The sequence below is a fragment of the Amblyomma maculatum genome, chromosome 10, assembly GCF_055883805.1.
Source record: "Amblyomma maculatum isolate TAMU_Amacu chromosome 10, ASM5588380v1, whole genome shotgun sequence".
NCBI classification, from domain to species: Eukaryota; Metazoa; Arthropoda; class Arachnida; order Ixodida; family Ixodidae; genus Amblyomma; species Amblyomma maculatum.
The window spans coordinates 82,210,082-82,282,170 of record NC_139353.1 but is presented as its reverse complement, the minus strand read 5'-3'; the positions used below and the strand labels follow the sequence as shown (position 1 = coordinate 82,282,170).

The 72,089-nt window shown below is 47.1% G+C and overlaps 1 protein-coding gene across 1 annotated transcript; it reads right to left on the bottom strand.

The window, feature by feature from the left end:
- Nucleotides 1–18,150: 18,150 nt before the first annotated feature.
- LOC146176870 (solute carrier family 22 member 7-like) lies at nt 18,151–35,933 on the bottom strand. The gene is made up of 3 exons (XM_084581411.1): nt 35,834–35,933; nt 33,419–34,486; nt 18,151–18,824 (listed from the first exon to the last, which is right to left on the bottom strand). The coding sequence occupies exons 1-3, from the start codon at nt 35,931–35,933 to the stop codon at nt 18,151–18,153; spliced, it is 1,842 nt and encodes a 613-aa protein (XP_084437537.1).
- Between the last annotated feature and the right edge of the window lie 36,156 nt (nt 35,934–72,089).

The window sequence follows — 72,089 nt, the reverse complement described above, 5'->3', positions numbered from 1 at the left end:
GCCAGTAGGGACAGGCCCACCAGACTGAAGGCGAGTGCCCTGCGCCGGGCGGCGTGCATGATGATGAGGATGTTAACGAGGATAGGAGGCAGCAGGAGCAGGAATTGAGTACTGCGCGCCAGGAGACTGGTGCACATCAAGTGTCCCGTTTTGAGGTGGTAGTATACGGCCAGGTATGGCCAGGCTGGTGAAGAAGCAGCCGAATGTCGTCAGCGACCTCCGACGTAGAGTGGGGTTCTTGAACAGCTCCAAGGCGTGCGCTTCTGCGGTACACAAAGGTGTCGCAGTGTTGTAATGCTAGATTTGATTTTCATCATCAACAGCCTGTAAACACATAGACCGCGAAAAACAGGCACTGTCCTTTGAGGTCGATAGTCGCCCATTGCAACAGGAAAGAAGTTTTTAAATCAAATGCTTGAATTGTAAAAATGGAAAGATCACATGAAAAACATTCAAAGTTGCAGAAACGTGTGACATGTAGCCTATTAAACCATAAATTGTACAGCTGTAAATTCTATACAAAGGCGGTCCAAGTGAAATTACAAAGCGCGGAACATTACATATTTGATTATATTGTAATTATGTCTAGCGACTTTTTTCGTTCGTGACGACTTTTGTCTGGCCCAAACTAGATACCGCGCAAACTAGGTTGTTGTGTTTCTTGTTGGTCTAGGAGTTAGCGCGGTGAACCACTATGAATGAACAACTAGGCCCAATCTTCGCCAATTTAGCAAAATAAGAATTGGAATGGCACCACCGAGGGGAGAAAGCTGTAAATAAGTAAGTTGTCCATATCTTTGTACACTTTAATTTCCACCAATTTGAAAATAAAATATGAAGAAAGAAGGGCAAAATCTAGGATTTTAAGTTTTTTTTAGGAATAAAGAGCAAGGCCCGGATAATGGAGTGAAAAGTTTGTAATGCAACACTTTATTTTGTAAACCAAAAAAGTAAGGCTAAATAGCGACGGTTTTCAGGACAAACGCTCAGTTTATATTTATCTTTAAAATTTAAATGAACAGAATTCAACTTTTTGTCCCCAATGTTTTTAAGGTTCTGGGAACTATTTAGACAAATATTTATAAATATCGAAGATGTTCGTTTTTATTATTAGAATCAAAGTGATCCCTTTACTGCTGCTTTCCATTTTGGGTGTTTTGTGGAGAGCCCACCTAGAGGTCTAAAGATCCAAATTCTGCCTGAATTTAAGAACATAACCAGCATAATAAATTACGAAAGTTTTAGTGCAGCTTCACGCAAGATGCTAGTATAATTAAGGCTGAAGATGGACTTTTTTGCAGCGCGTCGCTGTTGGAGTAATGTTCTTCATTTCTCACTAATTTCACTGAGGCGACCAAAAGTTTTAATAGCTGTCATAAAATAAGAGTTGAATAAAATTATGTAGTGAAGAATAATGAAATGACAAAATATTAAAGCACAAACAGCAGGTCTCCAAACGTGGAAATGTTTGGAATGGCGAAATCGGCGTTTTTAATCTCTAGTGATATAGTTTTTTTTCCGAGGAAACTACGCCATATCTTGCAAAACTAGGGTCTATTCATTTGGGTTGAGGCATTTTCCCACCACATGTAGGAACCTAATGAAAACAGAAGTGGTTATGGGACCTCGATTACCGTTGTTATCTGAACACACCCAATTGTAAACGCCCCACCCGGTGGTGCAGCGGTTAGAGCACTCGACTGGTTTGCCCAAGGACACGGACCGAATCCCGGCAGCTCTTCGATGTAGGCGAAAAGCTAGGCGCCTTTGAGTTGTCAGTGCACGTTAAATAACCGCAGATAGAAGAAATTTCCGAAGCACCTCACTGTAGGGCGACACACACACACACACACACACACACACACACACACACACACACACACACACACACACACACACACACACACACACACACACACACACACACACACACACACACACACACACACACACACACACACACACACACACACACACACACACACACACACACACACCCGCCGGGGTGGCGCAGTGGTTACGGCGCTCGACTACTGTTCCCAAGGATGCGGGATCGAATCCCGGCCTCGGCGGCCGCTTTTCGATGGAGGCGAAAAGCAAAAGCGCCCGTGTGCTGTGCGATGTCAGTGCACGTTAAAGAACCCCAGGTGGTCGAAATTTCCGGAGTCCTCCACTACGGCGTCTCTCATAGCCTGAGTTGCTTTGGGACATTAAACCCCACAAACCAACCAACCAACCAACCAACCAACACACACACACACACACACACACACACACACACACACACACACACACACACACACACACACACACACACACACACACACACACACACACACACACACACACACACACACACACACACACACACACACACACACACACACACACACACACACACACACACACACACACACACACACACACACACACACACACATCTCTCTCTCTCTGTCCAAGCTAACTTTAGTCAAGGGTTAAAAATAAATCTTTTCAGGGAGGTGGTGGGGTGGTGGTAATAACTTTATTAAAACAGAGGAGTATGGGGCATGCATGCCCCTGGGCCCCCGCACGGCCCCACTACACTCAAACGTTCATGTTTCTATGGTTCATGACGTCGGCAGCCCAGTCTGTGGCGATCTTCTGCCGAACCGGGTCCTCAGAGTGCAGCAGGGTCTCCCAGTCCTCCCAGGTGGTAAGGTGCTCTAGACCCCGCGGGGGAGGATCCGCCGGGCATTGGAACAGGATGTGGGCGAGGGTGGCGTTGGGGTTATTACAAAGGGTACAGGAGGGATTGGTGAGGGTGTGGTGGTGGCGAGACGCACTATAAGGAGACGGGAGGGTGCGCGTTTGTAGTCGTCGCCAGAGCGTCTGGTGGTAGTTGTCTAAAGATGGGTGAGGTGGGGGATAGAGTAGTCGCTCGGCCCGATAGGCCTGCGTTAGCTCACTGAAGGAGTGCATGCGATCACGCGTGAATCCCGGATCGGAGGCCGCCGGCGCCCGGTTTAAATAACCTCGTGCTAACGCATTGGCGGCCTCGTTACCGGGATTCCCGGAGTGCGCAGGCACCCATATCAGCTCCACATAGCGGGGTGGGTTAGTGGCGGGCGAGTTCAGTATGCTGAATGCAGAAATGTGAACTCTACCACGCGCAAAATTTAGTAGAGCAGTTTTCGAGTCGGAAATTATGTAGCGTGCTTCCGTGTGTGCAAGCGCGTAGGCGATGGCTGCTTCTTCGGCTGCCTCCGAGGAGGTGACCGAGGGGAGGGGGACAGTAGCAACAGGCTGCAGGAAGGAATTTGTGACGGCCAATACCGCTCCCTCATTCGTGCATGCGGCGTCCACCCATACGGCGTCCGTTTCGGAGCCGTAGTATTTGTGGAGCGCCGCTGCTCGGGCTCGGCGGCGTTGCTCGTTATACTGGGGGTGCATGTTGCGAGGGAGAGGCTTGATGAGAAGGTCTTGGTGGAGGTTCAGGGAGGCCAGACAAACCAGTTATATACAGCTACCAGCCATCTGGTGCACCGCAGGTATAGTAATTTAGATAATGTTATTAATTTGCTATGTATTGTCTTATATAAAATTTAAATAAAGTTGAAGAGCAGCTTCTGAAACTCACATTTCCTTTATTTACGATAAAGAAAGTCTCACGTGCATCGTTTTTCCAAGCTCTAAAGAAAGTACGCGAAATACAAAAATATTCACGACTAACGCATTTGTGCGCCATGATTGTGGTGCTCTGAATGGACGGATGGAATATAGGAGCGTCCCCTGTGAAACGGGATGGTAGCAGTTGCTATCATGCTCTCAATCATTGTTTGAGCGAATGAAATTAGCTGCGGCCGTGCCTCGGCAGCCCATTTCCAGCTGTAGGCTGATATGTTGGGGATGGTTCCAGCCAGCGCCGACGAGCTCGCTGTGACTTGCACCGTCACGTGACATGCGTTGAATGCGTGAAGCGGACGAAGAAACCCCAGCAGACATAGCAGCCTGCCGCTGCAACGGGGTCGTGGAGATAAGGCCGCAGCTGATTCCGTTCACTGATACCTAGGTTGACAGCAGCACAATGGTGACGCACAAGCGCCAGTCACGTGATATGTTTTCTATTTCGTGAGCTTTCTTCACAGCTTGAAAAAAAGCTACACGTGAGGTTTTCGTGATTGGAAACGGAAGGGGGGTTTCGGAAGGGGCTCTCCAACTTTGCAATCCGTTTATTGTCTAAAAAGTATAGTTCGTAAAGTAGAAAAATGATCTTAATTGCTAATTAGCTAAGTGCAAAACAAGATACTCCCTGTGGTGCGCGTGTTGGCTGGCAGCTGTACACAAGCGGTTTTTCTGGACCAACTCAAATGTTCTTTTTTTTTGTTTTCTTTTTTAGCGCCTGGCCAAAGTTAGCTTGAACACCCTGTAGAAGCAGCAGGCATCAGCGGCGTTTCAAATTGGTTTACAGGAAAGAAAAGGCGCCGTATCTGTCAAAATTCTCCGCGGACCCCTTAACCGAGCCGTAAGAAAAAAAAACAACTGATTTATTTATAGGAAGGGAAAGCCGCGGTAACTGTCTCACTTGTGTTCTGTGGACACCGCAACCGCGCCGTAAGGAAAGGGAGGAAGGTGGAAGTGAAAGTGGAAAGAGAGAAAGAGGAGCCGTAGTGGAGGGCTACGGAGTAATTTCGACCAGCTGGGGATCCTTAACGTGCGCGGACATCGCACAGAACACGGACGCCTCATCGTTTCGCCTTCATCGAAACGCAACCACCGAAGTCGGGTTCGAACCCGGGTACTCCGGCACAGTAGTCGGGTGTCTTACCACTGCACTGATTTATTTTATTTATAGGAAGGGAAAAGCACGGTAACTGTCTCACTTGATTTCTGTGGACACCGTAACCGCGCCGTAAGGGAAGGGAGGAAGATGGGAGTGAAAGTGGAAAGAGAGAAAGAGGAGCCGTAGTGGAGGGCTACGGAGTAATTTCGACCACCTGGGGATCTTTAACGTGCGCTGACATCGCACAGCACATCGAAGCCTCATCGTTTCGCCTCCATCGAAACGCAGCCGCCGAGGTTGGGTTCGAACCCGGGTGCTCCGGCACAGTAGTCGGGAGTCTTACCACTGCACTGATTTATTTTATTTATAGGAAGAGAAAGGCACGGTAACTGTCTCACTTGATTTCTGTGGACACCGTAACCGCACCGTAAGGGAAGGGAGGAAGATGGGAGTGAAAGTGCAGAGAGAGAAAGAGGAGCCGTAGTGGAGGGTACGGAGTAATTTCGACCACCTCGGGATTTTTAACGTGCGCTGACATCGCACAGCACGTCGACGCCTCATCGTTTCGCCTCCATCGAAACGCAGCCGCCGAGGTCGGGTTCGAACCCGGGTACTCCGGCACAGTAGTCGGGCGTCTTACCACTGCGCTGATTTATTTTATTTATAGGAAGGGAAAGGCACGGTAAATGTCTCACTTCATTTCTGTGGACACCGTAACCGCGCCGTAAGGGAAGGGTGGAAGATGGGAGTGAAAGTGGAAAGGGAGAAAGAGGAGCCGTAGTGGAGGGCTACGGAGTAATTTCGACCACCTGGGGATCTTTAACGTGCGCTGACATCGCACAGCACATCGACGCCTCATCGTTTCGCCTTCATCGAAACGCAGCCGCCGAGGTCGGGTTCGAACCCGGGTACTTCGGCACAGTAGTCGGGCGTCTTACCACTGCACTGATTTATTTTATTTATAGGAAGGGAGAGGCACGGTAACTGTCTCACTTGATTTCTGTGGACACCGTAACCGCGCCGTAAGGGAAGGGAGGAAGATGGGAGTGAATGTGGAAAGGGAGAAAGAGGAGCTCTAGTGGAAGGCTACGGAGTAATTTCGACCACCTGGGGTTCTTTAACGTGCGCTGACATCGCACAGCACATGGACGCCTCATCGTTTCGCCTCCATCGAAACGCAGCCGCCGAGGTCGTGTTCGAACCCGGGTGCTCCGGCACAGTAGTCGGGAGTCTTACCACTGCACTGATTTATTTTATTTATAGGAAGGGAAAGGCATGGTAACTGTCTCACTTGATTTCTGTGGACACCGTATCCGCGCCGTAAGGGAAGGGAGGAAGATGGGAGTGAAAGTGGAAAGAGAGAAAGAGGAGCCGTAGTGGAGGGCTACGGAGTAATTTCGACCACCTGGGGATCTTTAACGTGCGCTGACATCGCACAGCACATGGACGCCTCATCGTTTCGCCTCCATCGAAACGCAGCCGCCGAGGTCGGGTTCGAACCCGGGTGCTCCGGCACAGTAGTCGGGCGTCTTACCACTGCACTGATTTATTTTATTTATAGGAAGGGAAAGGCACGGTAACTGTCTCACTTGATTTCTGTGGACACCGTAACCGCGCCGTAAGGGAAGGGAGGAAGATGGGAGTGAAAGTGGAAAGGGAGTAAGAGGAGCCGTAGTGGAGGGCTTCGGAGTAATTTCGACCACCTGGGGTTCTTTAACGTGCACTGACATCGCACAGCACACGGACGCCACTCCGGTTCGCCTCCACGGAAATGCAGCCGCCGAGGCCGGGATTCAATCCCGCGTCCCTGGGCACAGTAGTCGAGTGCCTTAACCGCTGCGCCACCCGTGCGGGGGGCACCATAAAGGCTATAAGCGCTATAAATCAGCTTTAGCTGTCCAAGGTGTCGCCTAGCATTTTTGTGTGTGCTGTTGCTTTGTTACCTGCCGTCAACTGAGCCTGTATAATAGGGCAAAATACAATATCAGGTAGTCTTACCCTGTATAAGTCATAAAGGCTGTATTGAATATAATATATTAGGCGAAATAGTTTGCAAGACATATAAGACTGCTTACGCGCTTGAGATGAGAGAGAGAGAGGTATATTTTAATGGCAACAGGAGCGCTTGAGATGGGTTAACAAGTGAATTATGGGGCATTAAGAGGCGGATTAGAAGTTATGGTGCAATGAGTGAAATGTATAGGGCCATTGCGACAACGTGCCGATGCCGTAACATCACGCGGATTTTTCAGGATCATTTTTTTGGACACCGCCGTTGGCTGAGTTTAATAATGGTCTTAACAAATTTGTTACATATTTAGGGAGTCTGGTGATGTGTTTACGATAATCTACAGGTGGGAGGGAACAAGAGGAGACAGAGAGGAGCGCCGAAGATTCGGCCTCTCGCACGCAATCGGCAGCATGCCAGTCTGTATACCTCGCTCGCCTGTTGGACGCGCTGATGCCGGCTACGACCAAGGGCGTAGGCGCATGAATGCCTCAATACTAAAGTATGCGTTACAAATTATTATTTCGAGCACACCAGTGCTGTGATGTGAAGTGGAATGTCATTGCTGTAAATAATTCACCTCGAATGATGGCACACGAATTGAACATTTTCCCCTCCTAAAACTTATTCCTCCCTCATAAAATCGCTGAATGTAATTAGAATCGTATTAGCTATGCAATAAGCGGCGTTTTTTATGTTTCCTTGCACCACCTTTTTATGAAAGGCAGGGCTGAGTACACGTTCATATGAGTCAACGAAGCATGCGATTTTTTTAGCCGCCGAAGTGTTTTATAGTGGTCCTAGAATTGTTTTATAGTAATTGTAGAATTTTTTTTTGCTGCAGCAAGACTGTAATGTGACATACTCTTTTTTTTCATACGTTACTTTATACCTGGCTTATACACAAGTACAACCGATCCAGATCTAGCAATAATATTACGTGTAGAAAGTATAGTGGTTTGTTGAATTTCTTTAATGAGTGCTACTTCCACTCTGGCCAGGTTCTAGTGTGTGACGCGACTAGAATATTTTCCCCAGAGACTGCGAGGAAAGCTACCGTCGTCACTCTGAAAAAGAACAATGAATGTTGGGCAAGAAATCGGAAGAAATCGTGCTTAAAGTCTCCAGCTCTTGGCAAGGATTACCCACCTCAGATCACAAAGCCCATACGCAGCTGACGTTGAAAAGGAGAAAAGTCTGTAATGATTCGGCTGGAAGCATTCGATGCAATTGTTATCAAGAATATTGGATGTACAACAGTTATCACTCAAAAGATTGTTATCAAAAATATGGGGTGTACAACAGTTATCACTCAAATCGAATGAATTCTCGTAATACTATAGGTGCCAGTTCGTCTGCACCATTTGAATTCGCCTCAATGAAAGGTATTGGTTTAATATATAGGGCAATCCCCTTCGTTGGAGTAGATTTCTAATAAGGGAGTAATTACTCATTGACATCTGCCCAAGCGCAGCCATACGGCTACAAAAGAAAGCTATACAGCTTTCTCAGAAAGTTCGCAGTTAAAGAAAAATTCGTCCTGGCCCGGAAATCGCACCCGGGACTACCGCCATTCCTGGCAGTTTCTCTACCAACTGAGCTAAGCAGGGCGGTCAGCAGATCAGATGATAGGGCGAGAGAGAAGTGATCTCTAACTCGCAGTGTGAATGGTGTTGGTCAAATATTTAGGGGAATACCCCAAGGTGGAGTAGGTTTTTAATAAGGGAGTAATTACTCACTGACTCCTCCAAGGAGGAGTATATTTGTAAGGGAGTAATTATTCATTGACACCCACCGAACCGCAATCATACGGCTACCAAGGAAAGCTATATAGCTTTCTCAGAAACTGCAGAGTTAAAGAAAAATTCGTCCTTTTCCGAGGATCGAACCCTGGACCACCGCCTTTCCGGGGCAGCCGCTCTACCAACTGAGCTTTGCTAGAGTGACTGCACCGGGTAGGCAGTGGCCCCAGGTCCCGGCAGTCGCTCTAGTTCAGCTCAGTTTTAACAGCATCGCTGTTAAATCTGGTGGGCAGTGTGCGGGAAATATGAATGTTTGTGTGTCGTCGATGACGTGTACTAAAGTGTGCTGTTGCGGGTGTGATCTCGGCTGTTTCAGAGACAAATTACTTCTCGGTAGTTTCTGTTCCGATGGTCTTTGAGTCGAAATTCTGCTTTGAGGCATATTTTACGGCCGCGTTAAGACATGCAACATCTGTAATGACCCACTCTTCGCGCCCGCCTATTCACGCCATGCACTTCCTCCCACCGCTTTGCTTCGACTGCACGTTCCTCATCACTGTCTTCGTTAAAATTTAAAACCCTTCTGCCATTCTGCGATTGGCGGCCGCACTTACTTGTTTCCACATTAGAGTTCTATAAAGCAGCGTGCTGCAGACGCATGCCACCATAGAGGGGAAAGCCGTCGCTGTGGGGTAAGTTGGCGTTTCTGTGCTTAGATTCTGAAATTATGCTGAAGCTTAAAAACACTCATGTCAGTTGTGCATTTAGGGCTAATTTACAAAAGAAACAACGCGAAAAGTGGGACAAATGTCAAGATACAGGAAAATGCTCTGCTCTATAATGTATACAGCGCACTTCTGGGCTCAGCTTTCGTGTCGCCTATTTGGTATCTTCGCATCATATATAACCCAAGGAAAATTTTGGGTAAGCATGAAGTTAAAGGTGATTTTTGAAAAGAGAAAAAAGGTACCTTGATCAGAGGAGACGACGGTGTGAGCCTCAGGATAGGTCTGAGAGTGATGCTGCTGTCTCGTCTGGTCCTCCTTCAACGCAGCCAGGCGTTGAGCGAAAGCATTCGGATCAATTCTGTTCATTCGTTACGCCCTCGACAGCACGGCCTCGGCGCGCCGTACATCTGACATAGCTAAAAACCAGCATGGGGACTCTTCAATAAGGTAGACCGCCATGACCAGTTCGCACGCAGGTACCATGTAGCGATCTGTCTCTTCTGCCAGGTGAGAAAGAATGCGAGATAATGCGTTTGTAGGCTCTGGCACTGAAAATGGCCCCAATAATAGCAACAATAGCAACTGGCGGGTCCCGTAACTGTGGTACCGATCTCCTGCTGGTTACCTGGTGATAATGGTGTCACTGAGGTTGTGGAGAGGCTACGACAGCGTTTACTCCGAGTCAGCGGCTCTGGCGCGTTTCCGACATTATTAGAATTGGGATGTGATGGTGCGGCCACAGCGGGTTCCGAAACGGTGGCGGGTGGTGAAGGTTTCGCATCGGTCCCATGGGCATCGACGGATGACATCGGCGAGACCGGAAAGATATCATGTCTGCCAGATGAGCGTTTACTACGCGACACACGTGACGTAGTCAGCGTACGTTTAGTATCTTCTCCAGGTGGGCCCGAATAAGGCGCCTCGGGACGTGGCCCAGAGCGTCTCTTTCGAGCTATTTTCAACGGGCGCTTACCTTCCTCGATATTACGTATAAGTGGTGGAGGAAGCACCTGAGGGAGAGTGGCGACGGTGGCAGGATCTCTAGTTGTAGCATCAGCAGCCTGTGGAAAGTCGGAAGGCGGGATCGACGAGGGCGGAATCGCTGCTGGACTGTGGATGACTTGCGACAATCGTCTGTGTTCAATACTGCTCAAATCTGCTTGGAAGAAATCTACCGCAGCCTCAGTGGGAGCCGTGCTAATGGCGGGTGTAGCAGTTGTAGAATCGTCGTCCTTCCGTGGATCCTGCGAATTCTTTGGTGACACAAGTGAGTCAAAAGGTGGACCGCGGGGTACTTGTGACACTGTGGTTTCTCTGTCGAGATCGCTGGCATTAGAGTGGAGGTGCGTTGGTACCACCTCAGCTGAGGCAGGGATGCTGCAGGGAGTTTTATTTGAGGAATGAACTTCCTGGAGATCCTTTGTAGGGCACAACGACATATACGGTACTTCAGGCCGGCTGTGGAGATCTACGGACACCTGCGACGTCTTGGCCTCTCCTTCAAAATTACAGATATCTTGATGAATGGGTGCTGGTGCGACGGCAATTTGACTGCCTACGATGTTTGGCGCTGCAGATGTAGAATCGTCACCCTGCGTAACACTTGGAGATATTCGTGACGTAGGTAAGACGTCAGGTCGGCCGCAGGAGCCTGGGCGTCGAGGTATTCGTGATGTCTTCGCTGGCACATTTGGATGGATGAGTTCTGCCTTGACCATCGCTGTGGAGGTAATGACCGTGTGCCGAGGAATGGCGGAGTCGGTTGCCTGAGGGACTTCTGGAGACACCAGGGACATAGGACGATCATTTGGCCGGCCGCGATAATGCTTTCGCCGAGAAATTTGCGAAGCCCTTTTGTCTACGACTTGATTTGGCTCGCTTGGACAAAGGAGTGGTGGCGAAAGCACAGCGGAAATCTCAACGGTTGTGGTTGTTCCTGCTGGGTTGCCGGTATCTCGCTGACCCTGTTCAGATGACTTCGGTTCGTCCTCGGGCAGGTTATGTAAACGCCTCCTGCTAGCCGATGTCTGCGTATCTTCTTCAGGGTTGGACATTTTCGAGAGAATGTTTGCCGGCCAAGGAGTACGTTGCTCTTATTTCGTAAAAGCGTTATAGAAATAAGAATACAGAGAGATCGGCTTCGAAACGTAGCTCTCTCGTTGCTGCGCACTCTTCTTCTTAGTCTTCTTTTTCGGCACGAGGTTTAAGGCTGGTGTTAGCAGCATGCGATGACAAAGGAAATGAATGCACTTGTGGAGGAAATGTACCTTTACTAATAAATGAAAATTCTTATGTGACCAATAAGCGCGTATTCGGCGGCATCGACATCCAACGTCCATGGGAAGAAATTTGGGAGGCACGTTTGGCCGGTGACAATAATGGAAGGCATTACCATGTCTGCTGCCACCTGCGTGAGGGATGCTGGCCAAGAGGACCGGACAGAGAGATAATAGACAGCTGGTTTTCGTTTGAGTGGAAGCCCTTGTGTTTGCGCAATAAAAGTTGTGTCATGCAATCAAAAGCCAGCAACCACCTGCTACATTTAACTAATGGTATTACGGAACAAACTAGTACTAAAGCCTTACGACCTCTATTACGAGGGAAATGTATCGTCGCTAAAAACCACCTGCCCACAGCCACCTGTCAAAATTATTTGAGACTATTATTGCGAAGCCAATATAAGCACCACAAGAGAAATATTAGAGAAGTTAAATGCTGATGAACCGGTTGTAAAGCGTAAGCGTTTGGTGCGGGAAACTCACTGTTGTCATTCGTCTCTACCAGCGTGTGAACTACCGAGTTATCACCAGCGGCTTCTTCTTCTTCTCAAAGCTACTTCTATTCACGGGGTAGCAGCGGGCACGCGAGGTCTCGCTTTGGCGGTCTTGTATTAGCCGGCGCGCGACCGCGGGAATCAATCACTCAGCTCATGCCACACGAAAATCTCTTTATTCAAGCGTGCAGCAGTTTATATACAAAGTCTTAGCGCCATCTGTTGATGGTTATTGACAACACTTATTAACTAAGGGCACCTAATGTTGCCGATGAACACTACATGTCTGAGTGTTGCTTTCGTAACAGAACCCAGTGCCCCTCGAAAAGTGACAACCCTATCCCACCTTCGTCAGCCACCTGTCACTCTGGTTTGATTCAATTAATGCGAAGGAAATAGAAGCCCTGCTACTAGGGAAACTCACCATAACTCGGAAAGCGACTGCTTATAACCACCTACAAACTGGGACCTGTGAAATCAATTCACTCAAACCTAAACTGGAGGTGTGTGCGGAAGTGGAGTTTCTATAATGCGAGTCAAACAATGGGAATTATGCATTCCAATAGCATAGAGATGGCGAAGGCGGTGTCCATGACTCGAAATTCGGTAGCTGCTGCCACGTCGGTGCAGTGTGTCGAGTAAAAACAAGTGTACGGCCATCAATGCTGGAACGTAACGTTATACACTGTCTAGACACGATTCGTATACGTAGTGCAATGTTGGAATAAGGCGGACTTTACAAGTAACGTGCAGTACGGTGCAAAGTATGTGCCAGCGCTACGTAGAGTAACGACTGATAGTCATGAGTAATGAATCACATTCATTATAACGCTTTCGCATTCTAACATGCAAGCGATCATGTGCTTGCTGATTTTTTGTTAGTATAACTCTTGGCACATAATCACACAAGTGATATTGGCCCGAAACTGGCCGTTATAGTGAGTTATTTAAAAGCACATGTATATATATATATATTGGGAAAACATGGAACAAAAAAGTAAAAAAAGCTGGGATTGACCCTAGAGCCATTTTTTGACCTTCCAACCGCCACGTACTTGCGACGTACTAGTGTTGTTTCGAGTCTTTGTGGCATTGAACGTTTAGCGCCGATGGAATCGGCGCCTTTACGTCGAACATTCTTATTTTCGACACGCGGGTAACTAATGCTCCTATTTTAAGAAATGGCAGTATTATGAAATGTAGCGGGGATGCCGATGAAATCCTAGAAAGAAGTTCAGAACTGGTGGCACGAACTGACCTGCTGTTGCTTTCAAGTATGATGGCGCTAAATAGGGGCAAGAGGGGATTGCTCATGCTAAGGTACGTCGGGGTGAAGCAAAGGCTTCTACAACAATCTTCTCAAGGGTTTGGAGTAGAGGCTAAAATGCTAAACACAGCGGTAAAAATTCGGCACAAATGCTAAATGTGGTGAGAATCAATAGCAAAAATGGTACTGATCCGGATTGTCGGCGCAATGCGCAGATGGGAGAAATTGCCAAAGGCCGAGCAGTGCAGGTAGAAATTTTGTTCCAAGATAATGCTGCGTAGCCCTCTCACATCTAGAGACTCCAAAATTGTTGTGCGCGGCAAATGTGAAAGTTCTGTATTATCTGGGCTGTTGCTAGCCAATAAATATTAAAGTAAGACCCTATCTGCAGGTAATTACTACACTCCATAGAGATATTGCTGCTGTGATAAATACGTTTCAGCGGGGACAGTATAGTTAAACCGTGACCACTAGAGGACGCTTTTTCGCCTTATCAATAAGCTTATTTATGTTCTCCGGCTAACATTGTCTCAGTGTACGATATGTAGAAGACTGAAATGATAAGGAAGCAAAGAAAAGGATGCGCCTAAGTTGGGAAAGTCGACGGGTGAAGAAGAAGTCGTGGATTGAAGTAAATCATCGTGCTTGAATCGGTGCTTGTAATACTGAAGTGCGATCGGAAGAACGCACACAGAGAAGAAAAGCCGATCCAGAGGCAGATAGTTCAATCTCGCACCTGCTTTTTTAGTTACATTGTACTGTGTCGTTTGCTGTCATATAAGGCTCCTTCTTAAATGATATAATCGTTTCAAAATACCGGACGGAGAAAGCTTATTATCTTTGTAAATATGCGATTGCAGACAAGTTGACCGCAGTACCTAGTTTTTAGCACTGAAATAATGTTCTGAAGTTGCTGATTCAAAAGGTAGAGCGTACAATTGGTAGCAACCTTACCTGTGTGGCACAAAAACAGACCCAGGGAATGCAACAAAGAAACGAGGACAGGCTGCCAACCCAGTCGTCTAATATGCCATAAGTATAGGCGGAGAATAAGCAAAAAACAACAGTGTTAACATAGTTGAGGAGCGCGAAATCGGCCGATGGTTACAGTAGGTGGTAATGTAGAAATTTTAGTTTTGATGATATGTTGAAATAGACAGTCTCAGAGAGACTTGTTCTCTATATTTGCATTTATAGCCGGCTTCATATTGTCCTTTATGACCATGTTTATTCTGAAACCGCTTTTTTTCCCAGATTTGCACTGTAATAAAGTGAATACTTTCAAGACACATGCCGACGCCGGCCACGTGTTCCATCCGCCTCGCCTAGGCCCATTACTCACCTGCACAAACAATATTCGGCAACACGGACGCCTTTGCCTTTTGGGTAAACATATTTTACTGCGGGAAAGTTTGGGATTCCGTTAGGTTGCATATTTAAGTTTTAGACCCGGCCACGTTAACGGCTCCCGCCTAAAGGTGCTCTTTCGATCAAAATTATATATATAGGTACTACCTCAACCCTTCTCCCTCAATCTGTCTCTTTATCGAATATATGCTCAAATGCCACCTGCCTTGTCAAGTGGCGTGTAGCTCTGATACTCCTGCCAAAATGACAGGCTACTTGTTGCGTAAGCCGACAACAATCCCTATAACACTACGCTCGAACGTGGCAGGCGTATTACATGATCCAAAAGACCAAAAGACATAACGTTGAATACAGAAAAACCATCGGGTGGTACGATTGCTATTTTCTCTTTACCTGCAGTGTGTACGGGTATTTGCCAGTAGCCTGATCTCAAAACAATAGAAAAAAAGTATGAAGTTCAGTGCAGTTAGTAAATTGCGATATACGTGGAATCGGGTAGACATCTTTTCGTTAGTGTGTTTAAACGATGGTAGTCAACACAAAACCTCCATGTGCCATCTTTATATTTAACAAGGATAACTGGGGCTGCCCAAGAACTAGAAGACTCGAATAATTCCGAGCTTTGGCATCTCGAACTTGCTCATCTGTTACCTTACGTTCTGCTGCCGAGACTTGCTAGGGCTTCTCGCGTATCAGAGGTGCTGACCCGGTGTTGATCATGTGATGAATACGGCTGGCAAGCAGCGGTGTTGTCATCCTTGGCAAAGCCGAACACTGTCACGTGCTTCAGAAGTAGTGCCATTAGAATGCGACGCTAGATTGGGGAAAGAGAGTTATTAATCATAGTCTTAACTTCCGTCTCTACCTGGTTGCACGTGCTGCTCTGTGGCAGAGCTGTTTAACGCCACGACGGAACCTGACACACCCTCCTCGAAACGTGCGAGTTTTAGACCTCGAGGCAACAAACCCGGCTCTTTAGAGTTATTCGCTGTCCACAGCTCAGTGCAGCCCATGACAACGGGAACGACGCAACGAGGCACGAGGGTACTCTTAGAACAGGTGAGTGTTGGGTCTACTGCAGCTTAATACAATTCGCTTTGATTGCGAATAGAAAATACCTGCATGAATGCTGCAGATAAAGCTGGTACAAATGCATATTTTTCCCCGCAATTGCTTCAAAATAAGGTGTCGAATCATCCACAAGAGCCGAAAGTAATGAATGATTCAAAGCAATCTCTCCAGCACGACAGCCTATGTGCACCACACTTGCAGAAAATCAGTCCCCAGAATCACATCATGCGTTGACCGAGACCACACTGCGAATTCTGCTCTAAGTTTTAGGCCACCAGTAATAACATCTGAAGCACATAACCAAGTGGAACCAACGGTTCACTGCCGACACTACGGAATAACTCTGCACGATCACCACTAAACATTATTTTTCTGCCTAAACGGCTCTTAAAGTTCAGACTCATAGCGTCCACTTGACCCTCGTTCTTCCTCTACCTATCGTTTGACTGTACATCCTCTTCTTCCGTCGATGATGTTCGAAGGATCGTGACATTATATAGATATATATCTATATAATAGATATATTTATATAGATGGAATCCTCTAGGCGCTACAGATGAAGTTATGTGATGTTAGGAAGATAGTGAGAGACCGGAAAGCGAGGCGTGATATGGTCCATAGGGTCACGAAAAGTCGGACACGACTGAACGACCGAACTGAACTGATAAGAATAAAACCGATATCTCGCACGCTTTTTGTGCGGACACCACACATGCGTCGTTAAAGGCTTTTGTATTAAAATGCAAGCCACTTTTCGATAGCTGCTTATCTTTTGTGCTGAAACGAGTAAGGGTAGGCGCAAACGGAAAATCATCGACAGAGGAAAGAAAGGTAGACTCGAAATTACTTATATGTGCGTCCTTTCCGTGAATCTGTCTCAAAAAAGGAGCTTCATTATCATCGGTATCGCTTACAGCATAATGTTCTTGATGTTGCTGCAGTGACTTGTGTTTTAATTAGTGTGTGGTTTTAAATTAATTTTTTTGGTTGGTTGGTTTGGTTGGTTTGTGGCGTTTAACGCCCCAAAGCAACTCACGCTATGAGAGACGCCGTAGTGGAGGACTTCGGAAATTTCGACCACCTGGGGTTCAAACGTGCACTGACATCGCACAGCACACGGGCGCCTTGCTTTTCACCACCATCGAAAAGCTGCTGCCGAGGCCGGGATTCGATCCCGCGTCCTTGGGAACAGTAGTCGAGCGTCATAACTACTGCGCCATAGCGCTGTGCTCGTCTGCGTTTCTCAGTCATTTGTCTTTGCGTGCTACCACTACGGATTATGAAACAAGAGGTAGCACGCACGCCTTTATTCGGGCCGTCCTCAGTTTCATCAAGATCGCCTCTCTAGAACATACATATGCACAGAATTATCGAACTGCACCCAGAGATGCAACACTTGCAGAAAAATGCAAGCGAGCATCTCTGTTTTGCGTGAATGTAATTTGGCTACGCTTGTCGCAACAGGTTGAAACATTTATACTTAGATAAGGGCCGTAGTTGCACAAGACAGGGGATCATTACCAAATGAACACTTTAACAATGCTGCTGCACAGGCCTGCAGCGACTGATTTATTAGCCTTGTAAACTACCCCTCGGATAGGACATGCATGCGCTTATGCGGGTTATAATAAAACATGTGTTGTTGCTGAGGTAAGAAGTTGCTGCGTTGGAGAGAGAGATCACAACAGAAACGACACAACAGAGGGCTGCGCCGTCCTGTCCACAGCCTTTTTCATATCCAGAACGCATCTCCTCACTGTACTGAAAGCAACGTGTTGGTTATATTCTACTGATCTAAGCAACATTGACTGTTATGTATAAAGAGCCGATAAAACACCAAAAGATGTCAAGGATTGCATTTAGTCTTAGTCATGGCAGCAGCTTAATATGAAAAAAAAAATCTTACTGAAGCACATACAAATTTAACATCAACATAAACGACATGAAAAATTGGGGATATCATTAATGTAGGGCAAAAGGCGACGAAATATGGGTGACAAGCTTTGCTATAGTAGCCTATTCTTACGGCTAAACGGAGTGATAGGTGCGATCAGGAATGACAGCGGTTGCAAGAGAATTAGCGCCTGTGTAGTGCTTTATCGGCTCAGAAATAACTGCAGTATGTTATGAGACGAACAATGTCGAATATGAACTCCTCAAGAGGATACTTGCGGCTTCTTTATAACCCAGATAACCTCTGAATATTGGTGCTGAAATAAATCGGGAAAACTACACAGGATGTTGTACTCGTATGTGCGTCGGTCGACACAAAGGCTCATATCTGCAATATAGCTTTGGTTACTGTGAATAATAAGCATAAAAATATATAACGGCAAACAAACAACTGCGTCAGTTGCCGAGCATAAAAATTAACACCTATTGTCTGATAATTCAGTTCTGTCCCATTATGCCAAAGCTAACATCGCTACGATTATTTTGAGCCTGCAAGTTTCTTGCGCTTTTGTTTGCGGGCCACCCTAATGGGCGAGTACAGCTGCCACTTCTCCGCCACAATGTCTCGCATGGTGTTGGCAGGCTGACACACCGTCGTCTCCGGCAGCCCCATAGCCAGCACTCCAAACACGAGCAGTAGAACTGCCCCCGCGATATACGCTACGCCCTCCTGTTCCTCCTCCAGGACCTCATGAGCGACGCTGCCCGTGAGGGCTCCAACGCGCCCGCAAGCGTAGCCCAGGGATACTCCGGTGCCCCGCAGCACGGTCGGGTACAGCTCGGCGGAGATCACGAACAGCGCGATGTTGCACAGGAATAGCAGTAGCTGCCAGCATACGGTTATGGTGGCCAGAACCTGCAGCGGAGAACGAAGGATGTGGGCTACTCCCAATGCTGCTGCCAGTAGGGACAAGCCGACCAGACTGAAGGCGAGTGACCTGCGCCGGCCGGCGCGCATCATGATGAGGATGTCGATGATGATAGTAGGCAGCAGGAGCACCTGTTGGACACTGCGCGCCAGTGGGCTGGCGCGCATTAAGTGTCCCGGTATGAGGTGGTTGTACACGGTCATGCTTGTGAAGAAGCAGCCGAAGATAATCAGCGACCTCCGACGTAGAGTGGGGTTCCGGAACAGGTCCAAGGCCCGTGCTTCTGCGGTACACATAAGTGTCGCAGTCTTCCAATGCTAGATTTCATTGTCGTCATCATTAGCGTGTACACTGCACGTACACTGCATAAGATAACATTGTCCTTTGAGGTCGATAGGCTCCCAGTACAGCAGGCAATACAAGTTTTTAAATCGAAAGTTTGAACTGTAAAAATGGTAAGAGTACATGAAAAAACTGAAAAGTTGCAGAAACGTGTGAAAAGGAGCTAATTAAACTCTAAATTGTACGCTGCAAATTCTGTACAAAGGCGGTCGATGTGAAATTACAAAGCGCAGATGGCTACATATTTAATTGCATTGTAATTATCCCTAGCGATTTTGTTCCGCAACGATGCTTTTCTGGCGGAAACAAAATAGGAAGCTGAAAGGCACCGTTGAAGGGGTGACAGTCGTAAATAAGTGTTGGATGAAATTCGAAGATGTAATAGTTTTTTAGCTTCGAATCAAAATTGTCCATTTTTTCATGCTCCTGAATTTCGGCAAATTTGAAAACAAAATATGATGAAGGAACGGGAAAACCTAGGGGTTCAATGTTTGTTTCAGGAATAAAGAGCAAGGCCTGGATAACGTAGCGAAAAAGATTGAAATGCAATACGTTTTTGAGTCGAGCGAGAAGTTAGAAATGAATATTGGCAGTCTTCGAGAAAAACGCTCAGTGTTTACTTGCATTATAACTATGAACAACAGAATGCAATATTTAGTCCCTAATAATTGTAAGATTGTGGGAGGTTTTCATTGAGATATAATAGAAATCGAAAATGATGTTTTTGAATAGATTAGAAAGAAAAAGATCCCTTGTTTGCTGTTTTCTATTTCGGGCTATTTTGATGTTTTGTGGAGAACACACATAGATGTCTAAAGTTCCAACTTTCGCCGGAATTAGGAACGTAACCTGAATAATAAATTCAAAACGTTTAGTGCAACTTCACGCATAACGCCAGTAGTTAAGGTTGACAATAGTCTTTTTTTGCAGCGAGTCGCTCCTTGAGTAATGTTCTTGATTTTTTACTATATTACAGCAACAAAAGTATGAATAGGCTTGGTTTGGTTTGTAGGGTTTAACGTCCCAAAGCGACTCAGGCTATGAGACACGCCGTAGGGGAGGACGCCGGAAATTTCGTCCACCTGGGGTTCTTTTACGTGCGCTGACATCGCACAGCACACGGGCGCCTTTCTTTTCGCCTCCATCGAAGCATTCACAAAATAAGAGTTGCATAAAATTATTCAGTGAAAAAATAATAGATATAACAAAATTGTAAAGTGGAAGCAGCAAGTCTCCAAACTTAGAAAATTTGAAATGGCAAGCTAGGCGTTTATACCTCTAGTGATACTCTTTCTTGCCAAGAAAATTACGCCGTATTTCGTAAAATTAAGGTATATCCATTTGTGCTTGACATTTGACCCCCCCCCCCATGTACAAAAATTCTAGAACGCACTTTGGAGCACTAAGTGCGTTGAGGCGAAATTCATTATCCCGCCGGGGTGGTGCAGTGGTAAGACACCCGACTACTGTGCCGGAGTACCCGCGTTTGAACCCGACCTCGGTTGGTTGGTTGGTTCATAGGAAGGGAAAGGCGCAGTATGTCACACTTGCTTTGTGGACACCTGAACCGCGCAGTAAGGGAAGGGATGAAGGTGGGAGTGAAGGTTTATAGAGAGAAAGGGGAGCCGTAGTGGAGGGCTACGGAGTATTTTCGACCACCTGGGGATCTTTAACGTGCGATGTCAGCGCACGTTAAAGATCCCCAGGTGGTCGAAATTACTCCTCCGAAGCCTTCCACTATGGCTCCTCTTTTTCTCTATCCACTTTCACTCCCACCTTTCTCTCTTCCCTTACGGCGCGGTGCAGGTGTCCACAGAAATAAGCGTGACAGATACTGTGCCTTTCGCTTCCTGTAAGCCAACCAATCAACCAATCAAGACATTATAGCGCGATGGACCATAGCCCTCCACTACGACTCTATCTCCCTCTCTTTCTTCACTCCCACTTTCCTCCCGTCCTTTATGGCATGGTACATGTGATCGCGGAGGATTCCGGCTTCGAACCCGACCTTGGCGGCTGCATTTCGATGGAGGCGAAACGAAGAGGCGTCGTGTGCTGTGCGATGTCTGCGCACGATAAAGATCCCCAGGTGGTCTAAATAATTCCGTAGCCCTTCACTACGGCTCCTCTTTCTCTCTTTCCACTTTCCCTCTCACCTTGCTTCCTTCATTAACGGCGTGGTTGATGTGTCCACAGAAAACAAGTGAGGCAGTACCGCGCCTTTCCCTTCGTATAAGTCAGTTTTTTTTTTATCGCGGAGAATTGTGACCGATACTGCGCCTTTTCTATCCTGTAAATCAATCTCGAACGCCGCTGAGGATGTACTGCTCTGTACTAACTCCTCCTACACCTCTGGGTCTGCTCCTGTTTGCTGCGTGGTGCGGCGTTCGAGGAAGCGGCAAACGAAAGGCGCAGCGCGGACGCCTGGATCAGACGCCCGGTTGTTGTTGCGGCTGTAGGAAGAAGGAGTGAGTGAGTGAGTGAAAAAACTTTATTGAGGTCTTTTGGTTAGTCTCGGAGAGTCTTCCTGCAGCCGCTTCTTCGCCACGTTGGAGACTCCTTAGCACGGGTGGTTCCCTCATTCCAGGGCTCCACTGGTCCTGGCTACCTCGCATGCGTGCTGCACCAATGCCCTTTGGGCGGTGAGCTCGCAGCTGGTTAGCAGGCCCTCCCATTGCTCCGCACTCGGGTTAGTTTGTTTGTGGAAAGTGTAGTTGTGTTTACATTCCCATATGACGTGGTATAGGGTCGGACTGTCTCCGCACCAGGGGCAGCTATCTCTATACTGTGTGGGAAACATTTTGTTTAGAATGTATAAGTTGTGGAAGGTGCCAGTCTGCAGTCTTCTCCAGCTGGTCGCTTCTTCTTGTGTGAGTCGCTTGTGGGGCGGAGGGTATTTTAACCTGCTGCCTCTGTAGTGATTTAAAATATCTGCGTACGTCGGGTCCACCATCACGGGGTCCACGAGGTCTTCTGTCAGCAAGGCTCGGTGCGTGATTTCGCGAACCAGGCTGTCTGCCCTCATGTTGCCCTCTATGTTGGTGTGCCCAGAAAACTACTTGTGTTGTTTTATAGCCCGAGGCTCCTGCGCCGAGGAGAATGCGTAGGGCCTCCCTGCAGATCCTTCCTTGTTGGAACCTTCTGCAGGCTGTCTTGGAGTCTGTTATTATAACCTGTGATTCGTTTCTTCGATAGCCCTCGGCCGCTGCGAGTGCCACAGCGATCTCCTCTCCGTCTACTACCGATCTTCCTCTCGCGGATGCGCAGCTGATCGTGTTGCCTGAGCAGTCAACCACCGCTGCTGCTATCCTCGTGTTGGTGCTGTATCTGTCTCTCGGGTATAGCCCTGCGTCTGTATATACTGTATATGCCTTTTTAGCTAGGTGGTTTTCCACGTATTCTGCTCTTGCCTGTCTTCTGGTCGCGTGTAGGTTGCGATCCATATTTCGTGGTATCGTGCGAATTCTGAGGGTTCGCCGGATTTCGTCTGGAATGTTTTCGTTTGGGTCTGGCGTGTTTTCCGCCTGGTAGCCTAGTCTTCTCAGTAGTCTTCTGCCTGTTTCCGTGAGTTCTAGCCTTTCTAGCTGTGCTTCCAGTTGGGCCGTCGCCAGCTCCTCAAAGGTGTTGTGAACTCCCAGTTCTAGTAGCTTGTTGTTTGGGGTGTTTCTTGGCAGGTTTAGGGCCGTTTTGTAGGCTTTCCTTATCAGAGCTTCGGCCTGTTCTTTTTCTTTCTTGATTGCCGGGTGGTAGGGAAGGGAGTATGTCACCCTGCTGACTACCAGGCTTCTGACTAGTTTAAGGGTGTCGTCTTCCTTCATGCCATGCCTTCTATTGGAGACTCTTTTAATCATTCTGCTGACTTGTTCGGTTAATTTTTGCAGTAGGCTGATCGTGTGGCTGCACTTTCCGCTACTCTGCAGCCACATGCCTAATATCCTTATGACGTTTTTTTCCGGTATGTTTTGGCCTTCGAGCTTGATTTCCAGGTTCGCCTTCGTAGGTTTCTTCGCCACCCTGAGTAGCTCCGACTTGTCTGTTGAACACGCTAGGCCTCTTGCCCTTACGTATTCTTCTACGCATGTTGCGGCTCTCTGTAGGCTTTCCTGCTTCTCTTCTAGCGTGCCCCGGTTGGTCCATACCGTGATGTCGTCCGCATACATGGCATGCTGTATGTCTTCGATTTCTTCCAGTCTTTTGGCCAAGCCAATCATGGCTAGGTTAAAGAGCACGGGCGAGATCACCGACCCCTGTGGGGTTCCCTTGTGGGGGGTGCTGAAAGGCTGACTTCTCACCTCCCCCAGCCCTATGGTGGCTGTTCTGCCTGCTAGAAAGGCTCTTACATAGTTGTGAGTTCTTTCCCCGCATTTTATATTTTGGAGTCCCTCCATTATGGCCGGGTGGCTGACGTTGTCAAAGGCCCCTTTGATGTCTAGGGCCATGACCACGTTTTCCCCTGTTTTTGGGATGTTGGTTAGGATGTCCTCCTTGAGTTGTAGGAGAACGTCCTGCGTAGATAGCTTAGACCTGAATCCAAACATGCTGTGTGGATAGATTTGCTCTCGTTCCATCCACCGCTGGATTCTTTTCGTAATTATTCTTTCATACAGCTTTCCCAAGCATGAGGTAAGGGAGATTGGCAGCAGATTCTCGATTTGCAATTTTTTGCCCGGTTTGGGAATCATTACCACCTCTGCATGTTTCCATTCGGCCGGGATTGTGCCCTCGGCCCAGAGTTGGTTGAGGTAGTTTGTCAGCTGGTTTACTGCCCCCTCGCTGAGGTTGCGTATGAGGGAGTTTCGTATCTTATCTCCCCCGGCTGCCGTGTTTTTAGTGAGGGCCCCCATCGCCTCGTGCACTTCTGCCAGCGTGATCGGCCTGTCCATCTCAGGATTCTCTTTGCCCTGATAACTTCCTTTGTATTCTGGGCTTTCTTTCCCGTAACATTTGGCCTTTAGGTCCTCAATCATTTGGTCCTCGGTTCCTTCGTACTGGTGGATTAGTCTTTGTATTGTCTTGTTGCTTTCGGTCCTCGTTTTTCCCGGATCCATCATGGCTTTCAGGATACGCCACGTCTTAGCCGTGCTCAGTGTGCCGTTTAGCGAGTTGCTGAATTCCTGCCAGTTTTGCCTTGCTAGTTGTGTGGCGTATTCTTCTGCCTTGGCTGTGATTTCTGCAATCTTTTTCTTTAGCTTTCTGTTTAGCTTTTGTTTCCGCCATCGCTTGGTGAGACTGCGCCTTGCCTCCCATAGCCTAAGCAGGCGCTTGTCCACCTCTGGTGCTCGCTCGGTTCTGTCTACTTCCTTCGTATACGTTTCCTGTATTTGTTTGAGCTGCTGGCACCATTCTTGGATGCTCGTAATCTGTCCTGTTAGGTCCCTGCTCCCTTGTCTGAATGCGTCCCAGTCTGTGAGGCGGGCTTTCCCAAGCTTCCGTCTGGTGGACTCTGCCGTCATTGTGAGCTGGACTATGTAGTGGTCGCTTCCTAGATTCTCTAGGGTGTTTTCCCACTCTGTTTGATTTGTACCCTTTACGAAAGTGAGGTCTGGACTTGTGTCTGCACTTACGCTGTTGCCCGTTCTTGTGGGTTGGTCTTCGTCCGTTACTAGTTCGAAGCCCTGGCCTGCCGCAGTGTCCCAGATGCTTTGGCCTTTTCGGTCAGACGTTGGGTATCCCCAGTTTGGACTTTTGGCATTAAAGTCTCCCGCTATCACAAGGGCGTTTGTTTTGGCTAATTTGTTTACTTCCGTAAACAACCTTCCAAAATTGCCGTCCTTTTGTCTCGGGGGGCTGTATAGGTTTACTATGAAGGTGCTTTTTGCCCCAATTTTCTTCTTTGGAATTATTTCGGTGATTACGTGTTCTATATTCGTTCCCTCGATCTCTTTGTGTGCTATGGTGGCTATTTTGCTGCTGATGAGGGTTGCGGCTCTTTTCCCGCCTTCCTGGCAAGTGTATCCCTTTAATGTGGGTGTCCTGTTGGTTTCTTGGAGCAGGATTATGTCTGGCTGCTTCCCCCTGGAGTTTATGTACTGCTGCAGGAGGCCCTGTTTTTTCCTGTACCCCCTGCAGTTCCACTGCCAAATATTTAGTTGCTGTTGTCTTGCCATGATGGGTTTGCATTGTTGTTTGCCCCTTGGTTTTCTGTTGCGCCGAAGCGTCTTTCGCTAAATAGTCTGTCTCTAGCCTCGTGGATAGGTCTGTTGTTTTGATTCTTGACGTAGCTGCGGAAGCTCTGGTCTTGCATAGCTTGTCTCTGCTGGAATTCCTGCATTTGTTTCTGTACCGTCATCATAAAGCTTTTCATTTCGTCCCATTTTTGGTCCTCCGTTTGCTTCTGCTTCTCCTCGACCGGTTGTGGAGGAGGGGGAGAGGCTAATGTAATATTGCTTGCCTCGTTTCTGCCCTGTTGCTGCCATTGTAGTTCTTTGATGAGTTCGTCTAGTTTCCGTTTAATCTGTTTAGTTTCCTCTCGACTTTTCTTTAGCTCCTCCCTCGGAGCCTTATTTTCTTCTTCTAGCTTTTTCTCCCTGCTTAAGGGTGTATTTATATCCGTGTATGTGTTTGAGTGCGGGCTAAACGATTTAGGAGGACCCGCTTCCCAGCTTACCTTGACTCCGCTACTCTTCTTCTGCTGTTGTTTCGGCCCGGGGCCCCCGAGCTTCTCCAGTGGCGGGTAGGACTCGTCTCGCCGTCCGTCCCGGCTCTTGCTTCTCTCCCAGCTCGGGCTTCTCGAATTGTTCCGTGGTTGGGTGGCCTCTTCCTCCCCAAACCATCTTGGTCGTCGGTTTCTTCTGCCGCTCCTACTTCTTCCCCGTCCTAGCGACTGCTGTTGCTGCTGTTGCTGGCTTCTGAATGCGGGTCGCCCTCTCAGCTCCGCCGCTGGCTTCAGTCTTTGCTTGCATTCCTTGGTGCCTGTTTGGTGGTCTCCGCCGCAAATCAGGCATTTCGGGGTGCATCGGTGTTCTTGGGTTGGGTTCTGCTCTCCGCATTGCTTGCAGGCCTTACTGTCCGGGGTCGGGCAGACGTCGGATCTATGGCCTTGCTTGCAGCATATGTGGCAGAACTGGCGGGTGGGAAAGCATGGGTGGCACCACATCTCCCCTCCGTAGTATAAGACTTGTCTGGGTTTAATGTGGCCGTCGAAGGTGATTACCGCCGTGCTTGTCTTGCCTAACATGCGAGCGCTGTGAATCTTGACTCCCTGGGTACGTACCCTTAAATTGGCTTTCAGCTCTTCGGGCGTTGTTCCGGGCTCGATGCCGTGGATCACCCCTCGTATTGTGTCTTCCGGCGCCGCCACGTGTGCGTTAACCTCGTAGGATTTCCCGCCGAAAATGAGATTGGATATGCGCCTCACTTGCTGGGCCGCCTCTTCGTTGTCGGTGCTCACGATGATTATATTTGAGCCGTTGCGTAGTCTGATAATTAGGTCTTCCCCCTTGCACCTCGAACCGGTCGCCGCGACTACCGCCTGAGCCACTTGGTGGGTCTGTAGGTTTCTAACGATGAGGCCTTTAGGTCTCAAAATAATCTTCAAATCATATTTGGGTAGAGGAGGAAGTCGTTTCCTCACCTCTTCTCTGCGTTTCTCGCCGTTGGTGGTTTCCATGCCGGCCTCGCCGCTCGCCGGGCTCCTCGATCCCGCTAGGCCTAACACCGTGCCGGCCGGTCCGCCGCTATCGTTGCCGTCACTATTCTGTCTTTTCTTCTCTCGCTGGCGCCTCGCTTGCCTCCTCGACATTGCGAGCTTCCAGTTTTGGTTGTCTTCCTCCTCCGATAGACTTGGGTTGAGTGAGGGGCTGCTTCTCGGGGCTTCGCTGCCGACCACGCCGTCGGTTAGGCCTAACCCTGTTAGGCCTGCGCCTTCGGTCTCGGCCGCCTCGTGGTAGTCCATTTCCACCGCCTCTGCCAGGCCCCTGGGTGGTCCCTCCATCATTTTTTTTCGGTTCAGGGTGTTCGCGTGCCCGGGGAAGGTCTTTTCGGGACTCCGGCGCCCTTGCCGCCGCGGCTGGGCCGCCCGCAGTCCCCGGTGCTCGTTAAGCCTAATCTAGGCTTAGCTCTCGGCGGCCCCGTGGGAGAACCAAAAGTCCGATAAATCCAAAAATGGTGGACCCACCGGCTAGAATTTGGTGTCCTTGTGTTCCGCTTCGGTTCCTCTTCCTTCTCGCATGAAAATTTCGGCGGTCCAGTCGAAATTTTGGGCTTCGGACTTCAAAATTTGCGGAGCGCATGTGAGACGCGTCCGCACTCCGCCTTCAGCGCCCCCCAGGAAGAAGGAAAAGAAAATGCACGGGCCTGCTACTAGCTCTGTAGCTGAGCCACCTCCGCTGCCTCGTGCGGCAAGGTGTTGCGTGCGGGAAGAAGCAACACCCTCTTGGCAGAAGAGATTCATTGATTGATTGATTTATAGGAAGGGAAAGGGGCGGTAACTGTCTCACTTGTCAACTGAAAGAGAGCAAGAAGAGCCGTAGTGGAGGGCTACAGAGTAATTTCGACCACCTGGGAATCTTTAACGTGCGTTGACAATGCACAGCATACGGACGTCTCTTCGTTTCGCCTCCATCGGGCCTGCTACTAGCTCTGTAGCTGAGCCACCTCCGCTGCCTCGTGCGGCAAGGTGTTGCGTGCGGGCAGAAGCAACACCCTCTTGGCAGAAGAGATTGATTGATTGATTGATTTATAGCAAGGGAAAGGGGCGGTAACTGTCTCACTTGTCAACTGTCAACTGAAAGAGAGCAAGAAGAGCCGTAGTGGAGGGCTACGGAGTAATTTCGACCACCTGGGAATCTTTAACGTGCGTTGACAACGCACAGCACACGGACGTCTCTTCGTTTCGCCTCCATCGAAACGCAGCCGCCGAGGTCGGGTTCGATCGAATCCAGCTACTCCGGCACAGTAGTCGGGCGTCTTACCACTGTGCCACCCCGGCTTTTTTTTTCTTTATTACCGACTTTGACATTTGAAAGTGAAATCAGAAATACAGTGCATAAAACGCCTAAGCCAGGCTTCGGCAAACACGGATTAAAATTATCTCAGCGACACGAAATCATCAAGCAAGGTAAACCATTCTGGTGGATCAGGGAGTGCTCGGTAACACTCTCTTAGTGAAATAACACTTTCAACAAAATGCTTGCGAACAGGACGCACGACAAGATCAGCATGTTCAAATTGTATCCTCGTTTTCCATATTGAGTGCAGGCCCAGAAGCATAATCAAATCATATGGTATATCCTGTGATGTTTCTATCGACAAGAACCTTATTCCATATGGATCGAGTGGTAACTGGTTCTTAAGCGTGCGCTGTAAAACATCCCAGTGAAATATTGGGTCCCAGCAGTCAAGAAAAACATGCTCTATTGTTTCAGGTTTCTTGCATAAAAAACAAGTCCACGGTACGAAGATGCCTTTGTTATGAAGCCATGTCTTAACGGGTAGCGTCTTAGTGTGCAATTTAAAGAAAAAAGTTTTGACTGAAGATATTACCGGCATTTTTTTAACTCTTTTAAGGACGTCTTGTCCGGGGCCTCCACGGTATGGCAAACGGTACAATGGCTGGGGAAGCATGATGTCAGTGAGGTCTCTATAGAGTCTCTTCTTGGTGATATTGCGCAGATATTCATGAGAGAAACGCACATTTAACAACCTATAAGCAAGCATAACTTCACGCAGATATCCAGTCACGGCACCGCACATATTTTGACATGACGACACCACGAACCCTGGAAGGAGTCTTCTGAGCCTGACTTGAATAACAGTCCGGAGAAATGGATTGTTTTGGTCGCGTAGATAAATAAAGCGCGATATAACCTGGCGCATAAATAAATGCACAGGCCCTAGTCCTCCCTTCTTGGCAGGAAGGAAAAGATTGGTTCGACTTGTTCTCTCCCATGTCGAAGCCCAAAACACAGCAAAAACACGATGAATTTTTTGTACACTGATCCTCATGGCACCCAATACATTCATTACATACCAGATCTTAGATACAAGGAAGAGATTGCAGATTGTGGCTCGGGAAAACATCGACAATTGCCTTCCTTGCCACGCGTCAGCCTTTTCTTTTGCAAACAACGCTTGGTTAGCCCAATATGGCTCTGGGTCGCGATAGGCATCAAGCGGTACACCAAGATAACACCAAGAGCCGACAAAAATTGTCCGACGTGGCTTCCCAGTCTCCATGCCAAAAGCCATGACTCTTTTCCCAGTTTATCTGGGCCCCGGTGCACTCACAAAATTGTTGTACAACAGTTGTGGCATGCTGAATACTGTCTCTGTCGGAGCAAAAAATGGCGATATTATCGGCGCAAGCCAAGATTTTAACATGGGCCGCCTGCAGTCTTTAACCTGTTATAAGTTGGCTATTTGCGTCACCCCGGCGGGGCGGGCAGGAGAGAAGATAGACACGAAAGAAGAAGAAGCGGGAGAGAAGGAAGCGCGTCACAACTTCCGGTTGCGGGACGTCACATCCTCTACTTCACATTATTTCACTTTTAGTTTACCCATTTTAGTCTTTGGTACATTTAAATAGCGTGCCAATCCCTTCCTGCGCCCTTTTTTGCGGCTCTACTTCCGTTTGCATGACGTCACATTCCTGACGTCAAATTATTTCACTTCTTGTTTACCCATTTTAGTCTTCGGTGCTTCCAAACTGCACGCCAATCTTTTCGTATGCCCTTTTCGGCTCTACTTCCGGTTGCGTGACATCACATCCTTGACGTCACCATAATTGACTGATTTAAATAATTACTTTAGTTTTTGATACATTCAAATGTGGCGCCAAGCCAGAAGTAAAGAGACCATTTTCGCTTTTACAGTAACATTTTTGCATTTAGATAATTACCTAATTATCTTATGGACCTAATTATTTTTTCGCACACAACATTATGTCACCTTCTATTGATTGACACCACTCAGTAACCTCTACCACTTCTCAATTACTCTTAACAGTTACGGACACGATTTTGCTGACGCGATCGGCGGCACGATCTACGGACACGGCCTGCGGACGTGGTTTGCGGACAGAAATCGATTAACATGGCGAAGTAATGCTTTTGCATTAATAACTGGCCGCGGCTATGCGTTTCGGCTCGGGCGGTGCAGGATATCGAGCTTTGCATCGAACGCAACCAGCATTCCGTTGGACGGATCAAATTTCACCTGCTTTCCAGGGAGAATCCACTTATTTGCGGGAACATGCGCTACCGGCAGGCGCTTTCCTGCACCACTCAGTCAGCCCCAAGGTTTGTCAGCCCTCTGTGGCGGCGCGCGCATGAGCAGTGCAGAACATTTTTACGAGGGAAAAAGGCGACGGCTACGCCGCGAAACGCAGGAACGGGCACCAAAGAGTTGCGCACTAATATACGCGGGGCATACAAATTCTCTTGGTATACTGAGATTATGGTTTTTATGGATTTACTGTGTCTCAGGCTATGAGCGCCTTAGTGCAGGGCTCGCAGGGCTCCGGGCGATTTTTACCACCTGGAGTCTAAACCGCACTCGCATTGCATACCACATGGACAACTTGATTTTCACCTCCATCAAAATACGCCGCCACAGCAGGTATTGAAATGGGGCCCTGGGTTCAGTAGCTGAGCTAACTGACCTCTGAGCCACTCCGGCGGGACGCATCACTCATTTCATACGAACTACCTTTTCCCCTGTTTGTCCTTGGTGCAGCGACAATTCTTTATTTTTACGAATGGAAAGCAGTGCACACGCTAATATAACAACTCTGCACAATTAACATGAATGAAGAGCGCTAAGAGGACAGCAGACTCTTCGGCCCTCGCAGCAGCAAATACAGGGCGCCTCTTATGCGCCAGCGTCAATCCGGCACTACAGTGCCTACCGAAGAGAGCATGAAAAATTGATTGGTTGGTTGGTTTGTGGTGTTTAACGTCCCAAAGCGACTCGAGCTATGAGAGACGCCGTAGTGGAGGACTCCGGAAATTTCGACCACCTGGGGTACTTTAACGTGCACTGACATCGCATAGCACACGGGCGCCTTGCTTTTCGGCTCCGGCGTACCAAAGTACAGTCAAAATGGTGGGTGCCTCCGTGCAAATCATCATCATCATCATCATCATCATCATCATCCTGATTATACCCACTGTAGGGCGAAGGCCTCTGCCATATTTCTCCAATTAACCCGGTTCTGTGCTAGCTGCACCCACTTGACCCCTGCGAACTTCTTAATCTCATCCGCCCACCTAACTTTCTGTCGCCCCCTGCTACGCTTTCCTTCCCTTGGAATCCAGTTCGTTACCCTAAGCGACCATCGGTTATCCTCTCTTCGCACTACATGTCCTGCCCATGTCCATTTCTTCTTCTTAATTTCTACTAGAATGTCGGTAACTTGAGTTATTTCTCTGACCCACTCTGCACGCTTCCTATCTCTTAATGTTACCCCTACCATTTTTCGTTTCATAGCCCTCTGGGTTGCCCTCAACTTAAGTAGAACTCTCCTGGTTAGCCTCCACGTTTCAGCCCCATAGGTGAGTACAGGCAAGATGTAACTGTTGTGTACTTTCCTCTTGAGCGATACCGGTATTATGTACTGTTTCTATCAACTTTCTGCGAACAACTTTATGCGAGTAGTTTTGTCGTCACTATTAAATAAACGAACATTTATTACGCCATGAGAAAGAGCAGAGTGCGTCGAAAATTGGTGGTATGAGCTGCGTTGCGCAGTTTATTTCGGTGAAGCAATGCCCGGGTTCTAATGGGAATTTTATCGACAGCCGAACATTGAAATATTGCCGAAACAATCAACTGTCACATATAAGCAACTGCCTCGTGCTAACTACCATTGCCTTGGCAAACAAAATTTGTAACTGATTCACGCTAACAAAATAATGAACCCGGTCTTTATTTTCTTAATTTGGTCGCATTATATTCCATTTGCTGGCAGTGCTTCACTATCTTGACTCGTCGCACTGCTGTCACCCGGCACTGCCTTTGAGTCTTCGGCAAAGATTTCAACACAGATCTGTGCAACCTCACACTTCGAGAGAGTTCTCGACTGTGACAGCCTTTGACGCAGCACAACCAGCGCCCAATTCCTTCGTCGGAACTTTCGTAATGAGTGATCCCGCAGTTTATGCTACATCATCGGGGCCTGAACTGCACCAACGGGTCCACCACTAGCGATGTAAAGTGGGAAGTAGCTTTCGGATGCAAAGGGCGACCCAAAACGCAAACGCAGCCAAACAGCAGCAAAGCAAGGCCAACACCCTCGAGTGCCTTCAAGCTTCTTTCTTCAGCCGCCAGTTGACGCGGCCTGCTTCGGGAAATCGCATTACATTGAAGCTGTTCAACCGGCCATCCAATCCAGGTGTCCATGCTGCGCCTTTAATATGGCGTTTCCTTGAATGCCGCGGAGCTGCATATGCAAGCAGGAGCAGTAAAGCCGGAATCAAACGTGTTTCAAACAAAGCCTTTCGCTTCATCGCAATTTAGAGGTCCAAGTTGCCGTGAAAACTTTTTCCCTGTAAACCAGTTTTAAACGCTACTGATTCCTGCTTTATTGCGTCTGCTTCTGTATGTTTGGTGCGGTGTTTCTATAATCGCTAATTGAAAGGCTCAACAGCAACGCCTGGTTTGGACGTCCAACGATGTCAGCTTCGTATATGCGTAAACTGCTGCTGAAGTCGTTGGTCATTATCGAATGTGACGTCATGATGACATCAGTACCGGTTATTAGGCGTGAGCGGACGTGACTTCATAAATCTGGTACTGGGAGCATATTCAGAACTACACTATAAACGGAACAATCTCCGTCTAAACAGCATCACTGTTAGAACACGCGGGTAGTGAGCGCGAAATATGAAGGTTTGGGTGCCGTCGATGACGAGTTTTAAATTTCGGCCGTGGACGTAATTTCGGTTCTGTTAGAGACAAATGAATCTCTCTCGGTATTTTTTGTTCCGATGGTCTCCGAGTCGAAATCCTGCTTTGAGGCACATTGCACGGCCGCTTTAAGACATGCATCGTCTGTACTGACCCCCTCTTCTCGCCCTCCTCTTCACGCCATGTAATTCCTCCCCACTGTGCTTCGACTGCGCTTTCCTCATCTCCGCTTTCACTAAACGTTCCAATCTTTCCCCATTCTGGGATTGGCAGCCGTACCTATTTTGTTCCATATTAGAGTTCTGTCAAGCTATGTGCTGCGGACGCACGATGCCACCAGAGATTGGAATGTGACCCACGTAAACTGGCGTTTGTCCATTTAGATTCTCAAAATTTTTTGCAGCTTACAGACAGTGAAGTCGAGGTTAACTGAGTCTTCTAATAATGGGCGACTCAAAACTCCTCATGCCGGTTGGAATATTTAGGGCTATTTTAGAAAGACAACAGCGCGAAAAGTCTGGCAATAGCGAAGAGATAGGAAAACGCCCTGCTCTATCAAGTGTACAGCGCTCTTCTGAGCTTAGGTTTCATGTCGTCTATTTGTGATGCTGGCAGCATAATAGCCCACGGAGAATTTTAGGTAAGCTAGCTTGGAGTTGAAGGTAATTTTTGCAAGAAGCGAAAATATACCTTGGTCAGAGGAGACGACGGTACGAGCCTCAGGATAAGTCTGAGATTGATGCTGCTGCCTCTTGTGGTTTTCCTTCAACGCAGCCAGGCGTTGTTTGAAGGAATCCGGATCCGTTCTGTTCATTCGTGCCGCCCACGACAGCACGGTCTCGGCGCGCCGTACATCCGACACCGCCAGAAGCCAGCATGGGGACTCTTCTATAAGGTAGACCGCCACGACCAGTCCGCACGAGGGTATCATGTAGGCGATCTGTCTCTCCTGCCAGGTGAGAGAAATTGCGGAGATTATGCGGTTGTAGGCTCTGGCACTGAAAATGGCCCCTATAATAGCGACGGTACAGAAAGAAGCCCGATGCTGCATGTCTGTAACCTCGAATAGGATAACAATAGACGTGATAAAGACATTGGAGGTGGCAGCCGAGAAGAGGATATTGAGGGCGGTAAACATTAGCATGGTATTGGCGAACACAATACTGATTCCCGTGAACAGGAAGCAAATCATCCAGATGATGAGCACTGGCCGACGTCCGATCACATCCGCCCTGATTCCAGCAATTGGAGCTCCTATCATGGCACCCAACAACTTGAGCGTTAGGAGCGCCTTTAGGATCCAAACACGGCCGCAGACGATGTCCCATTGCTGAACAATCGACGGCGTTCCAAAGCCCGCGCTGGTTCCTGCCTCATAGTCCCATCCATTATCGCAGGGAACCACACTCCGGTTGTCGATGTCGACGCCTTCTACGGGAATCGGCGGATCGTAACGAAAGCATTGGCTGTACCGCTCTCCGCCGGCCTCAAGTGGCACGCTGCCGTTCTTCCACGTCTCAGTAGGCAGAAGGACGTGTTCTGCGGGAGGCCTGCACCAGTGGTCCACAGGATGGGCTAAGCTGTCGAAGGCAAAGTTTTGCAGCATTACCACGAAGAAAGCCAACGCGGTGCAGAAGAGGACGACCCACTGGAATCTTCCATGGCCGAATATCAGGATGTTGTCCAGTGGTGGTGGTGCAGTGCTTGTCGTCGAACTGGCGGGCACCGTAACTGAGGTACCGATCTCCGGCTGGTTACCTGGCGATAATGGTGACGTTAGGGTTATGGAGAGGCCACGACAGCGTTTACTCTGAGTCAACGGCTCCGGCGCATTTTCGTCATTATTGCAGCTATGAAATGGTGGTGCGACCTCATGGGGTTCAGCCACAATGGCTGGTATTGAATTTGTCGCAACGGCGACATCTGCCGGTGACATCGGCGACACCGAAAGGTTATCATGTCTGCCAGATGAGCGTCTTCTTCGCGACACACGTGACGTGGTCAGCGTAAGTTTAGTATCTTCTCCAGGCGGGCCTGAAGTAGGCGCCTCGAGACGAGCACCATGGTGTCCCTTTCGAGATATTCGCAAGGGGCGCTCAGTGTCTTCGACATTAAGTATATTTGGAAGAGGAATCACCTGAGGGAGAGTGGTGGCGGTGGCAGTGTTCGTAGCTTTAGCATCGGTTCCCGGCAGAAGGCCTGAAGACGGGAGCGGCGAGGATGGATTAGCAGGCGTACTGTGGATGACTTGCGACGATCGTCTCTGTTCAATACTGTTCAAATCTGCATGGGCGGAATCTGCTGCAGCCACCGTGGGAGCCGTACTACTGGCAGGAGCAACCGTTGTAAAATCGTCGTCCCTTCGCGTAACCTGAGGATTCTTTGGTTGCACAGGTATGTCAACAGGTGTCCCGCGGAGTACTTGCGATAATGTGGTCCCTCTGTGGAGATCGCTCGCATTGAAATGGAGGTGTGCTGGTACTACCTCAGCTGTTGCAGGGATGCTGTAGGGAGGTTTAGTTGAGGAATCAGCTTCCTGGTCAACCTCCGTAGACAACAACGACTTAGGCGGCACTTCAGGCCGACCGCCGGACTCTACAGACACCTGCGACTTCTGGGCCTCTCTTTTAACATTACGGATATCTCGATGAATGGGTGCTGGCTCGACCGCAACTTGACTGCCTACAAAGTTTGGCGCTGCAGATGTAGAATCGTCACCTTGCGGAACACCTGGAGACATCGGTGATGTGCGTAAGACGTCGGGTCGGTCGTGGGGACGTCGGCGTTGAGGTGTTCGCGATGTCATCGTCTCTTCTTTTGTGTTGAGCACATTTGTTTGGATGGGTTCTCTCGTCACCATAGTTGGAGACGTGGGGGCGATGGGCCCAATACTAGCAGAGTCGGTTGCCTGAACGACGTCTGCAGACATTGGAGGCATCAGGGGCATAGGCCGATCATCTGGCCGGCCGCGAGAGTGTTTTCGCCGAGAAAGTCGCGATGGCCTTGTCCCTTCGGCTTGATTCGGCTCGCTTGGACAAAGCAGTGGTGGAGAAACCACAGCGGTAATCTCAGCCATGGTGGCTGTGCCTGCTGTGTGGCCGGTACCTCTCTGGCTCTGTTCAGATGACTTCGGCTCGTCCTCGGCTGTGTTGTGTAGACGTCTCCTCTGAGATGATATCCGCGTATCTTCTTCAGGGTTGGACATTTTGGAGACAATGTGTGCCGGTCGAGGAGTGTGTCGCTCGTATTTCGGAAAAGCCTGAGAGAAATAAGAATTATGAGAGATTGGCTTCGAAACGTAGCGGTCTCGTTGCTGCGCGCTCTTATTCTTAGTCTTCTTTTTCGGCACGAGGTTCAGGGCAGGCGTTAGCAGCATGCGCTGACGATGAAAATGTATGCACTTGAGGACGAAATGTACTTTGAATAATAAAAAAATAGCTGGGGTTTAGCTTTAGTTAAACCCGGTAGGTTGCGTAAGTAAAGCTGACGTAGCTTTCCCTTTCTGTTCTTTCTTCTTCCTCTTCTGCTTCTGCAGCGCTGCGTGACTACCGACCGGGTTTACCCGATGGCTTGAAGAGGATCACCGTCTGCGGTCGCTCTAAATATCAAACGTGGCTACCAGCCGCCAGGCGGGTTTACGCGACGGGCTGAAGCCTAGAGTAGTATTGGTTACACAATAGAAACAATAAATTCTATAGGGCACTTTGCACCACTAGAGTTCTTGTTGTTGCTGTAGGAAGAAGGAAAAGAAAATGCCCAGGCCGCGTATTTAGCTTTACTCGGGGCGGTGGCTCCGCGAGAGAGAAAACAGCAGGAGTCGAAGAATGCGGGCTGTTCCGACTACCATCTACCGGCCCCAGAGGCGGCGCAAGCTTGATGGAGCCGAGCGGCCTTGCGGTTCAAGGTGCATGCTTTTTCAATGGGCACTAGCTTGAGAGAGCCTAGCGGTCCACCGATTCAATAATAATAATAACAATAATGATAATATTTACTATTGTTCTTCTTCTTATTATTAATATTATTATTAATTGGTTCACTGGATGAGAAAGGCGCAGTATCTGTAGGTCGTCCGGCTCCCTCAAGCCTGCGCCGCCTCTGGGGGCGGTAGATGCTAGTCGGAACAGCCCGCTTTCTTCGACTCTTCTGTTGTTTTCCCCGAGTAAAGCCAAATACGCGCCTGGCCTGCTACTGGCTCTGTAGCTGAGCTGTCTGATTTCAACTGATTTATTTATAGGAAGGGAAAGGCGCGGTAACTGTCTCACTTGTTTTCTGTGGACACCGCAACCACGCCATAAGGGAAGGGAGAAAGGTGGCAGTGAAAGTGGAAGAAGAGAAAGAGGAGCCGCAGTGAAGGGCTACGGAGTAATTTCGACCACCTGGGGATCTTCAACGTGCACTGACATCGCACAGCACACGGAGGCCTCTTCGTTTCGCCTCCATCAAAGCGCAGCCGCCGAGGTCGGGTTCGAACTCGGGTACTCCGGCACAGTAGTCGGGCGTCTTACCACTGCACCACCCCGGCGGGGCAAAAGTGCTAGCAAGAAGAATTGGTTCACAGGAAGAGAAAGGCGCAGTAACTGTTACACTTGCTCTGTGGTCACCCGAACCGAGCCGTAAAGGAAGGGGGGACGTTGGGAATGAAAGTGGAAAGAGAGAAAGAGGAGCCGTAGTGGAGGGCTACGGAGTAATTTCGACCACCTGGGGATCTTTAACGTGCGCTGACATCGCACAGCACACGGACGCCTCTTCGTTTCGCCTCCATTGAAACGCAGCCGCCGAGGTCGGGTTCGAACCCGGGTACTCCGGCACAGTAGTTGAGCGTCTTACCACTGCACCACCCCGACGGGGCAAAAGTGCTAGCAGTATTGCTTTCGCAATAAAAGAAGAGGGAGAGAAAGAGGCGCGCCGCAACAGCCGTTGTCCACCACCTAAGCGGTGGGGGGTGCAAAGACGGCCTACAACAAATAAAAATTCGATGGCTGGCTAGCTCCCGCCGCAATTGGTGTTGACCTGTCGTCCCAGCCCTCTAGGGCCAGGAACAGTCACCCGTCATCACCTCCACCACCCCTCCAGCCCTAAAAAGCGACGAGAGGAATGCCATTATAGCATGGCGGATCCACTACGGCGTGCTATCGCCCACTCTTCTTTCACCCTACTTTCCTTCCTTGCGTTGCGGAGTGGTACATGCATCTGCGGAGAATTGTGAATAATTGGTTCAGAGGGAAGAAATGGAGCTGTATCTGTCACACTTGCTCTGTGGACACCTGAACCGCTCCGAACAGGTACCGCGCCTTTTCTATCAAGTAAATCAATTTCAACCGTCGCTACTAACGCCGCCTATAAGTCTGGGTCTGCCTCTTTGTTGTGTGTTGTGGCGTTCGAGGAAGCGCAAATGAAATGCGCCGCACTGACGCCTGGATTGGACGCCCTTCGTGGTCAGCTTCGTATATGCGTGTGTGTGTGTGTGAACAAATTCTTTTTCCACCAGAATGGAGGCCCCTACACGCATGCCTAGGTGACGGAAACCGGGACTTCCGCGATTAGAGGCAGCCAAAGAAGTGTTGGTATCTTGCGGCCTCTTCCGCCAGGCGGATGGCTTGGGTGCTCGCTCCGCACAAAGGTTTTCCAGGCTTCTGTACTAACTATTTTTGCCTTAGTCACTGGGGGGCTAGTGCATTCCAAAATTACGTGGTTGAGGGTCCCTCTCTTCACTGTGGGAATTCAACATTTCCCTCGCCCGCACGACGCGGCGAACACCCTCTCTCTCTCTCTCGGGGAGCCCTCATCTTTCCCCTCTGGCCTCTTTCCTCCGGTGCTGTGGCGGAGAGCGCAGGGGTGAGAGAACGGCCTCTCCTTCCCCTCCCCTCTCATCTCGGTGGACAGCAGCTTCACCCAGGGAGACGACGCCGCGACGCCGTAGCGCGCGGATGCTGCTATGACACCGAGGAAGAACATTGGGCGTTCCCAATAAACAACTTGGCCTGCTGGCTATGTTTGCCTCGGTGTGACGTTCTTCACGGCCACTGCTGTGGTCAGAGCTAGCGGTGTGGCCTCGGTTCTCAGAGCGGAGCCGCAGCCCCGTGAGAATCACCACACCGCACATTGCTTATATTTATCATCCTGTCTCTCATCTCCTTGGACATGACCCAGACCAGGTGGATGTAATTCCATGTCTGTAGACGCCGCAATGCGGTCGCCTCTTTGTTGCTCAGATGCTTATCCGGTGGTGGCACCAGCTTTCTGCTTTGTCTATAATTTTATACTATTTTTGTGTAAATAAAGAGACGGTTGTCAATTTCCTAGCAATCGGTCGGCTCCATGGTTACCCGAAAGTAGAAGGCTCGGGCGAAATCGTGTGCCGCCTCGTTAGCAAGAACAGATGCGTGCGTTGGAGTGCATATTAAGCTGACTTTTCTATTCAGCTATTTTATTGCGAAAGCAATACTACTTTCACTTTTCAGCCCTTCGCGTAGCGAGGCGGTAGCTACCGTGGACCTTTAGCGTGACCTCCTGCTCCCTCCGTGAGGGAGCGCTACAGACGGAGTGACGTCATCTCATCTGCCGCAAAAACAGGGGCCCCAATTCTCACTGTCGGCTCGCGAGGCGGTAGCTACCAGCCGCGGCCTAAATCTCGCTCCCTCCGTGAGGGAGCGCTACAGCCGGAGTGACGTTATCCCTGAGACTGTTGTGACACCGTTTAGAACGACGTTTGGGGCGCCCGTTCGGGTAAGCCCTTACACACTGAGAGTTAATCCCAATGCTGACCTAACGGCTGGGTGGAGCTGCAGTTGTGCCACATGCTCCTGAAGCTAAGAATTATGGGGCTGCAGCCGCAGCTACCGCCGGTGGTGCAACGTTGGATACTGTAGTTCCATTTGTTTAACATACACCAGCTACACGAGGTTAGGAAATCTCCTATACCACAATAGATTTTTGCTGCACGGGTGTAGCTGGTGTAGGTTAAACAAATGGCCCTTATAGGAGGTGGCCTAGCGGCAGGTAGAACCAACGCAGTCTCCAGGGATGCTTTCATTTCTGCTGGCGTAAAGAATGCCGTTGTAGCCGGTGCCGGAGCGGCAGTTGTACATTCTGCCTTAACATCACCCAAAACCAAGTATATCGTTGCAGCCACGGCACTCCTTGCCTCCGCTACTAGTTATAAATAAAATAACCATGTAGCACCCCGCAATAAACAAAAGTTGAACCATATGCCGTGGCCAGAATGAATCCCTGCATAAACATAAGCATAACCACAAGCACCACAACCAGCTACACCACCAGCTGAACCTAGGCGTAGCCATAGCTATTGCTTTCGCAATTATCAGGCTTAACCAAGCTAAGCCACTGCCAATTTCTCGGTCAGGCATCTCACCGCTTCCTGTGCGATCCTGCCCTTTGCGTAATAGTAGATGGCTGTTTTGTTGTCACTGATTATGAACTTTGCTTCCGTTCTTTCGCAAGCGTGCGCTATCGCCTCTTCTTCAGCTGCTTCAGAGTTTCGGCTTCTGATAGTGGTTGCTGATACTGGGGTGCCTCGGCCGTCGACTACCGAGGTTACCACCGTACCTGACTTCCCACTTGCCGCATCAACGTATGCAACTGCCTTGCTGTCCAGTGGCTCGAAGCGCTTTTTGAGTGCTTCTACTCTCTTCTGCCTCCTTTTCGTGTTGTATATGGCTTTCATGTTTCGAGAAAGAAGGGAGATGGATAGCGCTGATCTCAGTATATATGTGGGATGCTCGACTTTTGTTGCATCCCTCTGTCTGTTTGCACGCCTACCCTATATAAAATGGCTCTTCCTGTAGTTATCTGGCTTAGCCTCTCGAGTTGCGACACTCTGACTGCCTCTGCTGTTTCTTCCCACGTATTGTGTACCCCGATAGTCTGCAGCCTCTCGGTCGATGTACTCATTGGTAGGCCCAGGGCCCTCTTTATGCATTGTCTAATGAGTGCTTCTAATTTTTGCCTTTCTGCTCTAAGTTTTTAAATGGCATAAAGTAGCTTATGCGGCTTATGCCATATGCGTGCATAAATCTCGTCAAGTTCCTTTCTTTTAATCTTCGGCCCTTCAATGTTATTCTCCTGAATATGCCTAGGACTTGTGTGGCATAAGCTTCCAGTTTCTTCATTATGCCGTCATTGTATCCGTTCTCTTGAATGTATAGCCCTATAGGATTCGTATTTGGTCAACCTTTGGTACAAAATTCCTTCCACTTTAATAACGAATTCTCTGATTAGCTTGCACCTCAACGATTTTGGGTTGTAGACTAGTACTGATTTCTGCGGTGAGCTCGAAAGCCCCCTACTAGTCAGGTAGTCCACTATACTGTGTCTATCCAGAGATTGGTATCATCCGCGTGCATGCTACATTTGAGCCCCTCGATGTTGCTCAGCGCTTTTGGGAGACCGCGAATCGCCACGGTGAAGAGGAATGGGGAGAGAACCGATCCCTGCGGTGTGCCCCTGCTTCCTAGCTGTAATGTGGGAGACTCAATGTCTTGGAATTTAATGCATGCTGTTCTGTATTTTAAGAAGTCTCTTATGTAGTTATATGTTCTGGATCCCACTCCGATCTCCTGAAGACCACTGAGAATCACCTCATGCCTCACGTTGTCGAAGGCTTTCGTAAAGTCTAGTCCCACCGCTGCACCATGCTGCACCATGAGGTGCAGCGGTGGCGTAGCTGTAGAACATCCGCCTCGCATGCAAGAGGACCGGGGTTCAAACCCCGGTGCCGCGCAATTCTCCACCGGATGAAAAAAAAAAAAATCCGCGTGTCGATGGAATTGCATATACAGGTTTGGGGTGCGACCTGATGCCGATGAACACCTCCGGCAACGCACTCCCTCACCAGAACAGGAGTTGGCCACCCTGGTGCAGTAATTGGCCACAACCTCCTATGATAAGCTCCATAAAACCCCGGCCCTCAGTCACCAGCGGCTGCGGAACAACTGACCACGGCGGCGGTCAGACCTGTGACGCAGCAGGGGGTGCTAAGAAAGCCTGGCTCCGCTGGACAGGCCGCCATTGGAAACTGACCCTGGCAACGTTTAATGCTAGAACCCTAGCTAGTGAAGCTAGTTTAGCAGTGCTGTTAGAGCAACTAGAGGGCATGAAATGGGATGTCATAGGGCTTAGTGAGGTTAGGAGGCCGAATGAGGCATATACTGTACTGAAGGAAGGGCATGTACTGTGTTATCGAGGTTTACCAGAGAGGCGACACCTAGGAGTAGGTTTCCTTGTCAATAAGTATATAGCGGGTAATATAGATGAATTCTATAGTATTAATGAGAGGGTTGCAGGCATCGTAATTAGGCCTAATAAGCGGTATAAACTGAAGGTTGTACAGGCCTATGCACCTACATGTAGTTATGATGACCAGGCAGTTGAAAGCTTCTATGAAGATGTAGAATCGGCAATGCGAAAAGTAAAGACGCAGTATACTGTACTAATGGGCGACTTCAATGCCAAGGTAGGGAAAAAACAGGCAGGAGGCAAGGCAGTAGGTGACTATGGCATTGGTTCTAGGAATAGCAGGGGGGAGTTACTAGTTGAGTTTGCAGAGCGCAATAACTTACGAATCATGAATACCTTCTTCAGCAAACGGAAGAACCGAAAATGGACATGGAAAAGTCCTAACGGAGAGACTAAAAATGAAATCGACTTCATAATGTGTTCAACCCCCGCCATTGTGCAGGATGTAGAGGTAATCGGGAAAGTTCGATGTAGTGACCACAGGATGGTGAGGTCCCGAATTAGCCTAAATCTGAAGAAGGAACGCAATAGATTAGTAAGAAAGAAACCCATCAACGAATTAGCGGTGAGGGGGAGGGCAGAAGAGTTCAGGATCTCGCTACAGAATAGGTATTCAGCTCTAACTGAGGATGGCGAAATTACCCTAGAGGCAAGGAATAATAATTTCAGAGATATCATTACTGAGTGCGCGGTAGAAGTAGGCGGTAGGATAGTTAGAGAGGATACCGGTAAGCTGTCTAAGGAGACGAAAGATTTGATTAAGAAACGGCAGAGTATGAAAGCTTCCAATCCAACAGACCAGATCGAATTGGCCGAGATATCAAAGCTAATCAATAAGCGCAAGGTGGCCGATATAAGGAAGTATAACATGGAGAAAATTGAGCATGCTGTAAAGAACGGGGGAAGCCTTAAAGCGGTAAAGAAGAAATTGGGCATAGGCAAAAACCAGATGAATGCGATAAGGGACAAGGCGGGCAACGTCATCACTAATATGGAAAAGATAGTCAAAGTAGCCGAGGAGTTCTATACAGATCTCTACAGTAGCCAAAGTAGTCAGGACCGTAATGAGATTGGCGATAGGGAAAAACAGTCAGACGTTCCACCAGTGACGAAGGACGAGGTCAAGAAAGCACTAGAAACTATGAAAAGGGGGAAATCAGCTGGAGAGGATCGGATAACTACAGATTTGCTGAAGGACGGGGGAGATATCGTGCTAGAAAAACTGGCCACCCTGTATACGCAGTGCCTGGTGTCATCGACGGTACCGGAAGCATGGAAGAATGCAAACATTATCCTCATTCACAAGAAAGGGGACTCTAAGGACCTTAAAAATTACAGACCAATCAGCTTACTGTCTGTTACGTATAAGGTATTTACTAAGGTAATCGCTAATAGAATCAGGACAACCTTAGACTGCAATCAAGCAAAGGATCAAGCAGGGTTTCGGAAACGGTACTCTACTATCGATCATATCCATGCCATCAATCAGGTGATAGAAAAATGCTCGGAATATAATCAGCCCTTATACATAGCATTCATTGATTACGAAAAAGCATTTGACTCAGTTGAAACCTCGGCGGTGATGCAGGCATTGCGAAATCAGGGGGTCGACGAGCCGTACGTGAAAGTGCTGGAAGATATATATAGTGGCTGCACAGCAACCATAGTTCTGCATAAAGAAAGTAACAAAATTCCCATAAAGAAAGGTGTTAGGCAAGGAGACACAATCTCCCCAGTACTATTCACAGCTTGTTTAGAGGAAGTATTCAGAGACTTGGAATGGGAGCAGTTAGGGATAAGGGTAGATGGAGAATACCTCAGTAATCTGCGATTTACTGATGACATTGCCTTGCTAAGCAACTCGGGAGATGAACTGCAAATAATGATTGATGACCTAGACAGGAAAAGTAGAAAAGTAGGCTTGAAAATCAATATGCAGAAGACTAAGGTAATGTTCAACAGCCTCGGGAAGGAACAGGAGTTTACATTAGGTAGCGAAATACTGGAAGTAGTAGGCGAATATAACTACTTAGGACAGGTAGTAACCGCAGATCCGGACCATGAAAAGGAAATAACAAGAAGAATAAGATTGGGATGGAGCGCATTTGGCAAGCACTCGCAGATTATGACTAGCAGCTTACCGGTATCGCTCAAGAGGAAAGTATACAACAGTTGCATCTTGCCTGTACTCACCTATGGGGCTGAAACGTGGAGGCTAACCAAGAGAGTTCTACTTAAGTTGAGGACAACCCAGAGGGCTATGGAACGAAAAATGGTAGGGGTAACATTAAGAGATAGAAAGCGTGCAGAGTGGGTCAGAGAAATAACGCAAGTTAACGACATTCTAGTGGAAATCAAGAAGAAGAAATGGACATGGGCAGGACATGTAGTGCGAAGAGAGGATAACCGATGGTCGCTGAGGGTAACAAACTGGATTCCAAGGGAAGGAAAGCGTAGCAGGGGGCGGCAGAAAGTTAGGTGGGCGGATGAGATTAAGAAGTTTGCAGGGGTCAAGTGGATGCAGCTAGCACAGAACCGGGTTAAGTGGAGAGATATGGGAGAGGCCTTCGCCCTGCAGTGGGTATAATCAGGCTGATGATGATGATGATGATGATGATGATGATGATGAGTCCCATGATTACTTTGGCGCCCCTAGATCGTGAGTCTATTATGTCGTGTTTTTGTCGAAGCATCAAATCCTTTATGCTCAACCCTGGTCGGGAACCAACCATCTCGTGGGGCCACAGGTTGTTTGTCTCCATGAAATGTGTTAGTCTCGTTTGTACCAAGTGCTCTATTAATTTCAGGTTAGGGAAATGGGTCTTAGGTTTACCGGTTTTGGGGTTTGCCTGGATTTGGTATTAAGATTACGTTTGCCGCTTTCCATTGAAGGAGTCGCTCTTCTTTGGTCCAGATCTCGTGAATGTACTCCGTTATGGCACCTATGGAGTCATTATCTCGGTTCCTCAGTCTTTGCTTGCTAACCCCGTCGTGTCCTGGGGCAGATTTGACTTTAAGTCCTAAAAGTTCTGCTCTGACCTCTGCTTTGGTGATAGACGCGCCAAATTTCTCGTTAGCGGCTCCACTGTACTGTGGGATGGCGACCCTATACGTGTCCCCAATGTACCTGTTTGCTACTTTGTCCAGGAACGCCTCCTCCGTTCCCTCGAAAACATGTCTGGTTTTCGGTAGTCTGATTCCCGATTGTGTTTTTGATTTAGTTGCGTCTAGCAGGTGCCTCAATAAACTCCACGTCTTAGAGGGGCTCATGTTTTTTGCAGATCGCCGCATCGGCTACACCACTTTGGTTCACAAAGTTTGATTGCGTAATCCTCGATCTCCCAATTGTGTCTGGTAATTGCCTCCTTCTGAGGTTGCGATTCCATTTTTGCTTTTTTAGCCTGCGCTCCATGCTATGTTTGGCCTCCCACATGTGCAGTAGTTTGGTATCGGCTGTTTCTGGCGAGTATTCCCCTTCGAGCGTGTTCATTGCTTCTTCAACATGTCGCTTGAGGGTTTTTGTCCATTGCTCTACGTTCGTGATTCTTCCTATGGAGCCCCTTTCTCGTATTTTTCTGAAGTTCTCCCATTCCGTTACTTACGGCGGACGCGCCCTACGCGTCATCCTCCATGATCTGCGGGCGGCCCTGGCGAAAATGAAACGTGGCACAGCCCCGGGTCGGGATAAAATTACAGTCAAATTACTTAGTTAACTTACCCGACCCGGCCTACCATTTATCCGATTGCATCAATTCAATTTGACATGGAGACGCGCCACTCCCCATCGAATGGAAGACTGCTCTGGTCACTTTCATTCCAAAAGCTGGCAAGGCTTTCAACACGGACAACCTTCGCCCCATCTCTCTAACCTCGTGTGCGGGCAAACTAATAGAGACGATGGTGCGTGACAGGTTGTCCGAGTTCATGAAAAATCAACACATCTTCGCAGACTCCATGTTCGGACTTCGCCCGTACCGGTCCGCATAGGATGTTTTGCTACAACTTAATCGGGACGTTCTTGACCCGGTTGAATGCCCTCACAACGACAGGGTTATACTCGCCTTAGACTTGAAAAAGCCTTCGACAACGTTACCATGAGGTAATACTCACTCATCTCTCACAAACCGGTTGCAGACGCAACGCGTTCATATACATTCGGCAATTTTTGACAGATCGCCAATCCTACATTAAAATCCAGGACACCGAACATGGCCCGTTCCAACTTGGAACCAGAGGAACACCACTGGGTGCAGTGCTGTCTGCTCTCTTATTCAATCTGGCTATGATGCCCCTGCCGGCCCAGTTGGGTGCTGTCGTTGGTGTGCAGTATGCGCTGTATGCCGATGACATCACCCTGTGGGCCACGCAAAGTACCATTGGAGATATTGAGGCCAACCTGCAGCAAGCGGTAACCATAGTGGACCGTTATGCTCGCCGCTGCGGCCTTCAATGCTCCCCTCAAAAATCTGAATTGGTACGCATACGCCCCTCACCAAAGTGTACGGCCAAAATTGAGCTCTTTTTAGAGACAGGATCAATTCCTGAACGCACTGAAGTCCAGGTACTGGGGCTCTTCATTCATCAACATACACGGTCGGACACTACCTTGGCGAAACACCGTAAGGTGGGTGACCAGGTGGGCCGCATGGTTCGCCGGGTTTCTAACAAACGTGGGGTGTTGCGGTGCAAAGACGCCTTGCGGCTGGCGCATGCATTCGTGACCAGTCGAATCTTGTATTCGACTTCTTACCTCCACCTTCGGAAACGAGACGAGGATGCACTCGAAGTCATCCTGCGCAAAATTTTTGAGAGAGCCCTCGATCTCCCCGTGAACACCTCCAACCAGCGTCTACTGGGCCTGGGTATGGTGAATACGTTCCGGGAGATCCGAGAGGCTCACTTAACCAACTAATACACACGTCTTTCTAAGACACTGTCGGGTCGCCGCCTCCTTGCCCGGCTACACATCCAACATACCACTCTTATGGAAGATCGTGTACGTCTCCCTTTCGAGTGGAGATGCGCCCTCCACGTACGCCCTCTTCCTAAAAACATGATACGTGAAGACCACACTGGCCGGTGCCTGGCGTGGGCGGAAGCCCTGGGCCGCCATTACTGGTCGAAACCCGGAATTTACTACGTGGACGCCTCCGGCCTCCACCATGGTACACGGCCGCAGTGGTCCACCAGTCCAAAACTGTTAACGGGCTTACATTTCGCGCCCGTGACATAACCCACGCGGAGGAGGTCGTCATTGAGCTGGCAGCTACCCACACTGATTCCAAAACAATTATCTCCGACTCGCGAGGGGCCTGTCGGAACGTCGAGCAAGGCTGCGCGCCATACTTAGCCTACCGACTACTTCACAATTGCACATATACCGGGGACCCCGCTTACCGGAATATAGTATGGGCTCCTGCTCATATGGGTCTCGATGGGAATGGGGCAGCCGACGCCGCCGCCCGCGCGCTCTCTTTCCGGGCTTCCCATCTCGACCACCTAGATCAGGATCTCGAATTCGAACCCGCGTATTCTTTTAAAGACATTGTTCTTATCAGCCTTGCCATAGCCTTTATCCTCACTCGAGTAAAGGTCTATCTAAGACGGAGGAGCGGCTTCTACTCCGTCTGCTGTGCCCAGCAGTACTAAAACATTTTAATCCCTCCTGGGGCAGTTGTCCGGACTGTGCGGAGAAGTCTTCGGACATCTACCACATGGTGTGGGCTTGCCCATCCAACTCAGCTATTTCTTCTCACCCCAACCCCACTCGGGAGGACTGGGAGGTGACCCTGCTCGGCTGCTATGACCTGCAGGCCCAAAAGTCCTTGGTCGAACGCGCCCGGGCAGCTGTCGAAGCAACTGGGGTCCCGTACTAGGGACCCCACCTATAGTATCTGTAAGGGCTGGACATTCAAAGGTCCGGCCATGCGTGCCTCCACCCCTTTTGTATCAACAACCGTTTGTCACCCCCACCACATCCTCGCCCCCTTTTTGAGGACCGAGGCTAGGATGAAGTGGTCGCTGAAGTGATACCAATTTAGGTTTGTCACGTTTTTGGTGAATGTTAGGTCTAAGGAGGCACCTGCGCATACGATATTTTACCACTCTTGTCGGACACCCGGGGTCCATGCGCAGGGTGAGTCTTAGTTCGTGCGCATCCTCCCATAGTTGCCTGCCTTTTGGGTCGTGTATCCCGCTACCCCACTCTTGGGGTCTAGCGTTAAGGCTCCCACTATTATCAATGGGTTGGTTCCTGCCGCTTTGAATAATGCATGTCCACGGTTGTTCATGCACGTGCCCTCTTGCAGGCTGATGCGGAATTTCGTATCTGAAAATGGTTTAGATTCGAATCTCGAACGTGTGCGTAGCCATACATTGTTGTATTGCTGCATACACGTTAGGGATTGAAACGTATGTGCCAACAATTTTCGCAATGACATGTTTTTACCTAAAAATGTACAAATTGCCGATGACTTCAATATAGTCATTAACGTTTCTGCTGTTGCCGTAGCCGTTAGTATTCAAACCGGACGTAGCCCTGCAGGGCTAGTTCAGGTGAGGTGCGGGTTAATTGGGCGACTGAAAACTTACTTTGCAAGTCACGTGCAGGTGAAACAAAGTCAAGCTCCAGGTGTATAGGAAAATCTGCTTTCTTTCCCTGATGTCGGCGAAAACTTCGTGTTCACGCAAGCAATGATGGCTATAATTGTTTTCTTTGAGCGCGCAATACTTTTCGCTGGCGATATTAGTTATTGAGGACATTATTATGCTAGCAAGACTCAGTTGGTATTCGGCGGACAGATTTTTTGTTATGTAGCGGCGACAAGTTCCAAATCAGCGTGATGGAAACTGTTTTTGTTTTTCACAGCATTGCCGTGTCGTTGCGAATGTGGAGTCTTTCGTTGACTTTTCTGTGTAATTATGCTTAGGGTGGGAAAACATTTCTGTAGAGACAACGTTCTCAGTTCTTACCACAATACTCGTCATATTTCAAGGTTACCTCTGTGGCACGCGGCTCGAACCTTAATGTTAGTGAATAAAGTTAGTTAAATATTAGAATTTATACATTTGGCTCGCGATTCTAGTTCATATATATTGAGAAGTGATTGATCCTAACCGAAACTTTGGCCACAATTTATACTTGCACAGTGTCATTTAATTAGCTCATAAAATTCAAATCATTTTCTCATGGCGTTTGCAGGAACTCCAGTTCTACGATCCGGTAGCATAAGAGAGACAACTCCAATAATCAAAACACTTTAGTGGCGTTTTTTTTATAATTCATTGGTTAAGCGTGTGATTACACATCAAAACTGTGAACAGCGAAATTTTGTCAGTACCAAAAATCATTACGGTGTCTCCAGCTCACATGAGGAGATTGCTTCCCTTTTTCGGCAGTCTTCGAATTAAGGAGGTGACAGTGGTACCTGCTTTGTAGGAACACCCTCTCCCCCGCGTACACACAGCCACCTACCACAATCCTTTGTTCTACCAATACCATGACACGGGCCCCATGCCTGCCCAAAAAGACATCAGTCGGCTGGGCCTACATGGCGGCACATCATCACAGGGCAGATTATTCAGAGGATCTACCATCCCGTCCGCCTGCATAGTTTTGCAGCAACTAATATAAGAAAGATACAATGTTGAATCAGTAATTACTACTCCATTTACTGAAGAAAACATACTTGTGTGCATGGAAGATAAGAAAACCACAGACGTTTTTCATACTACAAGCTGTCTGCGTTGTTGCCCTGAGAAACAGAATGCACATGACCGCAAACAACTTCAGTGTAATTTTGTAAAGAACACAGGCCGCTGGAATGTTGGTCAGTTGATGAAGAAAAAAAAGGCTTGCGTTGCAGGTAGGGGTGACTATACGGAGTCACACGAGGAAAAAGCCGGCCGCAATGCACGCTGCTCACTCATAGGCCGCTGTCACTCTGATTCGGGAACCGGATGGCTTGAGAGCCTTGACCAGAACTTTCTGGCGGCGCGGATCCATAATGATCTTGTAGGACAGGAAGCAGAGGACGCCCAGGATCACACACAGCACGACCAGCACGATGACGAGCCCGATTATTTTTCCCCAGCCATGGTTCCACGAGAAGAAAGACGGATTCACTCTGCGTTGGCTTGGGTAGGTTTGCATACGCATACGGCGTCTCTCCCTAGGAGTCAGCACAGGCCCGGCAGGCCTGGAGGTGCCGGAGGTACGAGCGGCAGGAGGGGCGCCGGCTGGGCCTTCGGGGCCACTCACCGTCGAACTGGCCGTCCCGGTGCTAGTTCTGGAGGAAGTTGCCACGGACGCGTCGCCTCGGTCGCTTCGATCCGCTGTGGACGACACCATGATGCGGTAGAATATCCTGTTCCTTGAGTTGTCCCTGAGAGATGGGTGGGGGAAACGCCTAGATCAGCTCGTCAAAGGAAAGGTGGCGCACCGCAAGCTTCTCCTTTTTTTAAGGACAGTGGCAGCACTGTCGATGGATGGTAGAAGCGCGAAAGGTTCGACGAGAAGTGGTTACCAGATCGAGAAAGAAGGCGCAATGCGCGCAGCCTGTACAGTAGAATCTCGTGGGGGGCGTCATTAGATGGCCAACTGAAAAGCCCTATATTTCTTCGTCCTCTTTTGATGGTTCAGTGAAGGCGCATTTTCTTGGGGCTGAAATTCTTTGTGGGGCCATCAGTCTGCAAAACAGTAATGAAAATACAAATTATATTATTTTCCTTGAATTGTAACTGTGTCTGTTCGGTTGGATTGAGAATGAAGGACGTAGACCCCAGCTGGAGTTACTTTGCACACAAAAGGTTGAGATCCGAAAATTGCTCAGGTGCCTTTCTCTGGTGGTCCAGACCATATTCAGGTTTTAGAATAGCGTTTAAGAATGTTTAATTTGGATGTGTTTCAGTGAGAGATTTTTCAAATGCAACAAATTTTAAGGTGGTGGAGCGAGTGACAAGCGCGCGAAAAAGATTAGGGTCTTTATCTTCCTCGTAATAAGAGGCACTGTGCTTTCGGAGATATTTAAGTGTGAATGTTTATTGAGATAATATATAGCTTTTGCTATTTTCCTAAAGACGAGAAACATAATCATAATCAGATGCTCTTTCCAATCGTTAGTGGTTCAAAAGCTCGTTTCACGCACACCAATGCGTTCACGTCGCAGCACGTTTGAAGATAACAGCTTAAGACACACAACACGCGTTACAGGACGGCAATAATAGATCACGTTTTTATGTGAAATAGCCCTTTCCACGCGGAACATTAAACGTTCCACCTAGCCGTATGAAAGCATATACGCGAGAACAGTATATGTACTGTGTGCTTCCTAATTCAATGAAAGCAGTTTGTACGGTGTGAGATGATAACTCGACATGTTCCTTGACGTCTACACGTGTTTACTCACAGAAGGTGCAGAGTTTAATGCATGCAGAATACGTGATGTTATGCCGAAAGGCTGAAGGACTGCTATCCTAAACGCATTAAAAGGAACTCATTCTCTGTAGCTTATCTTTTCCGCTTTTTGCTACCTTACTCTAATGTGCCCCTTCGCGCAATACTTCGGTTTCCATCTAACATGACTTTTATCAGTATAGCCAAGGTTACTTTGCACAACAGCGGCATGATTTTAAATTTATATTTTTACTTTTGTATAGCCTTTTCAAGAGACAGGAGGACATAGCTAAACTTAGCCGTATGAGTGTGAGACTTGGTATAGAGAAAGGCTTTTTCAAGTGTTTTGTCTCTGGCGTGGCACATATCGCGTGATCAGTATTGAGTAGGGACGTCGATAAAGGGGGTGGGCGTCAAGATGCAACGAGGATTTCGAATTCTGTGATAGTGTGTGCGTTCACAAAATAAAGGGCGTCAAAAGTATGGTTAATGTCAGAAACACTGACAAAGCTAGGGCTCTCACAGCAACCAATAAAAAAAATGAAAGAGAAAGAAAAAGGGGCTGGTTGGTGAATTGTACAATTTTACATGACATTAAAATCTGTTCTCTCCCCCTGTATTACTCCAAATTAACTTGAATAATATTGATGTTGGGTTTCTGCCATAGCCTTGCCAAAAGTCATATGGTGTTAATATCAAAAACTGATGATAAAGAAAAACTCCGATTTGTGGACGGCTACAGGCCTATCACGTTTTCAAATGTTATTTATACGATTTTCGCTAAAATCCTTTCAAATCGGCGACAGAATGTAATGTCTACTTTGATTGGACCTGATCAAACATGTGGCTTGAGAGGCCGGTCATTAGTCTAATCGACATTTGGCGCCTACGGTATTGCAATATTGCAGTGACACTCACGAGCAGTTGGCACTGCTGCAAATTGACCTGGCAAAGGAGTTTAATCGTGTCTTATTTCCTCCCCCCCTCCCCCTCTTTCTGTTTTCTCTTTTAGATCGTGCCAATCTTGGCTCATTTGTTTCTACTGGGATACGCCTTTGCTGAAAACAATGTTCCGCAGGATTGATTGTAAATGGCTGTCTGTCACAACTTGTCCCCATCGAGGCCTCTGTTAAACAAGGATGCCCACTTTTCCCGCTCTTGTTCGCTCTATACCTGAAGCCGCTTTGCATAAGTGTCATAAACAGCAGAGGAGTTAGTGATTTTCATATTACAGGTCGCGAACTGAATCATTTATCTTATGCAGATGACCTCGCATTTTTATGCGCTGACAAACCAAGCATTGATAAGGTTATCCGTTTAACGGCGGACTTTTGTTTTGTTTCAGGTGCTCGAATCAACCGATCTAAGAGTTGTGTCTCTGGTTGAAAATGTGGGGATGATGCCTGCTTAATATTCTGCTGTGGCATGGACATCTATGCCACCCAATTGCCTTGGAGTCCCTTTGAGTGCCTATAAGAATAGTGCGCCTTATTGCAAAGACCGTGTGCCGACTGGTCAGCGCTACGCTTAAACTTTTATCCCGCATGGCCTCTTTATTTTTGACAGGGCGACCGCCTGTAATCTGTTTCTAGCGACTAAAATTTATTATTTACTGCAAATCATTCATTGCGTAAGACCTTATAACCAGCATTGCTATAGTGGTCGCTACTTTTGTGTGGGATTCATCTTTTGAATAAATGAGGCGTGATAAGCTTTTCCGGCCTGTAAGCGCCGCCGGTCTTGTTCTAGTCCATCTGTATGTCTGGCAAAGAGTTTCGCGTTTCATGCTTTTCCATAACGTTTCCCGTCCGACAGTACGTACATTTTTGCAAGTTAACCTTGTTTGTTACACCAAATCTAATTGTCCATTTTAATGTTTCTGATCATCCATGCTTATGGGGTGTAACGCATGATGCTTATTCACCTCTGCGATTCTTAACTGTTCGTTTCTCCCCAGAGTTCCTGTTTTCTGTATCGCGGAAGCGTTTGCACAAAGATTTCATTTCTATGCTCTTTCCTATATTCATGCATCATTCTGTGTATTTGGTTTACCGGGATATGATGCACTCACAAGAGTACGGGAAATGCGACTCTTGCCATGTACTCTTTTATAAGTTACACATTTAAACATTGGCTGTTAAAACGTGATTAGCGAAAAAGAAATTTCTTGTATCTACAGTAAGTTGCCGTTTTTGTGATTCTCCGGAAACCATTGAGCACTGTTTCATGGATTGTAAAGAGGCAATATTGTTTTGGGATATTTTACAACGGCCATTGAAAAAAAAAGACTTAATTTGACATCGCATTCTCTACGATATCACACTGCATTGTCATTTGTTGATAAGTCTTTTAGACATGTTCTTTCTAATTGGGTTTCACAACCTCTGGAAAACGCGCATGATGGACAGAAATTATGAATATGTTGTTTCTACAAAAGGCTACTTCTGCAGACTGATTCTTCATTTAAGGAAAGTGTATGCACAGTCTGACTTTGAACCAGAGTGGCCCTTATGCTCAGTGATGTGCTCTACATTGCCTCTTGTTTGGAGTTTTAATGACTTGGTGTATCCTGGCGCATAGTGTTGATTGGATGCTCTATTCTAATTTATTTGTACATAGTCCATGTACATAGGACATTTCATTGTAATAAATACCAAGTTAAAAAAAAAGAGGGGAGGATGGGGGGGTGGGGGGGGGGGGGGAGGGGGGGAAGGGCTCGTTGGTCTAGGCGTGTGATGCGCGCTTAGGGCTCGAGAGGTTCCGGCTTCAAATCCCTGTCAAGCCTGATTTTTGTCTTCAGCTAGGATCAGTTTCTTTTTCTTTTTTCTGACCGTAAACAGGTAAAGAACATTTCATTCCTAAGGCGTCATTATTATAACTTTAACTAGTAATTAACTATAGATATATAAGGCACAACTGTTCAGTACACATTTTCTTATTGTCACTGTTGAGACATATGTCGCGATTAAACTGGAAGAATTGGGAGAATATGGAAATGGAACAGTCCAGATATGGGGCAATAAACCTATCGCAGCTGGAACACCAGCGTTGCGTGGTCCACCAGACGAAGAATATGTTTGGAGCTTGATCTAAGTTATAGCATAAACTGTATCTACCTCTTTCACACTCATTTTAAGTGCTGCTAGCAAAAATATGATGAAACATTTGGGCAAAATACGCCACAGCAAGGTTTCATTTATAAGAGGGTAGAAGTATGTGCCAAATAAGTAAACAGCGTTTTAAAAAGGGAAACCCTTTAATGATAAACAATGACCTTAGCCGGCAATTCGCTGGCATGTTTCTCTACACGGGAAAGGGGAACGAGAAAACACTGAAGAACATTGGTGCAGGAAAGAAGAAAAATAAAAGAAATAATGAAGGGAACGAACAAATCGTTACCATTAAATACAGACTAAGGTGCATCTTCAATTCATAAAATGAAATGAAATAATGATTTGCACTGTGCAAAAATGTGTTGAAAAAGCTCAGTGCGGAAAAAATTCCGGATGAAATTATAGCTCGTCAAAATATTCAATGCTATTTAAATACGCAATTAAAAGTGCATTGTATGTCTCTGTTGCCTATATGGCAGGCTCACTTAAAGCATTGGCCCTTGTTAGAGGCACTGGGGAGACCCGTTTCTATGCAATGTTCATAGTACGAACGCTCGTCTTCATACGCAGGATATGCAGCAGTACATCTGCCGCACGTCCTCATCTTGGATCTCTCAAATTTTTCTCAATTAGTCCCTACATAATTATTTCACATTTTTAAACATTCATTTACAAGGAGCCACCACGTCCTAAACGTTTACCGCTTTTTCACGTCCACCACGTTTTAAAGCACAGTTTTTTCTCCCTTATACCATTCTTGGAGTTCTTTGCAAGGCAAGATTTACTTATCCTTAGAAGAAATGTTGGAAGCCTGTTGATAAACTTGTATGTTGATTTCCTGTGTTTCTTTGTATTGCGCCCCATTCCTGCAATAGCCTCGCCGAGGCTGCGCTAGTACAAACAAACAAAAAAACAAACAAACAAACAAACAAACACACAGACAGAAAAATAAATGAATATATAAATAAACAATGAAAAATAAAGAAAAATGTTACACTCTTTCGTCAAAGCAGTCGTTGTAACAATGCGGACCGCTCATTGACGGAAACGTTACCGCCAACCGTCTCTAAAGGCAGCGTTCAGACGAAGTTGGTTGTAACGTCTCCACGTAGACAAGCAGGCGCTAGGTGGCATGATGCTGAAATCGGCACTCTTTTCCGCACGACGCCTTGTTAAAAACTTGCGACGTTTATCAGCCTACCGGGCAGCAGGTTGATGAAGCAAATAAACTGAGAGCGAGCCGTACGAAGCTAGGAAATATCGTCATGTAAAGCGAAAGAGCCCGCTGGAGGCCGCGACAACTCTGTTCCATGTCATGCAAAAATCCGGCACAAGCAAGCTTTTTTTTTTTTTTGGATGCTTCAATTTTGTGAATGTAAAAAGAGCTAGAAACCAGAAATGGTCCTTTCATATTTACGCCGAATTCTACGCTATTTACCGGTCTAATAGTGGCTATCGATGACCTGAAACTATACTTCAAGGGCCGAGCAAACGTGAAGACAATGCTTGCTAGTTTCACCCTTATGAGGAATGGGTTAGACTTGTACATGTTTATGTCTCACAAACAGCTAATAAGAACACAGACAAAAATTGAAATAAATTTGTGTCTGCCCTTGGCATCAGAGCTTAGACATTTTGATGAGGATGCGAAAGTTAGGAAGTATGCTATTCTTATGTGTAAAACTAACTGAAATGTTATGCGTGGTCTCCTTTCGCTTTTCGTTTTGCGAGCCTCTAAAGGAACGGAACACATTCACGTTTGGTAACAGCTTGGTGACGTGCTAATGCGAAAGAAAAACTGTATTAGTGCAGGCATTAAAAAGCCCACATGGGGCGATAATAAAAATGAGCTACTTATGTACTTTTATATGCAGAAATAAGCGATTAATAAGAAAGGAGTTACGAAATCGATAGTCACCAAATGCTGGTGGGAGAATTCAGAACAAATTAAAATTCATTTAATATGGGAATCGCCTGATTGCAAGTCGTACTAAAAGGAATAAAGGAATGATTTATTTCTTCTTCCTTTCGCATTTTGCTGGCTGTGCTACCGAGTCACAACAATGGACGAGCTGAGGAGAAGAATTACGGGATATTCTTGCAGCATATAGCCTCGAAAATACACTAGAAAGCACCATAGAAAAAGGGCTCTCAAGTGGCAGTGCAGCTGTAGCTCGTACCCGGGCTTAGCTCTCTTTTGTTTCGTTACTATAGCCCACCTTACAGCATAAAATATTATCCGCGAATACAGGTACAGGCCCCATCCTTCAAGAAAATCCGCTAAGGGCCAGTAGTGAGGAACAAATCAATATCCAGGCGTCACATCCGGCAGTGGACTTGGGGCGGCCCGAATAGGAGCAGGAGTTCTTGACAGGCATCATGTAGAGTGCTTCGCTGGCGCTCTCTATACAGCGTCATGCCTACGTCCAAGAAATAAATAGAGGAAATGAGACTCACTTCACGATCGGTAGGAATGCCGCTGGAGCCACCGGAGAGGCTGTATGCAGGAACATACGTGGTAACTTAAACATCTTGCATAAGAACCTCTAGTGCCATATACTTAGAAACACTGTGAATCAAGCGCTGGCTTAGAGTTTGGTAAACGTTCACGTCCTATTGTCACATCTTCAACCCGCAAAGAAGGGATGTCGCGGAGAGAAGGCAATAACGTCAGAGGGAGGATAACCGTCACCACCGATAACCTAATAAGGCCTGTGGATCCCACTCTTTCCCAGCAGAGTACGTCATAACAACGGGATGAGCGTTAAAGGGTCGACAAATTTAACAGTGCTTCGCAGTTATGAGTTAGGAGGGGAGGTGAATCTCGTGACTCGTATCGTGTCCGCACACGCGGCTTCATTTGCTGACTCTCTGTTGCCTATCGGAAATCGTGACGTAGGGTGGTGGGGTGCGCTGTTCTCGTCCAGTTCTCGGTGATGTCGGGATGGCGTGTGGAGGCTAAGTGCGTGACGACATGCTCACTCTCATGTTTTTTTGAGCAAAAAGGTTTTGTAGTCTTCCGTTGCTCCTAAGTAGAATAGTCATCTGGGCGAGTTGGTGTAGGCTCATGGAAGAAAAACATCGCATCAAATTCTAACGACCAGAAAAAGCTTGTCCCTTTCTTTTTCCTGGTCCCTAATCTTCATCTGCGTTGTTTTTTTCTACCATGTTTCTTTGCTACATGATGAATTCGGGAGTAGACGGCCAGAAAAGTGACGCCCGTTGACGTCCATAATTATTTCGCCTCGACGCTGGCGGTCGTCATGGCGATAAGCTTACTCGCGATTGTAGCCATCACTGAGAACAATGCTTGAGCACTTTCACATCGTAGTGGTGGGTCCGTCGGTGTTTTAGCACTACTTCTGTCATAAATTCCGTATAGTATAGTGAAAGTTAGGATGTACAGTGACGATTACTTTTAATCATGGAATTCGTGACATCGACCGGGGACGCGCGAAGGCTGAAAAAGAAGGCTGAAAATACACTGAGCGCAGAGAGGCCAAAAGAAGCTTGCGAAACACCAAGCCATGCAGGCAGAAGCCATGTGAAACGCCGAAACAGGACTGCCACTTTAGACCTCTCGGATTCTAATCGCAATCAATTTTCACTGATTGATGTATGGGCCTGTAGTCCGAGGTCTGCTATTTTTCCTCCTTGCCGTTCAGTCCTCTACTCTTGTTGAATACTTCTTCACCATCAGCGTAACAGGCGTTACTCTATTTGCGCCTTTTATAATTTTGCTATTTTCGTGGGGACAATTTTGAGCTCTTTGGTCGCATTCTCCAACGGCTACTCTTTGCTTGTTTTTTTCTGTTTTTTTTTTTAGCTCCGAGAGAAGCCCACAGCCAAACGTTCTGGGTTGAGTGAAAAACCGAGTTTGGGTGCTGCTTCTGGACAAAAAACTGAAATATGTCTTCCGCGCTTGTGCGAGGGACACCTGTCAATCTGCCAGCGGCTTACTTGTCGGGTTGATTTGACTCTCTTCTTGCGACGCCCTGGCCGAAAGAAAATAGGTTCGCTTCTTCGTGACCGAAGTGTGAAAAAAATCGTGCGACAGCCAGATGTTTGTACAGAACGACGCGCCTGAAGCGCACGTGTCTTGCTTCTGGAGCGCCTTTCACGGCGCCTCTAAAGAGGCGTGCCACGCCAGAAATTAAGAAGAAACGAAGTAAATTTATCATGCTTTCCTCACACGCACGCAGTAGACACTGGGATGCTGAATTTTAGTCTTGCATAGAGAACCAGTTAGTTTATGCACAAGCAGAGCGAGATTAGTCCGCACTCTTGGAGGATATTGCCACACGGTCATTCAATTCCTACACCGAAAGTTGTGAAAGGCCATCCAGCGACATCATGTGCAGATCGTTTACGGCTGTCACTCATGGCATTTTGTTTCTGATATCCAAATTGCATAAAAAAGGCAGGGGGGGGGGAGGGGGGGTAGAAGTCGCGAATACTATAATACCGCGCGGCTGAGTGAAAGCAATCTCTCACTTTTTCGAAATCCTGTTCTGTATATTTTGTTGCTTGTACCGTATTTGTCACAGCGAGTCAGTATTCATCTTGGGCGGAAAAATAGGACAGGCGTTGGAGTACAAACAGTTGCCTGGTGGCGAATCAATTCGCCTCCAGGTTCTGTGTTTCTTGCAGCAGCAGTAGCAGCAGGTTCTTCTATAGTTGGCAGGAACGTCACGACCCCTGTTATTTCATTCGGCCTACACAGAAGAACCCCGCTGGCCAATGTTCCACGTTCAACATGCTCCTCGCCGTACTTCTACTGCTGATCTTTCGTAAGCGCTTCTGACTAGATAGATTCAACATACCGCATACGTATACCAGGGTAGGCGTTTACCCGTTTACCGGACGACCGCTGTGCGTGAGTGTTGAGAGTAAGGGGGGAAACATGTGGCCAGTGCTCGGCCATATAATGGGGTCGGGAAATTCGACATATCTCTACGTTGCTGCGTCTACGCTCTGCTAAAACATCTATTAACAACAACTTCGGATACGTTAAGCTCCGTTTTCCCAGCGTATTGTCGCTAACCAGTTAAATCTTTATCAGCTTTTTGTTTAACCGCCACCGGCAGGTGGATTTATCACTGTGTTTGAAGCACGAGATGCACCGAGATTAGACTCGAGTGTTTGCAGGCAAGCACACTGCTCCTTATTATTCCAGACATTTCTAGTACACCTTAGCGGATTTATCTGGATGTTTCCGCGCTCAATTTAAATTGAGCATTACCGAATGCAGCAGACAATAGAGCCCATTTGGTGCTATCGCCGCCATCGAGTTACTCAGTTTTTTTAAAGGCACAAGTCAGCTCAGTATTGAGCTAATTTCAGGGCAGCTACGCCTGTACATTCTTTCGGGCCCACGGCATTGTCAGAGTCACGTGACAATATCAAACATGCATATGGAAGCACATCTGTAACTGTTATTTCCCAGCCCACCTGGTATGTTACACAAGTGGGAATAATTTGAACGCAAACGCTGCGGTTGTTCAAGGAACTGAAGGAAGAAACACAATTGGGTGCCAACTTAGGGGCTGCCTTTATGCATCTCGCGTTCCTGTCCATTGTCGACGTCTTGCACGGCTCAAAATTCCTTGTATTTTGAATGGACCCTTTCTGCCGAGTGCATATAATTCAGAAACGTTATTTCAGAGGAGGCGCAATGAAACGAAAAGTCTGAAAGGCGCGTAAAACTGATCTTCTTTTGAATACTTACAAATCATTTATTTCTCAATGTGATCGACGTGAACTGCATTTCAGACTGCCATATCTAGGTCTTTTCAATTCGTTTCCTCTTATCGACAATCTCCAGGTGAACCGTATACCATCAAAATGAAGCATTATGAACAGAGAAATGCTTGAAGGCCTCTATATTGTCAGTTCATGACGTGCTTCTTCTTTAGAGCTTAGTATCATCATCCGTTGTTCATAATTCTTGTGAATTGAGAAACCGTTCGCCTGTATCAGCTGTACATTTTTGAAACATTTATTTTATGGCCAACTTTTTGCCCAAGCCAGAAGGTTTTTATACACTGGTATTACACAAGGGACATGCGCCCTCCCTGTGCAATATTCGCGACTAAAATGTCCAGATGTGAAATGTTAAAGCGAAAATTGTATAGATCAACGTTTAGAATCTGAGGTTCACATAATTTGCTCTTGAAAGCGAAATTGAGCGTAAAATAATTTTTTGTCTATCGATACCAGTAGCCGAATCCTAATTCGCCTTTTGAAGCCAGTAATTGCGTCTGCTGCCTTGACTTATATCTTGATTCACTTTTCCAAAAATCTCTCAGTTGTGCCGTAAAAGCAATTTTAAGACGTTGCTTTCTGTTTTATTTCGCGAATTCTTGAAGGGTGTTCTTTTGTGCCGAATAAAATATTTTATTACTGCTATTCTGAAGAAACCAAATCAAATAACCTGTTGGCTTTCCTAAGCGCGGAAGTAACCTCATAGTCACTGGTTATTAAAAAGTTTTAATCATTACGACTACTATATAGCAGAGGTGCGTGAACTAAGAAAAAAAGAAACCTTCGATGGCATTAATAGAGGCTCGTTTCTATCTGAAAGGAAGCCTATGCCGCCGCGCCTTTTCACTGGTCGCCAAAACAATGGTACGGTCTATGTGATGCGACGTGGTGTTTGTTCTTTGTTTTTCTGGCTAGAATTCGTGCTACATTAATGTCTGTCGATGACACGGATGCTACTCTTCTCAACGCTTCTTTGCAGATGCTGGCATGAATGTCGACGCCTGCTATCATGTGAGTCTCTTATTTTTTTATGAGAAGCATGTTCGAGCTCTTTGTACTTTTAGGTAATTTTGTGATTTTATCGTGTTGATTTCACTGCCCTTTTTACCGGTACTTGCTCTTCAACGCACGTGAAAACCTCCGACGACTGCAGCTGCAATGCGGTAAAGGCCTTCGTGACGGTGACGTGTGCACGGCAAGTAATATTTCTCGGTTTATGGAGCGTGAAAAGGAACAATTACACATTATCATACAATATAGCGCAGCCACGCAGCTGCAGAGACAGCGAGTGCAACGAGATTCACCGTTGTGTTCAACTGGCTGCGCGCAAGATGGTGCTTATGAGTGGTTGGCCCTTGCCTAATCCCATTTATGGTGCTATTTTGTTGTTCAACTTAGGGAGCGAATATATGTGACTTAAACAAGGGGCCCCACACCGGGAGCTCTATCTGCGTTTGTGCAATCTCCACCCTCCCCTTCCAAAAAAAAAAAAAGAACTTGACCGGAAAATATATTCTCTTCAGGAACGAGCTCTCTGTCACAAAGAAAGCCATTAACTGTAAATACAATGATATTCAGAGATATTACATAAGATTTGCTGAATATTCTTTTAAATAGCACTGTCTGGCGATTAAAGAAAATGAGTTAGGGACTCCGGATATGACGTTGCCATATAAGCTTTTTAACACTGGAAAAGTAGACACTTCCATCACGAGCAAGCATTTCCTGTACAAAACCGAAACAGAGCATATGAGATACGCCGTAAGTTCAAATCCTTCTTATATATAACCACTCGACCTTGTATTTGATCTAAACTGTTGGTGCCGCACCCACTTTTTTGAAGAAAAAAAAATGAACAGCCCACATTTTTTTCTGCCATCCCTTCCGTGGCGGCGCGGCCCCCGTGTACAATATGCATAAAATATCCCTATGCCTGCCCGTTTCTCATAAAAAAATTATTATTAACATATGCTTTCTTTCTTTTCATCATGACAATGGCAATGGGACCGGCAGACGCACATCTTTCTCTTTTTTGCACACGGCGTCGGAGTCTGCTGCGGGGATACGTGCATCGTACCGCCACAGCCCAACCCATGCATAGCGGCGCGCACAACACAAAAACCGGGAGGAAGTGCCAACTGCTTTGACGCTTGCGAAAAGCCGTGTGTGCCACGAGAGTGCGGCATCGCACCCACGCCCGAGTGCCGAAGACGTTGCGTCGACACGTGCGCCTCGGCCTGTGGTGAGGCTCCCCTGCGGCCAGAAGGACCGGGCCAGTACCAGGAACAGGAAAAACGCAAAGACTGAAGAAAGCTCACGAACTCTCGCCACCTGGCTACGCTCTGGAGGCGTACCATCATAAAGCTGGGCTTTGAGAGAGAGAGGAAGGGAAAGAAGAAACGTTATTCTGATTTCTCACACAGCACGACCCTCTTATTGTCTGTTGTCATACCATCACCTCCTGGCTGTGTTCAAGGATGGTTTTACGGCTACTAAGAATGAAAAACATCACCTTAAGCAACCTAAAGGTGTACACACCTTATGAAAGATGTTAGTAATTTATTTCAATGCCATGAACTTAAAAAAGATTAAAAAAATTACACTCACAGATTTCGAACACATGTTTTAGTGCTGATATAAGTAGTGTTAATCCACTGCGTCACAGAAGCGACGAACATTGCGTGCTTTAGAAGCGTTTTTATTCGTTTTGATCCAACGTACTAAAGATTGACACGACAAACGCAAATGGCGTGATCAGAGGATTACTGCAAGAAATTTTAATCCAGAAAAATATTTTATTTCTTTTGAATTTTAGTTTTTTTATTTTTTATTTTTATTTAATATTTTTATTTATATTTTAGTATTTTAGTGTATTTAAGTAGAGAGTTCTACTTAAGTTGAGGACAACCCAGAGGGCTATGGAACGAAAAATGGTAGGGGTAACATTAAGAGATAGAAAGCGTGCAGAGTGGGTCAGAGAAATAACTCAAGTTATCGACATTCTAGTAGAAATTAAGAAGAAGAAATGGACATGGGCAGGACATGTAGTGCAAAGAGAGGATAACCGATGGTCGCTGAGGGTAACAAACAGGATTCCAAGGGAAGGAAAGCGTAGCAGGGGGCGGCAGAAAGTTAGGTGAGCGGATGAGATTAAGAAGTTCGCAGGAGTCAAGTGGATGCAGCTAGCACAGAACCGGGTTAAGTGGAGAAATATGGGAGAGGCCTTCGCCCTGCAGTGGGTATAATCAGGCTGATGATGATGATGATGATGATGATGATTTTAGTTTATGCACTGCACTGTATCCTATACAAAACATATGGTTTCATTGACTTGCTTTTTGTTGTGTTTTATATTTTCGTGACTACCCGGGCACTTTCGCTGCTGCAGTTTTCGGGTAATGGCAATACGCAGCACGTACTTAGAATAGAAAAACAGCCTGAAATGAACTGAAGTAAAAGAAGTGTGTGCGCCCGACGTTAGTACTGTACACTTTAGCTCGCATCTGTCGATAACCCCTCGATTCGGAGCAGTGCCTATCCTCTCACGCTGTCAATCGTGGTGCGCATTCCGTCGCAAAAGTCCCTCTCATCCTGAGGCCAACGGTTTAGCGCCTTCGGAGACCACCCATACTTATCAGTGTCGACTCAAGTCTACATCCACAAGGATAGCAGCGAAGCCTAAATCCGAAGCTAGGACAGCAGCGCAAAAGGGCCTTCGACGTCTGACATGGCACCAGGCATCTACAGATGGCGTAATGAACTGCCCAAAGCCGACAAATCCAGCCATCTGGCAGCTGCCAGAAGGTAAATAACATTTGTTGAGTGGACTAGTCTCTAATGCACATATATTCAGAGCGGGTTCTTTTCAGTTATTTCGCACGAGCGCTATGGATGTTTTCTGTACACTGAGTCCGAAAAACCCACACGCTTATGAAGCGGAATATTTGATCCCAGGTGCCTTTCTCCAACCCGGCGGTTGAAAAGAGCATTAACTCGCTTTTCACAAGGCTTCAAGTAAGGCTGTCGGAGCTTGACCAACTTTATTGAAACATGCTTTCAAGTCTCCAATGCAAAGCGAATACTGTCAAACTGATCCACCATTGTAGTCGCTGTCTGCAAAGCACCCTTAGGTATGCCTGACTCGGCCCAGCGGACGAAAATTATTACGAGCAGATCAGGTGCCACAACTGAGACCTGTCTTACAAGGCAAGTTCCACTCTCTGAGTGTCTATATTCGCGTTCTGAGGGAAAATTATCCCATGCAGAACTAATCAACCCAGAAATTCTTCCTGCGTAAGTTCATTGAGCTAGCACATTGCCGGAATGGCTCATCGCCTGTGTTGTCAGAAGTCTGAGTTCGGTCATGGCGTGGTGGCCTTCCACAAAAGTATCGGTTTGCGGGGATTGGCTCTGTGACAGCTGAAGCCATAGTGCGCCAAACACCGTAACTTGGAATGTGAAATTACTTTTAGCATCTCCGTATATCAGAAATTCGTTCATAAGATATCAACTGTCTTTCATAGGCCAAAACACGCGTGTATGATATCAAAAATGCAATTATGATTGATATGATCTTGCACACGATGCGACCATGATATGATCAAGCGCAGCTATTCGGTTAGAAAAAAAGGCAATGCAGCGGTCAGAGAAAGTATTTAGTTGAAAATTTTGTTCTCTTCTTAGGCATGAAACAATTCTAACTTGGATGATTTACCTGATAATTAGAAAAATGCTACAGGATCTGTAGAATACAATAATGAACAAGCGTTTGCGAGATGCGGATTTGATGAAGTATACTTTTTTTTTGCGTTTCTTTCCTTCTCAGCTGCCTAAAATTTTCCCTGTGATGGAACCATGCTTGTTCCGTTGCGAGTGTATACCATTCATTTTAGTGATTCGGCCGAACGTACAGAAATAAATATTTGTTCCACGAATCGACAGCCCGCAAATTATTTCCACGTCTCTACACACTAACGAAATGGACGAAGTGAGTAAAGTTACCATGCTCGGTATTTTTTACATAACAACCACAAGGTGCAGAATGATCCCAGTTTTACAGTGAATGTTTCGCGTGGAATGTAGCCGTTAACAGGAAAGTCAATCGGAAGCCTTCACAGGTCTATCGTTTTGATTCCTGGATGCGAAATGTTTTGATTTTCTTCGGCAGTAACACTTCCGGGGCTCCAAGAGCGGCTAAAGCTGCAATAGTGCCGACCGGTTCTTCGGCCGAGCCAGGACAAGGCTTGCCTTTAAGTGAGCCTCTACCATTCCCTGTCAGCTGCCGCCAGGGGCCTTCGGCAGTAGAAGCCTCAGGGAAGCCCACAGTTGCCAAGCTCTCCGACGGCTTGGACTACGCCAAGAACAACGCCACAAATGCCAGCAAAACGCCAATGATACCAAAGGAACGACCCGATCGCGTGTTTTGCCTCTGCCTGGTCCTCCTTATTGTCAGCGTTGTCATGATGATTCTAGTGTACGTGAACATTAGCCTGCACCGCAATAATATTAAGGGAAGCCCATCAACGGAAGGACACGAGCAAGACGAGATGATCGAGGATGATAGTGATGATGCGCACACTGTTGATTACGTGAGGCGGCTTACTAAGAGGATCATCGATGCCAAGGTAATATTGTAAAACTCCGATTTTACTCAGGCACTAGCTTATGAGTCCAATAGGAAATAAAATCAACACATTCGTTTCCGGTGGGCCGTATTATGCACTTGCTTGTACATTTGACGACAGTACTCCAAAGAAGAAAGCTAATCGCTATTCGCACTTGACTAAGCCGCCAAGAGGCAATAGTGAACAGATACCTATTTAAATATGCTGCTCTCGGCAGCCTAATGGATCGTGGTAGCAAGATGAGGTCGGACAGCTCACGTGCCACTGGCGTGCACGTTTAGTTTAGATTGATGTAGAGGCATGAAGCTCAAAATTTGAATTTTCGTTTGCATTATTTTATGTGGCCCACATAATCTCTTTGGTGTTCAATTAAGCCTTTTCTGGCTGTGGTGTTCGTTCTACAAAAGAATACTATTATAAAACAATACTTCTTGGCAGTATTATTGAAACTAAGGAAATGAGCCACCTGGCTCGAAGCTAGTCATTTAACGCTCGAGAGACAAAATAAACAAAAGGTTTGTTTTGTGGCGAAAGATAAATTTGCCACAGCGTCGCCATTTCGCCGTACCTGTACGAAGAGCAAAGAAAGAAGAAAAAAGACGAAAAGAATAACAGAAGAATAAGAGTGTCCAAACATCTTCGCTTGCTTCGACGAGCGGAGAGAGCAGCAAGTGTATGAGCTCGTTGCTACATTTGTCAATATTTCATGACAAGTAATATCCGCGGTCATGTGAACTGCAGTTGCACCAGTGTCGACATAAGCCACATGTCGACATGTACAAGTCCTTAACTAGCTTTACCCACGGCGGTCGTTGTAATGCAAGGCTGCCTTCCATATACTTTGCAAAAGTTACCGATTCAGTGACAGATGACAGTTTTATCTTGCTAGCGCTGATAAATCAACTATTTGAGGGGTATTTAATTGCGCTTGTCTTCCTCGTCGGCAGCAATTAGTGTAATTCAGTGGGACGCGTGAAAACGAACATTGTTACTCGATTTATAGATGCTCGTCATGGGACGGAATTTGGTTTGCAATGTCAACCTACTCTTACATAAAACGTATGAAAAAAACATCAGTGGTGGATATGACACCACCTGAATTAAAAACAAAAGACAACAGGATAAAATGTAGCATTTGCCCTTGTAGTAAATGCCCTGTCGCCCTCCAATCTCCTCACTTTCCACACCCTCCTCCCCCAACGTGGCGGGCTTGGTTAGCCTCTGACCAGCTGCAAGATCAGTTGGCCTTGGTGACCCTGGCTCAGGACATTCTTAACGCTTAATGTAATGCGTTAAATAAAGTTGTTTCCTCCTCATCCTCCTGTCACATCTTCCGTCGTGCTCTAGGAAGCCAGTAGCTCGTGGTGCCAGAACCAATCACGTCAATTCCAAAGATTCCAACTGAGGTGATCGATAAAATTCTGTTCGCAAAGCAACAGTTTCTTCACAAACGAACAGCGGTCAAAGCCGAAGGAGCTGAAGTATTTGCCGATATCCTCTCATTCACAGTCCCACGTGCGCTGGGAATATTACGCCATTTCCATGACACTTTTCGTGTAGCTATCCTGTCAGATATAGATGCGATTTTCAGGCGTAAATGTCACTGCAAGCTTACTTACTCTTACTCGCGTACTGATGGCTAAAGAGCACTTACACGAAATAGTGATTAGTTCACGTCACCAGCGAAGATTCATGCTATTAAGTGGAGTTTCAGCAACCCGCGAGGGCTGTCGCTTCGTGGCATTTGCTTTTATACAAGTTTCCGGATTATTAAAACGCTTCTTAAGAATGAATGGCGTATTTGCCATTGCAAGACAATAAAAGTTAAATCTAACTTGGTTTTGTATTCCTGTTTGGCGTCTCTTTTAAGCTATTTTCGTCACCATATATGCGGTGTCGTCGAAGAGTGCCTGAGCGAGAAAGCTGTTTACAAAACGCTGAAAGCAGTGACAATCACTGAATGGTATTTTACTCAAATTAAAAACAAATTCGACAGTACGAGTCACTTCCATCAACTGGAGATACGCGAAGATAATTCCCGCGCCTAGGCAGACATTCATTCACTTCTTCCATCACTTACGCATTAGGCAAATATTACACTGTACTTGTAAACTGTACTGTATTAAAGCATAAAGCACATCTTTCTCATAGAACTAGTATCGACGCTGCAGTTTACGCTTTTTCGCTGGTGGAGACAGACATCGCACGAAATCAATTCTTAGCCTATTTTTATTCTTGGTCTCGGACTGCCGGCTTGCCAAAATAAATATTTTTTCAGATGACCGCGTATTTTTCAACATCATACTTGAAAATAAATGCTTTTTTTTTTCAGACAATTGCGTCATTAATAAAAAGGTCCACTTATGATGACCAATCAACTGTAATCTCATAACGCGCTAAATTGCGAACGTGGCGTTCTATGTGGCGAATATTTCAATAAAAATAATAATAAAAGACAGTGCTATGACTGAACTCGGAAGAAAAAAAAACGGTAACTTTTGTGTACTACGTCGGTAACTATCCTCTGGCTCCAGCTTGGCTTGGAGGCCGCCGGCGAAGAACGTCTGCCGGCCTGCGTCTACGGTGGGACCTCCCGCCCCAAGCTATGGAGGGTCGGAGCTTCTTCATGCGCTAGGCTAAATAAAATGTTCTACTCTCTCTCCCTCTCTCTATTCTCTGGCTGCATTGTCAAGCTTTAAGGACACTGGAAAATCCCTCACCAGGAGTAAAATGATTAGCTTACAAAAAGTACTTACGAATACGTAGCCGCCTCGGTAAAAAAACAACTACAGAAACATGTCGGAAATACGATACAATATTCTGTAGTTCTATCGTAACGCCCGACTTTTTTGTAGTTCTGTTGCACGTTTTGTAGTTGTGTAGATTTTTTCTACAGTATCTTTCTGAAGTATGCACATCTGTAGTGCGGTGTTGCAGGTATTCACAGGCGAAAACAGCTGAAATTTGCTTTTTTGGTGAGCTATCTGCTGTTTGTGTGCACTGCCAATAAACAGTGTATAAACTGTATCTGGCTTTATATTATTAGTGGTCGGTGCACATATAGATTCATCTGTGTGGTATATTTAACACTGTGCAGCACAGAAAGTGATGGCGGCTAACAACAAACTGAGTGATGTACTGGGTGAAGCAAACATTATATAACATCAGGTAATAGACTCCAGCAAGGCGTAAGCTCCTGCAAAAGCACATGCATTCAGAAGCACTTATGACTTGCATAGACTTATGAGCGTGCACTTGTGAACGTTCATAGACTTGCAAACAGTACAGTCTAGAAGTAACGTGACAAAATTTTTTTTTCCAAAGCCGAGAGATGAAGCCTCGGTGCACACAAAACAAATTTAGCATAAAGCGCCTGCTCTCCGAAAAGTAAGACTTCCTCAGAGAAGTTGCCAAAGAAATGCGCGTCTATTTTATGGCCGATAGCTTCTTCTTGTCATAAGGAACAAAAATAATATGCAGTCCACATTTGACATGAATGCGCGCACAGTATATCACCAGCGTTAAGGTTCCTTCTGAAAGGCTAACTATTTACTTCCGAGAAAGAGTTACTTCGTTCACCAGCTGGCTAAGACGACAGTAGCTTGCTCGATTTATGATTATAAAGCTCACTTGCTCCTCAGAAAATAACAAAACCAGCAATGAAAATGGTGCTATCACTACCACTTGTGTGTTTCCGCAGCCTATGTCTTTTGTATACTCTGAGCTCGTTCAAGGGCTCTGTGCTTGGCGACCGGAGCTCGCCGAGGAACGTATAAACCTTGCACCTGCTGACGTTTACCCAAAAACATATTTTGATGAAGCGTGAAAAGTCGGGAGCTGTTATGTAGGTAATATTCGCTTACCGTTTCCTCCGGATGGAAAACTGTGTAACCGCTTGGTAGTGTAAGCGCTCACTGACAGGGTGCGGTTTTGAAAATTTACAAAGAAGCTCGATGTTCAATTTATGACAGAGTAGTGAGCTTGGGAAGAGAACTGTAAATGTCTAGCGTCGGTATACAAAGAGATAAAGAGCTGTGGAGTACAGAAAGGTTGGCACATGGTTACAAAGCTGAGTTTAACGAAACGTGCAGAGGCCATTGGGGAAACCTGGGTTACTCGAAATGGTGAGTGAATACCGCGGGAAAGACAACAATGTTGAACGGGGCATATAATCGTGCGAAGCTTGAGCAATATGAAAATTGCCCTCCTCTGTCGCTTGACTCGGGTGAGCTGAAACGCGTGCTGCTGAGTTTTTTCGCCTGCGTGAAAAGGCCTCGGCCGACAGGATGCTGACAACCTACAGCTCAGGGAAGGCACAACTGAGTTGGGATTTGGATACAGCGACCACCAAGATTGACACCACTCTTCATATTCACTGGAATACTTATTTTCTTTATTGGGAAGTTCGACCATTTCCTCGGCTTTTCAACAAGCCCTGCGCAGTCACTCGGGAGATATGTTTTCCAGCGTCCTCAAGTGCAAATGCAGACCATTGCTCTTTAGGTAATACAACTGCTCTACAACTCAATTTTCCAATACATCACGCCAGGATGGATCAGCAAAGAACACCATTCTCCGCTTCTCTACGGGGCCGGATTTCAGCGAGGTTTTGCAAGACAGAGAGAACACGTAAAAAATATTAATGTGTGATGAAGCATGCGAGCTTTTCTGGTCATCATCTCTTACGCTGAGACTGAGCAATGCACGAGAACATTACAAGTTGTCAAAGTTATAATTGGTTAGAAGAAACAAAGGGGCAAGTCTGAAGTGTTTAGCGAGTCCATTTCCGTGGAGGTAGTAGAAACATTCTGAGCACACAAACGAGAAGAGTAGGACAGGTACGATACTTACCTGTCTTTGTAGCGTAGTTCCTTTCTTCTGCTATAAGACAACGCCGACACACATTCAACTTGTTACTTTACTTCATATTGTTGAATACATTTGATGGCGTAAAGATGGAACCCGTCACACGAGTGCCCTCCTAATAGTTTGGTTGCCAGCAGCTGATGTGCCATCGGTGATATGAAGAGAACTGCAGCACGTAAGTTTCTAATGAATGGAAGCAAGAAACTGAAGGCCACAAAATATCATCAGGATGTGGATGACGGCGGCGAATCAACTGTTATGCAGCCCGACGACAGCGGTTTTCTCACTTGAATGCAGTCCGCCTGATGAGTGTACAGTACCACAAAGAAGAACCTGGAAAAACGACAGATGGGTTGATCGCACCTTTCTCGGAGCCACCATGGGTTATATAGAACCGTCACAGATTATACCAGAACGTGCGGAGCCTTTCCTGGTTTTGCTGGCATGACGTTCTCTACATGGGGGCTTATATTGCGCAGAATGCAGTTCTGTGCTCACACTTCCTATTCCATGTTTTTATAGGCCTCTTGCGGAGCTTTCAATGTGTGAATTCCTGAAATTAGCGCCCCGTTATGTGCATAAATTGCCATCCTTCTATTTTACATTTAAACAACGTTACCAGGTTGAACTCAGTTTTGAAAGCTTTATTTATTTGACTCATCATAGTGCAACAGTTTCAAACTAATGAACAGGTCTCTCACAACACACCTCTCTATATCTCTTGCCAAACGCTTGTTCCCATGAGGAGAATAAATAATATTCCCCCCATCTGAAATGAAAGCGTGCACAGTATATCACCCGTAGTAACGTTTTCTGAGAAAGGTTATAACTCTTTTGCTCAGGAAATGAGTTACTCTGTTCGCCAGCTGAGTAAAACGACAGGTGCCTGCTCCATATATGTCTATAAAGCTCGCAGGCTCTGCCACAAAAACAGAGAAATCAGCAACGGAAATGCTATTTTTACTACCGCTCGTCTGTTTCTGCAACCTATGTTCTTTTTTACCCTAAGAATCAGTAAGACCTCCCTCCATGGTGACTGGTGTTTGCTGCCAAAAGTAACCTTGTACGTGCCAACTTTTATCTGGGAACAGCATGAGGTTCGCATGGCGAGTTTTGCTCTTCCTTGGTGAGTCACCTTTCTACAAGGGCAGCCATAGAAAGTACACATCACTCTGCTTTTGAAGTTATGTTTTGGACAAAGCCTAGTCAGGCGTCTTCAGGCGAAGCATGAAGAACTGAACCCACTAAGGCGCTCTTAACAAATTTCGTACTCGTAGACATAAATATGCGGTAATATATTGAGGTTAGTGATAAGAAGTGGTCCAATATAGTATCTCGCACTACCT

Bases quoted from the DNA above. Each gene is read 5' to 3' on its own strand.
- LOC146176870 (XM_084581411.1), bottom strand. From the start codon at position 35,933: ATGTCCAACCCTGAAGAAGATACGCGGATATCATCTCAGAGGAGACGT. The intron at 34,487-35,833 runs GTACCGGCCACA...CATTATCGCCAG, and splicing joins ATCTGAACAGAGCCAGAGAG to GTAACCAGCCGGAGATCGGT. The intron at 18,825-33,418 runs GTATATTTTCGC...TGTGTACCGCAG, and splicing joins CGTCGTCTCCTCTGACCAAG to AAGCACGGGCCTTGGACCTG.